We start from the raw sequence: 72,089 nt of genomic DNA, 5'->3' as shown, positions 1-72,089 counted from the left end.
TCTCTTGGATAACAAGTTCCTTAAAAATAAAAAGATGGCTTCCCTAATGAAAGTAGGGAAACCAAGTTTTACAAGTGACATTTCAAGTTCATTGTTTCCTCTCCATTTATCCAACGCCCCCAACCCCCATCCCTTGACCATCCACACCCGAACCCTCACTCTCTACACCAACCCACCCCATAATGTTTTGCTAGATCATATATAAATGCTTTTGAGATAATACTTTTTTGCTTACTTACCAAACACTAGAAAATAAGTGAGAAATCCACATGTTTTTTAAGGAAAAAAAAAATTCATGGAAATTAAAGTATTATCCTTTATTCCAAAAACACCCTAAATCTTAAAGCTAAATGGACAAATGGAGAGCCACCTAAAGTTGCTAGCGAAAGCAGAATGTCTCTTTTGAGGTTTTTTTTTTTTTTTTAATCACATTTAGGGGCCGAAGGGTGTTCACCCGAATCCCCTCGACAAAAAGAAATTATATTATATGTATAAGGTAGTTATTCATGTTTTATGTACAAATATAGATTTGTACCGGACATTCCTATATGACATTTCTTTAAAGTTTACTTGTTTTATACTATGATTATAGAGAATAACTCGGTCCCTTGCTTCCATTAGTCAGGCGCAGGGATCTCATCTCTTTAGCTAGAATTATTCCTTTTGCATATAGAGTCAATAAAAAAGAAATGATTTGACATCCCTTGAGCACAAGATTAGAGATTGGCTCAATGATTCGGGGGATCAAAATTCACCTTAAAGTTTCAATTTCAAATCTCAATGTAAAGTGAAAGAAATTTAAAAAATTAAATTTATGTATTTTTAATTTCTCTTCTTTTTCTCTAGTAGTGATACCTGTTTTAATTGGATTCATACTCTCACACTCTAGAAAAGAGTATAAAACACTCATGTTGTCATGTTAGCAATGTGTTATATCTAAGTGATGACACAGTATAAATAGAAGTTAAGCATTCAAACGTCATAAGATAGTCTAGGTGGCTATATGAAAAATCCCGATAAAATTTAGAGTGATGTCGATATATTTGTCCATATAAAAACCAATATCCTCAAAATAATTGACAAATGAATCTTTTTTCTTTTCTTTTCAAGTCAAGTCATTTTTGCTGAGCAAAAATAATTTGCCTTTATCCGTACATGAGCACGCATGTTGTGGGCAGTGTTTTAAAAGGCGGGGGCGTAAGGCGGGACGTTTTACATACGCCTCGACGAGGCGTAAGCCTCGAGGCACGGGGCGTAAGCCCCGTGGGTATTTAATTTTTAGTATTTCTTAAAATAATATAATTACAATAAATATTTTTAAATAGGTAAAATTACATAAAAAAAATAAAAGAAAATTGTATATAAATGAAATATATATATATATATATATATATATATATATATATATATATATATATATATATATATGTGTATGTGTATGTATGTATGTATGTATATGTGTGTGTGTGTGTGAGCGCGCGCATGCGCGCTTGATCCTCACAAAACAATGATCAAAGCAATTCATTATACACCGCTTATAACTTGTAATTATATATAACATAATTTTACAAGTATAAACAATACAATGAAATAAAAGCTATTATGAAATGCAAAACAATTCTAACATTTTAACTTTCAAACACGAAAAAAAACACAGTTTCTTAAAACACTATTACCATCATACTATTCATTTTAACTCCCTATAAGCAAATAATCAATAAAATTTATCAATATTACAATTAAAACATAACTTCTTCATGAACAAAAAATAAAATTATATGATAATTCTGATACATAAGACTTATGATCAATGACAAGTGAAAATGTACAATTCCGTTATGTGTTTTGTTTTTTTAAATTAAGTGATATCCACCCTCACGACGTTCTCAAATAGTAAATATCCAATACTACAACTTGTTATATGAGTTACACCCAATCTTCTATTTCTATCGATGAAAAACTATTAAGTAGCATTATTTTGTTAAACAATTATGAGGGTGAATGATTTTAATTAAGGAATTTAAAATATAATTTGTGTAAGAACTGTTAGGCGAGCCCTGGGCGTTGGGCGTTAGGCGTGTTTAGGGCGTACGGTTGGACGCTTAGGGCGTAAGCCTTATAGGAACTAAGCCCCGCACGTTAGCCCCAAAGCGTTTTGCCACTGCCCTGCCCCGAGGCGAGCCTCGGGGGTTGTGGGTTACAGAAATTCTTTTTTACAAAAAATTGGACATATTCCTATGCAATCTTTGTCATTATCCCAAGGTAATTTGCCATTGGTGCGCAGATCTCCACTTGTATATGTTAGGGGTTTTGTGTTGATTTTCTTATCAAATTTGAGTTTTACTTTTCCCTTGAAGGAAAGTCAAAGTATTACCATAATTGTTTTTACTTTTCATGAAAGGAAAATATAACTCTCTTCCATATTTGGCAAATCCTCGTTTTGGAGGAAAAGTGTTGTACATTTATAAATTGAAGATATCCTTCCCACAACTAGAACACAATAACATCCATAATGTAGTCATTAAAGAGTCTTGTTTAGGAGGAGATAATTCTCTCAATAGATTTTATGCTTATTTATATTAGTTTTTCTCATATGTAGGCCAATTGGCCAAACCATATTAGAATAATATGCGTCTTTTAATATAGTTTTCTTTGTTGTCCGATTTATCGTCGTTCAAGGTTTGCAATTGTTAGCTTCCGCACGATACCTGATTATTTCGATCCCAACAGTATATTGAGTTGATGTTGAGCTACCTGAATCTCCCACCACCTTTGAGAATTGTGAACCTATAGATACAATTTACAATCAAAATTTACATTAGCTAAAACAATAAGCAAACTACTTAATTCTAAAAAATGAAGAGAAATTACCAAATGTAATCAGCAAAATGATGCATAAGAAAGTCAAATTGATTGATATCATGGCCATTTGTGATTGCTTTCAACTTCAGCTTTACAATTTAATTAGAAGCCTGTGTTAGCTAGGCATAAATAATCTGTGTATATATAGTGCATGAACTTGGTTGCCACATTATGGACACATGGTAAGCTATATAATCACGGGAAAAGGACACTGTGTGTCCAATGGCCCAAAATAATGCTAAATTTGGGCCTAATACCCCCAGGAGTCCGGTCGGCCCAAATTAATGCCAAAAAATAGCCGATCGGCCAAAATAATATCAAGGCTGGTCGGCCCAACAGCTCAGACGCTTAAAAAAAAAAGACTTTTTGTGGCAACTTACGTCGCCACTAAAGGGCTGCTACAGCATATATACATATGTTAGAATTATATATACACTTTATATACAAGAATTATACAATTTATATACATATGCTGAAATTAATCATACATTTATTATACATAAATTATATGTTAATTATACATTTATTATACACATATTATACAATAATGATATGATATTTATTTTTAACATATACAATAGTGATACATATTATATACCACAATGATACGGTTTCTATAGTACATTTTTTATACGTATGGTACACTTTTTATACAAGACTGATACAGTTTATATACACATGCTGGAATTATATATACACTTTCTATACAAAAAATGATACATATTATATAAAAAAATGATACAATTTTCTATTCTATACAGGGCAGTTGCATTGTGCTGATACACATTATATACACAAATGATACATATTATATACAAAAATGATACATACCTTAGTGATTCATATTTTATACAGTTTCTATACATTACAGATAGGTACTGATACATATTTTATACACAAATAACACATATTATATATAAAAATCGCCTCAAATATTTTTATGTTTGAGTTTTTATTTGAAAATTGTCTTATTTAAGTTTTGGCTATGGATGAGATTGGTTTAGTAGGTATAATTTGAATTTGGGAAAAATTGGACTAGAGGATGGGATTATTTATGGCCGACCGGTCATATATGTCCTTTTCCCTATAATCACCTTACATCTAATTAATTTTATGGTATGTGACTGAGCCACGTTTAATTTGGTTAGTTCTTGACTAATGATCAGAGGCTACCTATAGTCCTTGACAATATTTTTAATCTTTTGGTAATTCAAGAACTAAAGAAAACAGTACAAACTATTGGTCATAACAATAAAACTTATATTTCCTGGAAAACAATTAATGAATATGTCAGATTACACGTATTCCTTGCATGTTTTTCCTCTTGATCATTATCATGAACTAAAAAGAAGCAATTAAAAGTTTATTTTAGTAATTATAAGTGAAAATACCAACTTATCTCTTCTTTAATCTTAGATTTTTGCTAAGTTTGATGAGAAAACAATGTATTTAATGTTGTTTACTTCCATTTTACAGGTTCTATGTGATTTAGAAGTGATTGGGAAGAAACCAAGTAAAAATGAGGCAAAAAGGAGCTAAAACGAAGAAAAGAAAAAACTGGCTAGAAGTACAAAAAATGGCCAGATTTGCAATTTCAAACATCTGAAATTATGAGGACTGTTTTTGTCATTTTTTGAGTGAGGAAACGGGGGAACTACAAAAGGAAGACAAGGGAGAAATTATTTTCATCTTTGGCCATTTTTAACAAGACTTGGAAGTCAGGTTTCATCAACTACATCATTGGAGGAGAAGATTGGAGGACTTAATGATAAATTTCTAAAACCTTTCTTCAATTCCGTATTTTGTATTGCATATCTAAGTATGTAGCATTTATTATTCACTTGAATCTTGTTTATGGGAATATTCATGATTAAAGTTTGGATTAAAACTCTTGTTTTGCTTATGTTGAATGGTTTTTTTTCTTTCTAATGAAGTGGGTCTTTGTTTCTTTAATTAATCTTATTCTTTAATGTTTCTTAAGAGATTAGCTAACCCTAGGACCCGCCCATTTACTTTGATTTGAGTTTGGAAGAGGAAAATTAAGGTTGGAAGAGATTAATTAATAAAGATTTGGGGCTTTAAACCCCATCTAATAACTTGAGTTAGGAATACGAAAGTTAACTTGAGATCAATTGATAGTGCTTAATATCACACCCCAAAGCTTGGAAAAGTTTAGAGAGAAATTCATTGATTTGGTTGGAAGACTTTCAATGAGATTTTAGAAACCATTATCTCTTAACGTAAACTCGCTCTTAGTTGTAAAATCATAAAATGCATTGGATCGTTATTTGAGGGTAATTTCCCTTGTATCCATGCTTGTGGCCATTAATCATTTTCCTGCTTTCTAATTATTTTTATCTTTTTTAGTTGTTAAACAAAAAAATCAAATATTAAAAAGTGTTTGGCTTAGTGTAGAAAGTGAAAATTCCTTACTTGCTTGATCGCCTAGTATATTATTCCCTATGGATTCGACCCCGACTCATAGTTGGATAAATTATATTGCGACGACCGTGTACACTTTCTCTTTGAGGAGCAGATTTGGATGTTATCACTTTTGGCGCCGTTGCCAAGGAACAATTTGGCGTATTTAGGCTAGTTTAGGAAATAAACTAACTTGCTTTAGTCCAAACTTGTGAATATTTATGTCGCTGTTTTCTTTGCTTTATTTTCTTTTTATTTGAAAAATGGCATCATTCCATAAAAATGGATCGGAGGGTAGTTATTCATACTTTGATGACCTTATCCTTATTGTGGAGGACCCCACTCTTGGCAAACTTGTTTGAAGTCTCCCGAGGAAGGATTGTGTACACAATTTCGAACCCATGAGTGGAGCATATGTGATAGATGTGGTGGTCAAAATGGCCATGGGACTAATTGTGCTTATGTGTCCTTCCCTTCCCCGAATCCCCACTATGACAGTTCTACTTTTTGTTGTGACAATGATAGGAAAATGGAAGCGGAAGAAGTTTGAGAATGGTCAAAAGGGAGAATTCAAGCTCATGATGGAATGCCTACTTGATAGAGGAAATGAAAATCAAAAGGCCTTGGAGGAGTACTTGGAAACTAGTCTCCAAATTGGCTTGATGAGCGAAGACAAAGATCCTCCATGGACATTTGCATAAAATCAAGAAGAATTCTCAAATGCTCAATATGAGAAGATAATGCCCATGTAGGTGGCCAATCATGAAAATGAGGAATCAAGAATTGAACACCCTCCAACCGAATCCATTCTCATCGGAGATGCCGAAGAAGAAAAGAAATTAGAGTCAACCGTTTTCTTGCAAAAAATGGTAGAAGTTGACTCTAATTTGGGGGAAAATGAAAATGTCAAAATCCGGAAAAATTTACAAATTGGGAGGTTGAAGTCTCAGTCCAACCATTTTTCTACATTGAATTTGTGTGGTGGTATGGGAATTGAGCCAGGTACATCCATGTTGGATGGTGAAAAAGAAAGACAAGTGCCTTACATCTTGCAATTTGAAAGATCGAGAAGGCAAAATTACATTCCTCATTTGTAAGCCAAGAAGTGTAAAATGAAGAAATTGACGTTTGACTTGTTCATCTACTTACCACTCCCGCCGCTCGCGGTCACAAACTTGAGTCCAAGTTGGGTGCCCAATTTATAAGTTCTAAATGGCAAGAAAAGGGGTAAAGTTGGTAACCGTCGTGGTGCGACGTTAAATGAAACGCTTGGTGGGAGGCAATCCATCGTTTTCAAAGTTTTTCATCATTTTTGAAATTTTCTTTTTCAGAATAGTTTATTTTATTGTTTTAGACTAATCTACCAAATTTCATATTTTTTGGAGTTGTTTTGGATAGGGATGAAATTAGAGCAGCAACGTAACAGTGTAGAAAATAGTCCATGAGCTAAGTGTGGAAAGACTGCACAGTGAAAAAAAAAAAAAGACAAAAGAAAATGGAAAAGAAGGAAAAATACAGAAAACTGCCTCTGGAAATTAAATGAGCAGAGAAAGTGAGGCAGTGCACTATGCATAGTGACCATGTCTAGGTAACACTTTAATGCAAAAGTCCCAGGTGAAAAAGGTGTTGTATATATTTGAAAGAACCAAGTGCAAATTGCAAAAATCTGCCCAATATTTTACCACTAAACTGCACAAACACTCACACACACCCAACTCTGAGACCTTCGACCCTCCTAAATCTATCGCCACTCCTCACACAACTCACCATCACAGGCCACAAACAACCAGGTACGCTTCTCTTGTTCTTTCTCTGTTATTTTCTCTTCCCTCTCTCCTCTCCTCTCTCTCCCTTGCTTTCTCTCTGCTGAAATTTTTCTTTTCCTTTATTTTCTATACCTATGGTTTGTTTATACGAAATTTGGGGTCACAACTTGAGGTGTTGTTGGCTGAATGACATGTAGTTGTGCTTTTTTGAACTATAGTTTCCTTGTTTTGGGGAGGGTGATTCAATTGTCTGGTGGTGAGAAATAGCTTGTTTAAAGAGATGCACACAACCTAGTTGATGAATTGTCTAAGAGGGGAATTAGTTCATCAGTAAAGTCTTAGTAACCAAGCACTATTAAGAGTTGATTGTGAGTAAGTTTTGGATATTCAAGTAGGTTGTGGACTGCTTCTTGGTCAAATTGTTCGAGCTTGTCACAGGCATTCGTTTGGCGCGAAGTGTGGCGAACTTGCCTGTAAGCATGCTCAAGTGTTCAGATTCTCCCCCCCAAAACCTGCTCTAATGATCTTTAAAGGCATCATAATGCTTGTGTGGGGTGGGGGAGAGCGACATTAATTGATACTATGACTGCCGGTGTTAAGCCAAGCGACTGTGAGTGTCATTCGTGCTAGTGTCGTTGTGTGTTGTGCCAGCTGATTTAGAATGATTCTCAGCTACTGAACGAGTTATCCCAGCGTACTAGATGTTTCAGCATGTGTAATTTGAAAGATGTGTTTATGATTTTTTTGGGGGGTAATTGTTGTGCTGAATGTCATTAGAACGAGCTAATTTCCACTTTAACAATGTTCGCCTGCATATGTCACTCTACTCAAGAGATGAATGATCATGAATGAAGCTCAATGGCACATATACTGTAATGCAAATTGAATGTTGTGAATTGTAGAATCCTGAGAATAGAAGTTATCCTGAGATGCTGTAAAAGAACATTGAGTTTGAGTGTCCGAAAAATTGATTTGGTGGTTGAATAGGCTGATGGATATTCGTAATAGTTTTGATGTATATGAGTACTAATGAAAGTTCTTGATGGCATTTTTTGGTGTACTAGGATGTCTATGATTTTTAACATCAAGACTCGATTTTTATGCCAAATTTCATTATATTTCTATTGCTGGATGCACCTAATGTTCTCTGGTAGGTTCTCAAATGATCCTTCATTTGGTGGAATTATACCGTACCAAAGATTGTTTAGCCAAATGAAACGATAGACTGCTGAGAAATGTACATTCTGATACAAAATGGCTTCAAGTTCACCTTATGCTCTAGTTCAGTGACATGTCTATTCAGGGAGTCCCTCTTGCTTTGCTTCTATTGTGTAGTTACATTGAGGACAATTGTCACGCCCTGAACCATGGCATGAACGTAATACGACACTCAATGTCTTGCTGCATGTGACCGAACAAACCACATGGCTTGCTGAGTCTACATGGGATATGAACTGATGCGGAATATAAAGTAAACATGCATGAATTGTGAAAACATGGAGTTCAATAATCATAAGTCTGAAAGTATTATTATTATATCATGAATGCGGAATTATAGTAATGTAGCCAACGAGGCTAACTCAACTAAACATCTGACATGATAACTGACTAGTCTATGAAACCTCTGACATGAATCTGACTGCTACATTATTCATCGGGACAAGGCCCCCGGCATACCTTAAATGCACAACTGACATAAATAGAAGTAAAGACAAAACCTCGAATGAGATGAGGCTCACCAAAAGTTGATACGAGTAAATCCGCTGTCCTGTAAATCAATACTTGCATCGTGAAATGCAGGCCCCCGGCAATGAAAAGGGGACGTCATTGTATTATAACATGAAGATAAATATATAATATAGCTTGTATAAAAACATGGAAACATGTAGAAGTTCATGAAAATAAACATGAAAGTTCATATCTTGCATCTAAGAACTCATGGAATGCAAAGTATGGGTTTTCAACTATGACGAAAAGATTCTTAATAACGAAAAAGGAATATTAAGAACACAATAACGAACTATTAAAACAAACATGGTATATCATGGTACATGTACTTAGGATTATCATAAACATGTCTAAAACCCTAGTTTTGGTGAACTTTCGTATAATCATGGAAGAACGTAAAATGTGAAGAACAATGATGTTCCACTCGTGGATAGAAACCCTACATACGTGGTGATACTCCAAACTCGTCGTAAAGGTCTGAACTTTGAAGAAGAATTCCAAAGCCTTAATCTTGAATTTCTTAAATGGGTTTTCTTGAAAACCCTAGGTTAAGAATGGTAAATTCTTGTTCAGGAATCATGGATATACATTAGAATTGACTTGGAATGCATAGAATAGACTTACTTTGATGTTTTGGATTGATGGGAGACGAAAACCTTCATGCTAGGGCTTGGGAATTGTGAAATTTGATTCTCTAGAATGAAGTGTTGTATTTATATTGTTTGTTGTCAGGGAGGATTGATGGTGCAGTTGACGGTCCATCGACATGTCGACGGTCCGTCGAGTTGCTTACACAGTTCGAGTCTGATTTTTGACGGTGCATCATTGAAGGTCCGTCAACATGTCGACAGTCCGTCGATTCGACCGTACTGTCAATAGTCTGAGGAAGTCCAAAGAGTTTGCAAAACGAGGTTCCTAGGGATGGTGCATTTTGACGGGCCGTCGATCAATCAACGGTCCGTCCCTTTAGCCGTCGAATGCCACCCGTAGAATTGAGTCTGATTTTTTTTTACTTAAACTCCCATTTTTTGGCTTCTGGGATCCCTGAGTCATAGGCGTGACTTAGTTTAAAGGTACGAGGTGTTACAATATCTCCCCTTGAGATCATTCGTCCTCGAATAATGGGTCATGGTTAAGAGTGTGACTGGACATGGCTTGAGTACGTGAATGTGAGGAAACATGACATGGAACATGGAGACTGAATTTTTATGACATTGTTACATGGAAACATGAATATTGAGGCATGGAACATGAGCACTGGATACATGAGCTTGAAACATGAGACATGACATGGACTATGGAAGGGTTACCTTGAACATTCTCTGTTGGTTCCTTAAACAAGTACGGATACTTGGATTTCATGTCTTCTTTGACTTCCCATGTAGCCCCTTCCACTTTCTGACTCCTCGACAAGACTTTTACTGAGGCAATTTCTTTTGTTCTCAACTTGTGAACCTGACGATCTAGAATAGCTACGGGGATCTTCTTCATAAGTCAAACCATCCTTAACCGTTATAGTATCAGTAGGAACAACCAACAAAGGGTCTCCCACACACTTCCTTAACATGGATACATGAAACACTGGGTGTACAACAGCCAAATCTTGTGGCAACTCAAGCTCATAAGCTACTTGACCAACCCTTGGTAGAATTCTGTAAGGTCCAATGTATCTGGGACTAAGTTTTCCTTTCTTATCAAATCTCATCACACCTTTCATAAGTGAGACCTTTAGGAACACCCAGTCATCAACTTGAAATTCTAAGTCCCTACGCCGCATATTTGTGTAGGAATTTTGGCGACTCTGAGCCATCCTCAAATGCTCTTGGATCAACTTGACTTTTTCCATAGTCTAATATACTTAACTCTGGTCCTAACAACTCAACCACCTACCAGCTAACCAGAGCACAACACAAACCTCAAAGATCACCATAATACGCATGACATGACATAACAGGGTATCAGAACATGAATGTGACTGACATGAATACGTGAATAATAACTTTCATGAGTCCCGATCTGACATGAACACATAGATATTGAAGTGAATGAATACATGGATACTATACACGAGACTTGAGAAAGAATTCGCGGGCATGAATGACATGACTACTGGATCACGAACATAAACATGACACGATTACATGGACGTAAGGAGCATGACATGGAACATGAATACTGGCCGACGTGGATACATGGGTGTTGAGCTGACATGAGACTTGAATACATGGATATCATAACATGAAATTGAATGCCAAAAACATGGATTTTACAATAGGAGATTTGTGTGCTGAGCGGAGATGAAATTTGAACACTTAGAGACTTGATCATAGATGTTCATATACCACCATAATGGGCATATGAGATAGGAGTATGACTTAGGCTTTGAATGTAAGCGAAACTCGATGCGAATGAGACGGACATGAGTCATAGAACTAGAATACGATCTTACCACAATGTTCTAGCATAGACATGACATGAATACGTCGAATCTGAGTGGAATATTTCTTAAATAAGTACCACAAGGTACCTGAAAGGATCTCTTCTTTGAAATTGGGGTATAACTTTACTTCAAACCTTACCTTGTTCGTTCTGAAACATACTTATGAGCTGGCTTACCTTGCTTATTATCGTGAGCGGATCATAAAGAATTGGGAGAAAATGAAGCATTCGTACGAATCATATGAGACACTTCATTTTAGGGCATAAACATGCTATGGGGACATTGAAAATGAATGACGTAAAACGGAACATACGTACATGGAAACATAATTAATATGGCATATAACATTAATACATGAATAGCATGACATGGGGCATGAGGACATGAGCAACATGGCGTTTACATGAGTACTTCGAAGCTGCTTACCCTGGCGTTTGGACATGAGTTCATGAGTATTGAAGTAAGAATAAAGCATAAGTGTGACTTGCATGGAGTGCAATTTGCAGGCTTCACTCTTGGGTACTCAGAGACATAGAGCACATATAAGCTATCACCTTTGGAACTTACATATTCTTACAGAATGGGACATGGTTCAACATAGCTTACTCTTATCACTGTGAGTAGATGCCCTCGTTATAAAATAAGGTTCATGAAGGAAGGGATTATAGGCATGAGTACTTCGTGCATCAAGCATCTAAGACATGAGTATAAAGTCGTTTTGGACATGAACAAGGCATAGGTACTTAGGAAAAGAGAAAGGCATCCTTAGTGCCAAGCTATGAGATGGTTTAAGACATTAGCTAGAGGAGCATACACACGAATTACATCGAATCGTGGGTAGGACATCCATCTTGATCTACTTTCATCATTACCTATCACCATCATTGTTACGATACCGCTATAAGTGGGACGCATGAAGAGATGAATTGGGGTACGAGTACGTGGCAACGTGGATAGCATAATCGTTGGGGTCAAAATAAGACATTTACCTTAGTCATTCTCCTCTTATTCGAGGGATAGGTGTAGATCGCATAGGAATTTTTGTCTTTAAACGTTGACATTACTTTCTCCTTGATCCTTATCAAAATCATCATCATATTCGAAAATCACTTAAAAGTTAGATCATGGACATGGGTATAATTGCACGATAGATACGTGGGACAAGATTGCGGTTTTTAACTTTAGACACGAGTACAACCTGATGTGTGAAACATGCAAGAACATTTCTTTTGCATAGCTTGCTATCGTATGAAGTCTTCATCCCTGAATCATAAACATGGAGTGTAAAGCGCTAACGTGAGAACGATATAGTATGTAAGGTATGAGTAGAGTACTTCTAGGCATAGGTACCACCTAATACGTGAATTACTCCAGAATAGCGTTACTCCAAACTTTTCTTTCTTGACACTTATCAATATAAAGAACACATGCTATACCTTGGTACTTTGTCGTACCATCCCCCCTTTAGTTCAAAAGCTGACGTTTTAAGCCTGAGAATTCCTTAAGTCTGATGAGAAGTCGCTATCTGATCATTCTCCTGGTTCTGACTCTAAGACTATCGTTGTGAGACTTACTTTTTTAATTTCCTTGCCTACCTTCTCTATTACCCATCAAAATAATCCTCTTAAGACAACTTACTAACATTACAACCTATAATGCTGCCAAAACACTTAAACAAGTTAGGATTATACCAAGAGACTCAACATCATCCAATTGTATCTTCTAGTCAAACACTAACTTTTTTGTTTTAGCCATATACATAGTCACACTGAAGTATGTCTTCATCGTTGAAGGGAAAATTTTAAAATACTCTACTCTGAACCTTCGATCACAATGTAGCCACTAGAACACAATAATTCAAGAGGCAATACCAGCTCATACATATGAAGAGGGAAAACTATTGGCATACCTACGACAACGTTTGGCGGTGCCTCTGAAGCCTAACAACCTACCATGTCATGATAACGGGTCTAACCCCTTTTTGATCCTGACACTTGACTACTACCTATGCCTCGACCTGCTGGTGCCTGAGTGTTATGGGCTAGAAAAGGTGTTGCTGATGCTGATGCGACTGGTCCGGTGGGCTGAACTGCACCCCCACCTCTGTTGGCACTACTATACTTGGTCGATGGGCACTCTCTCTGCATGTGGCCTCGAAGACAACAATTATAACATACATCCATGCTCATACGACAGTTTCCTGCATGCCTTTTGCTACATTTGCTACAAGGAGGATGCCGCTGAAAATTTAAATCCATACTGTTATTAAACTGGGGCATTCCCTTTGTAGATATCCTAATCCTCTGCAGACGAAACAATCCAGAGCATCCTCAGGATATGGAGCTGAGTGGCAATCTCCACGGCCTAACTTGGGGCACTTGGTCTGCTTGTGGCCCCTCTTACCACAATTGTAGCATATTTTGAGTCTTATGTAGCATTCACCTATGTGGCGCTTCCCACATGTGGGGCAATTCGGTATGCTTGTAAAATCGGTCCTCTCATGTCTTTTTGTTGCACGAGCAACTCTATTACGTGTTGGATTCATAGTTGCATTATCGAGAGGGGGAATAAGGCACATCCCCTCGAAACAAGAGCCTCAAATGCATTAAGGGTTCGGTCTATTCTCCCCACACGTTCCGGTCCAATTTGCTCCATTCCTGACAACTCCATCTGAAAGGAACACGTCGATAATAATTAGCGGTACGTCTCATTCTTCCTTTAAAACGAGGCGTATTCGGTAGAAAAGGACAGAAGTCGAAAAATTTCTTACGGCATAGCTCTATGGCACGATCTAGAGTAGAAAGAAGTGAGACAATCCTAGATGTCTTGGTGGTCAACTGTTTATATGTGTGGCGCGCACACACATATAAAAGCTACCCCACTAGACATGGTTTCATAGATTCCCTAAGACACTAGAACCTAGGCTCTGATACCAAGCTTTATCACGCCCCGAACCATGGCCTAGACGTAACACGACACTCGGTGTCTTGTTGCATGTGATCGAGCAAATCACATGGCTTGCTGAGTCTACATGGGACATGAACTGATGCGGAATATAAAGTAAACATGCATGAATTGTGAAAACATGAAGTTTAATAATCATAAGTCTGAAAGTATTACTATTATATCATGAGTGCAGAATTATAGTAAGGTAGCCAACGAGGCTAACTCAACTGAACATCTGACATAACAACTGACATAACAACTGACTAGTCTATGAAACCTCTGACATAAATCTGACTACTGAACTGTTCACCGGGACAAGTCCCCCGACATACCTTAAATGCATAACTAACATAAATAGAAGTAAAAACATAACCCCGAATGAGATGAGGCTCACCAAAAGCTGATACGAGCAATGTTCTAATGAGTAAATTCGTTGTCCTGTAAATCAATACCTGCATCGTGAAATCTAGGCCCCCGGGTAATGAAAAGGGGACGTCAGCACATTTGAATTGTACTGGCATGTAAAGCAACTGAATGAAATAAAGCATGGCACATGAAATAATGGAACTGAAACTGAAACTGTATCTGTAAGCTGAACATCAACATGAGTATCATCTGACAAGTATATATATATATAAACATGAGAAAAACATTTTAAGTTGGGAGAGCATTAATATAACCAACAACATGAATCACCACGTGGGTACGTGGAGTCTGGTACCTTACCCGACTAGCAGAGATATCATACCTTGCCAGGGGTAGGAGATATGAACATGACATGAAATGATCCAATCAATAAAACATGAAGGAATCGTCCTAACTAGGCGGAGCGATCCTTAGCCTACGGTGGCTAACATAGTTTCAGGATATCTGAGCCTTCTCGGTAATCTGTGCAACTCCTAAAATTATGAACATGGATATATTTGGCTTAGTAGCCCATGAAGTATATAAACATGATTGTAAACATGATTCGTGATTATATTATAACATGAAGATAAATATATAATATAAATTGTATGAAAACATGGAAACATGTAGAAGTTCATGAAAATAAACATAAAAGTTCATATCTTGCATTTAAGAACCCATGGAATGCAAAGTATGAGTTTGCATGGATTACAGATAAATTCTCAATAACCAAAAGAGAATATTAAGAACACAATAACGAACTATTAAAGCAAACATGATATATCATGGTAAATGTACTTAGGGTTATCATGACCATGTCTAGAACCCTAGTTTTGGTGAACTTTCGTATAATCATAGAAGAACGTAGAGTGGGAAGAACAATGATGTTCCCACTCGTGTATAGAAACCCTACATACCTGGTGATACTCCAAATTCGTAGTAAAGGTCTGAACTTTGAAGAAGAATCCCAAAGCCTTAATCTTGAATTCCTTAAATGGATTTTCTGGAAAACCTATGTTAAGAATGATGAATTCTTATTTAGGAATCATGGATACACATTAGAATTGACTTGGAATGCATAGAATAGGATTACTTTGATGTTTTGGATTGATGGGAGAAGAAAACCTTCGTGTTAGGGCTTGGAAATTATGAAAACTGATTTTCTAGAATGAAATGTTGTACTTATATTGTTTGTTGTCGGGGAGAATTGACGGTACACTTGAAGGTCCGTCGAGTTGCTTAGACCGTCCGAGTCTGATTTTTTACGATGCATCATTGACGCTCCGTCGACCTATTGACTGTCCGTCGACCTGTCGACTGTCCGTCGATTCGACTGTAATGTCAATAGTCTGAGAAAGTCCAGAGAGTTTGCAAAATGAGGCTCCTAAGGAGGGTGCATTTTGACAGGCCATCGATCAATCGACGGTCCGTCCCTTTGGCTATCGAATGCCACCCGTAGAATTGAGTCTGGGTTTTTTACTTAAACTCCCCCTTTTCGGCTTCCGGGATCCCTGAGTCATAGACGCGGCTTAGTTTAAAGGTACGAGGTATTACAACAATGCAACATTTTAAGTTGGGGAGTGAAACTTCATTTTGATAGATATTTTTGTGATGGGTGTGTGATATGTCATGATGGATGATAATTTGGTAGATTGACTTTTTTTTGTTTTTTTATTTTCACTAACATATTTATATTAGTACGATTTTTATTTTTTTTGTTTGTTTTTGTATGCCTATGTTTTGTTGTGTATTAGCAATATCCTTGGCTTTTCTTTGTCGTGGTTCTTTTCCCCAGGATGCTAATGTCTTGTGAACCCGGTGTTTTTAGATAGTTTTGAGTCGGCTTGTCCCTAGGATAGATAGTTGGGCACTTTCTTAAGGGAAGTAAACCTTGTAGGTTAGGTGTAGAATTGAGTTTTAGGTACTTTAGGAGTAAAAAAAGTGTTGGGATGTGATTTTTTTGCCCCTTCACTAACTTTTGGCTTGCTTAGTACAACTTATTTAAACTTTCACATAGGAATTCTTGATCTTTGAAAAAGAAAACGAGAAGTAATGATTCTTGTTTTGGCCTTTAGACTCAATTTTTAGTTCTTTCTTTCACTAATTAGTCTATTTAGATTAAAAGTGACTTTGTGAGTTCATTTTGTTTCAATTGGATCTTGGATACATATTCTAATTGAGTTTTCATGTGCCATGTATTGTGAGGTTTATTTGCAAGTTCGATTGCATATCTTGTGATCTAAAACTTGCCCGGAATGTGTTTCAAGGAGAAATCCTAGATTTACTTGGTTTGAAAAATGAAGTTAGGCCTTCCTTGAACCGTATTTGTGCCTTAAATTTCCTACCCTTGCATACTTTCCCTAGTCAACCCCTTTTGAGCCTTTCGCCTTTTCTTTTGCAATCATGTTACAAGCTTTAACCTTTTATTCTTTATAGACCTATCTTTTGGCATCCTACCTCCCTAAGTGTTTTGAAAGTGCAAATATAGGCTAAAATCCTAAATTTGGCGGTGATGGTTGAAAAAAGTTGTGATATGGAGTTACTTTAAGGGTGAAAAGGTGAAAGAAAAAAATGAAGCAGTAGAATAGAAAAGGATTTTTTTTTTTTTTTGGAAACTTCCTTATTATTTTGAAAGAAGGAATAATAAAGAGTTGTGAATAAAGGGAAAGCTAGTTGGTGAAATGAAAAATAAAGAAAAGGGTGGAAAAGTTTGAAAGAAAGTATGATTTGATTGTTGCAAATTGTAGTGCTTATGGAGATTTTGATGCACTTTTACTCAAATTGTGCCCTACCTTAACCAAAAGCCTACATTACAATCCTTTAAGTCCTAATTAATTTTGAACCAAGCGTGTCTATATTAGTGGAGAAATACATAAAAGTCAAGTCTATGGTACTACTTGTGTGCATTTAAACATCTTTGTGTGTGAGAGAGCTAATTCTTTCAATTTGATATCCCATTTGTGTCTTAAATTGCATTTTATGAGTTGGGATTCTCTCTCGATTGTGAGGGCACATGAGAATTTGAGTTGTGAATTTGTTCCATTTTCCAATTTAAAAGAATGAACCAAAGAAAGTTGTTTTGCGACAAAGAGGCAAATTTGAAGCTATAGTGTCATGACTTGATTGTTACTAACTTGGTGTTTAAGCATTTGAAATGAAATGAAATGAATGAGAACTTGTTGGCGACTCATGTGTCTTGGGTTAATTGTTGATACCAATCAAAGTCATGTGTTTGTGCTTAAAGTAGACTTTTTAACTTGGTATGATGTTGGTGCACTATTGAGTTGATTCCTTCGAAGGAGATGGTATGTTTTGATTGCTTGAGGACAAGCAATAATTTAAGTTTACGGTTTGATAAGTTGGTAATTTACCAACTTATCTCTTCTTTAATCTTAGATTTTTGCTAAGCTTGATTGAGAAAATAGTGTATTTAATGTCGTTTACTTTCATTTTATAGGTTCTATGTAATTTAGAAGTAATTGGGAAGAAATCAAGTGAAAATGAGGTAAAAAAGAGCAAAAACGAAGAAAAGAAAAAACTGGCTAGAAGTGCAAAAAAAGGCCAGTTTTGCAATTTCGAAAATTTGAAATTATGAGGACTGTTTTTTTCATTTTTTGAGTGAGGAAATGGGGGAACTACACAAGGAAGACAAGGGAGACATTATTTTCATCTTTGGCCATTTTTACAAGACTTGGAAGCTAGGGTTCATCAACTACACTATTGGAGGAGAAGATTGGAGGATTTTAATGATAAATTTTTTAAACCTTTCTTCAATTCCGTATTTTGTATTGCATACCTAAGTGTGTAGCAATTATTATTCACTTAAATCTTGTTTATGGGAATATTCATGATTAAAGTTTGGATTAAAACTTTTGTTTTGCTTATGTTGAATGGTTTTTGTTTCTAATGAAATGGGTCTTTGTTTCTTTAATTAATCTTGTTCTTTACTGTTTCTTAAGAGGTTAGCTAACCCTAGGACTCGCCCATTTACTTCGATTTGAGCTCGGAAGAGAAAAATTGAAGTTGGGAAAGATTAATTAACAAGGATTTGGGACTTTAAACCCCATCTAATAACTTGAGCTAAGAATACGAAAGTTAACTTGAGATTCAATTGGTAGTGCTTAATATCACACCATAAAGCTTGGAAAAGTTTAGAGTCAAATTCATTGATTTGGTTGAAAGACTTTCAATGAGATTTAGAAACCATTATCTATTAACATAACTCGCTCTTAGTTGTAAAATCATAAAATGCATCGGATCGTTATTTGAGCGTAATTTCCCTTGTATCAATGCTTGTGGCCGTTGTTCATTTTTCTCGCTTTCTAATTAGTTTTATCTTTATTAGTTGTTAAACAAAAAAATCAAATATTAAAAAGTGTTTGGCTTAGAAAGTGAAAATTCCTTACTTGCTTGATCGCCTAGTATATTGTTCCCTGTAGATTCGATCTCGACTCATAGTTGGGTAAATTATATTGCGACGACTGTGTACATTTTCTCTTTGAGGAGTGAATTTGAACAATTGGACGTTATCAATAAGTAGCGGAATACTTTATTGGCGTTTTTTGGAGGGGGTTTTGGGGGCAAGGGAGTTCATCCGAACCCCCTAGGCGAAAATTTATACGATATATATAAAATCAAACTTATTTTTATGTATACAGTATATAGTAAATGTTGAATACCCTTAACTTCTTGATATGTCTACTTCTTTATATTTTTTAACTCCTTTAATAGAAATCCTAACTATCCATCGAGTGCAGGGAACATAGATGGGGGCAGAATTCAATCAATAATGCAGTTAGTTGAGTTGTTTTCGGATCTCTGGCAACATTTGTTGACTCTACGTCCTTGGGAAGTGTTTGAATTTCCCTAATTAGACTTGTAACACATGCCTTCCCACTGATTTCATGTATTTCTTAAACTTGTTATCCTTTTCAATTTCGATAAAACAAGCTATTTTTTTCATCTCAATTTATGTGGCACCGTTTAATTTGGCATAATGTTTAAGAAAGAAATGATTTTAAAAAAAATTGTGGTCTAAAACAAATTTTAGACATCTATGCTGCTATAAATCATTTCATTAAGGATAAAAATAAAATTTTAAAGTTAAGTTAAATCTAATTATAAAATGTGACTTTTTTTTTTTGATAGATTAAAAAGAAAAAGGTACAACGTAAATTAGAACGAAAGGAGTATACTTTTGTGAAAATGCCACAAAATATGCATCTTATGCTTATTTTATGCTATCCTGTCTTCGAATTCTATGTCTTCTTAGAAAATTAGATGGCATAATATTGGGACCCTGGTATCGTTTATCCGGCGTATATTTGAATTATTTTAATCCTAATTACCTATTTGACTTGGCATTTTAATTTGACAGCTGGACGTTAACATAGCAAATAGAGTGGATGCAGTCTTTTTTGAACGCATGAGGCTGATGGAAAATCGACAAATCTAACTTTCAAACGGAGTATTTTCAACTGTTAATTACAACATAATCATATGTAATAGTTATCTGTTCCAACTGTGTATTTCTTACTTTTTGTTTATATATCATATATATTTACCTCAACTTTGTATTCTGTTATCTCCTCTTTAGGTGCAATGACTATTTGTTCCCATTATATATATATATATATATATTTCTTTTGTTTGGACCCAATTTGTAAAAATGACTTGACTGAAAACCCATTATTTTCACACAGATGAAAGTTTTAGTCAAAATAATTGGAGTTCCAAGTGTGTATTTTTTCTTTAGATGCAATTCATACTAATTTTAATTATTTCTTTCTTTTTTTGTGGGCTAAATCTTAAAAAGAATGGCTAGAGCTTCCCTACTTTTATCCAAACAAAAGATTTTAGTCAAAATAATGGAGTTCCACCTATGAATTTTAAAATTTTTCAATTTAAATGCAACGACTATTTATTCTAATTGTATACCATTTCTTTCTTCTAGCAAAATCTATATTAAAAAAAAAAAAAAAAAAAGGAGGAAAGATCATGCATGCCCCCTCAAACCAAAATAATTACCCGCCCATACCCCCATTACTTTCGTATCCCCAGAAAAAATCAAAAGTATTTACCCGAGATGCCTTCCAATTATGATACCAACATGATATATAAATATACTGAGATGGTACCATGGAAGATGTTTCAGTCTTTCTCTTAGTCCTTCATGATACCATTATGTTATATAAATATACCGAGACGGTATTATGAATGATCATGTTCATTTACTAAAAGTGACTACCATTGTCTTATATACATATACTGTGATGGTATCATGGAGGACTGCTTCAGTCCTTCAATGAGACACTTCTCAGGATCATGGTAACATCGTGGTATATAAATATACTGAGACGGTATCATGGAGTACTGCTTCAGTTTTTCTCTTAGTCCCCCATGATACCATCATGATATATAAACATACTGCGATGATATCATGAAGGAAAGGGTTTGGGCGAGGGGGGCACGTCGGGTAATTAGTTTGGGCTAGGCTGGGTTGGGCAGAAGCGAAAATAGTTTGGGAGGGGGCATGGGTGGGTAATTAGTTTAGGTTGGGCGGGCAATTAGTGATGTTTTCCCTAAAAAAAAAATACAATTCCTAAATCTCTACTATCTTATACAAATAATTTTTTTTAACCAAAATAATAGGTTTTCAATTTTGTATTTCTTTTTATTTTGATCTTTAGATGTAATAATGATTTATCTCAATATGTACTATTTCATTTTTGGTCCAAATATATAAGAAAAAACTTGATGAAACTCTATTGTGTGTAGTCAAATAAAAGAAATTAAATTAGCTTAAATAATGGAGTTTCCAACATGTTTTAGTTTATACAAGCTGGGCCGAAAATGTGACCCAAAAAAATTATGAATTTTAAAAGGTAAAAAAATATTTTATTATTACAAAGTACTAAATAGACAAAGAATATTCATTTGACAGGGAGTGCAACGCACCTAGTACAGCTGATATATTCATTAGTGAAAAGCTACTAAAAAACCAAGTATAATGAATAATTAGGACCAAACATAATTTACATATGCTTCGAATAAAATATATCAAATTCAGGAAGGTTCCAAATATTATGCATAGATAAAAAGTAGTAGCTTAAACAATATGTTACAAGAATTCTCATGGTTGTGACTTGTGGTTGATGCGTGCGTTTGCTAATTCTAAGACCAAGCTTTTATGTCGATCTTATTTTGGAATGCAGGTTGCTAATGATGCAGTTGAAGGCTCCCCTAATCCGGCATAATTTTAGATAAGAAAATGCAGTCGTACACCTACAAGCTAAGGAAGCTCTTATTCAATCCTATATAAATAAAGTGTTTTATGCGACCTCCCTCTTTATGGAAAAACAGTTGCAACAAGACCACAAGGGTGTTGTCTCTTTGTGAAACATGTTAATGTACATACTAGCAATATGCTTGCTAGTCTTGGTAACCTAAATGTCCTGCGTCACATCCCTCTTAGGAACTCTTTTGCACCTCAATCGCCTACTTCATGTGATGCACCCCCTAGGACTACAAAGTCAAGACTGATAGCCCATATGGGCACAACTATGGTTTGTAACATATCAAATGTTTAATATATAAATATTCGTATTAGTACTTAAAAAAAAATATCAAGCTTTTAGAAGAATTGGAATTAACGGATTATAATTATCAAGATGGGACAATTTACTTTATGTAAAATATTTAAAGTGAAATTAATATCTTACATTGAGTTAGGCGTGGGTGGTAGTTGTAATGGTGCTTTAATGATGATTAACTAACAAGAAAGATGAAGAAGAATGGAAGAGGGACATTTGAGGTGAAATAGAGGTAGATTATAAGGGTAACAAAAGAATTTTACTAAAACATGTAAGCTCGCACTCAAATGTGAAGATAACACCCGTGTGATGCCAAGTTAAGCACAGGTGTCCAAGAGGCACACAGTGCATTGCACACGCGTAATGCTACATGAAATTCAGATGTTCAAGAGGCATAGATGTGATATCTTTGAACCGTCGAACTTTGTTATATACCTAGACAACATAAGTCACTCAATTAACCCTCAACTGTCTATGGTTCTCACGGTTGTGTTCGTCTCAGCCATGAACACCTCCTAGTTTCATGAGTGTATAGAGAATGGGCTTTTTACAATCATCCTCTTTGAAGCGGCTTACACTTCACACTCACATAGGTGATTCCTAAACGTGTTATCGCGTAGATACACTATTTGGTCAAACCTGCCAAACTTAGAAACCATTAAAAAACTTAAGCTTTATTAACTCGTTAAAACGTCTTAACGTTTTATCCTTGTTCCTGAACATTGTCTTCATCACGAGAATGGATTGAGTTATTTGACAATGTCGAACTGTCAGCCACAACTTTGTTTGATCTCCTTGAACCTAGCTCTTGGGATCTCCAGTCTGCTAGGTAGAGTTACCGCTATGATGACTTGTCCTAAGCCTTAAACCCATTCCCTTAGATGATCTTTCAACCGCCTCTCTAGTTAGGCCTTTGTAAGTGGATCCGACACATTATCTCTAGACTTTACATAGTCAATAGTGATAATTCCACTAGAGAGTAGTTGTCTCACGGTATTTTGTCTCTGTCGTATATGACGAAATTTTCCGTTGTACATAACGCTCCCTGCCCTACCTATTACTGCTTGACTATCACAATGTATGCATATAGTTCCCAGAGTTTTCGGCCAGAATGGAATAGCTTCTAAGAAATTCCGGAGCCATTCAGCTTCTTCACCGGCCTTGTCTAAAGCTATAAATTCAGATTTCATCGTAGAACGGGCGATGCACGTCTGTTTGGATGATTTCCAAGACACTGCTCCACCCCCAATTGTGAAAACATATCCACTCGTGGATTTAACTTCAGATGATCCGGTGATCCAATTTGCATCACTATATCCCTCAATCACGGCGGGATATTTGTTATAATGCAAAGCATAGTCTTGGGTGTGTTTCAAATACCCCAAGACTCATTTCATTGCCATCCAATGAGTTTGATTGGGATTACTCGTGAATTGACTCGCTTGCTAATAGCACATGCTATATCTGGTCATGTACAATTCATAATATACATCAAACTTCTCAAAACTCGTGCATAGTCCAATTGTGAGTCACTTTCACCTTCATTCTTTTGAAGTGCAAAACTTACATCAATTGGAGTCTTTGCAACATTGAAATTTAAATACTTGAACTTGTCAAGTACCTTTTCAATATAATGTGACTGTGATAATGCTAGACCTTGTGGAGTTTTGTGGGTCCTAATTCCTAAGATCAAATTAGCAACCCTTAAGTCTTTTATGTTAAATTTGCTAGCGAGCATACGCTTCGTAGCTTTTACATCGGCAATATCTCTACTCATTATCAACATGTCATCAACATATAAACAAACAATGACTTCATGATTTGGAGTATTTTTAATATAAACACATTTGTCACACTCATTAATCTTAAATCCATTTGCCAACATTGTTTGGTCAAATTTCGCATGCCATTGTTTGGGTGCTTGTTTAAGTCCATAAAGTGACTTAACAAGTTTGCACACTTTCCTTTCTTTACCAGGAACCACAAAACCCTCAGGTTGTTCCATGTAAATTTCTTCCTCCAACTCTCCATTTAAGAAAGTTGTCTTAACATCAATTTGATGGATTTCAAGACCATGTACGGCCGCCAGTGCCACTAACACCCGAATAGATGTTATCCTTGTTACCGGCGAGTATGTGTCAAAGTAATCAAGGCCTTCTTTTTGTCTATAACCTTTGACCACAAGTCTTGCCTTATATTTGTCAATAGTGCCATCCGCTTTCATTTTCCTTTTAAAAATCCATTTTGATCCTAAAGGTTTATTTTCAGGAGGAAGATCAACCAATTCCCATGTATGGTTGTTCAAAATTGATTCAATCTCACTATTGACTGCCTTTTTCCAAAATGCTGAATCAGAAGAAGACATCGCTGCTTTAAATGTTTGAGGCTCATTTTCAAGTAAGAATGTCACAAAATCTAGTCCAAAGGAAGTAGATGTCCTTTGACGTTTGCTACGCCTTGGATCCTCTTCACTTGGTGTACTTTCCTTTGGTTCTTCCTGCGGCCGTTTAGATCTTTCACATGACGACTCACATTCAGTTTTATACGGATAAATGTTTTCAAAGAATTCAACATTATCTGATTCAATTACCGTATTAACATGAATTTCAGGATTGTCCGATTTGTGAACCAAAAAATGACAAGCTTTGTTGTTTTTAGCACAGTCAATAAAAACACAATCCACAGTTTTTGGTCCGATTTTTACCCTTTTGGGTAAAAGAACTTGGACCTTTGCTAAACACCCCCACACTTTGAAATATTTCAAGTTGGGTTTTCTTCCTTTCCATAGTTCATATGGAATAGCTTGTGTTTTGCTGTGGGGCACCCTGTTGAGTATTCGATTAGCTGAAGGGATAGCTTCCCCCCACAAGCTCTACGGTAAACCGGAACTTATTAATAAAGCATTCATCATTTCCTTTAATGTTCGACTTTTCCTTTCCGCAATTCCATTTGATTGTGGTGTGTAGGGGGCAGTAGTTTGATGAATAATTCCATATTCTAAACATATCTCTGCAAAAGGAGATTCGTATTCTCCACCCCTATCATTCTAATCATTTTTATCTTTTTATTCAATTGATTTTCCACTTCGTTCTTGTATTACTTAAATGCGTCAATTGCTTCATCCTTACTATTAAGCAAATACACATAACAATATCGAGTGCAATCGTCAATAAAAGTTATAAAATAATTTTTCCCACCGCGAGATGGTATTGACTTCATATCACATATATCTGTATGGATTAAGTCTAAAGAATTTGAACTCCTATCAATAGACTTGTTTGGATGTTTAACAAACTTAGATTTAACACAGATTTCACATTTTGATTTATTACACTCGAATTTAGGCAATACTTCTAAATTAATCAATTTTCGCAAGGTTTTTTAGTTGACATGTCCTAAACGAACATGCCATAAATCATTTGACTCTAATAAGTAAGACGAAGTTGAATTCTTATTAATACTGTCAACAACCATTACATTTAGTTTGAAAAGGCCCTCGGTGAGGTAGCCCTTTCCTATGAACATATCATTCTTACTTATTACAATGTTCTTACTAGCCAGCACCCACTTAAACCCGTTTTTGACGAGTAGTCCGGCTGAAACTAAATTCTTCCTAATTGTTGGAACGTGCAGAACGTTGTTGAGAGTCAGCACCTTGCCGGAAGTCATCTTCAGAAGTATCTTCCCATATCCTTCAACCTTGGCTGTTGCAGTATTTCCCATAAACAGTTCCTCTTCGGGTCCAGCGGGAGTGTAGGTTGCAAATGCTTCTTTTACAGCGCAAACATATCGAGTGGCACCAGAATCAAACCACCACTTCTTTGGGTTTCCAACCAAATTGCACTCCGATATCATTGCACACAAATCATCCATGTCATCATTCCTCTCCACCATATTGGCTTATCCCTTTTTCTTGTCCTTTTTTCGGGAGACGACAATCTGGGGCTTTGTGGCCAGTTTTACCACAATTATAGCAGTTTCCCTTGAATTTTTTCTTATTCTGCTCCTTACTCTTTCCAAAAGGTTTCTTCCTTTTCTTATTCTTTGGAGCAGCTTCTTCCACGATGTTCGCTCCCATAATCGTTGAATTTCCATGCGGCTTCTTTTCAGCAACTTTATTATCTTTCTCAATCTTCAAGTGAATCAAAAGATCTTCCAGCGACATTTCCTTACGCTTGTGTTTCAGATAGTTCTTGAAGTCTCTCCATGAAGGAGGCAACTTCTCAATCACAGTAGCCACTTGAAATGCCTCGTTGATCACCATACCTTCAGCAATAAGGTCATGGATAAGGACTTGGAGTTCTTGAACTTGGGTTCCAACAGTTTTACTATCTGTCATCTTGTAGTCAAGAAACTTCGCAACCACGAATTTTTTCAAACATGCATCTTCAGTTTTATACTTCTTTTCGAGTGCAAGCCATAATTCTTTTGAAGTTTTGGTACAACTGTAGACATTATACATATCATCATCTAATGCACTAAGGATGTATCCTTTGCACAAAAAATCTGCATGCTTCCAAGCCTCAGTAATCATAAAGCGTTGGTTTTCAGGCATTCCTTCTTCAGTAATAGGAGGATTTTCATTTGTGAACTTTTGCATGCCTAGAGTAGTCAGCCAGAAGAACATTCTTTGCTTCCATCCTTTGAAGTTGATACCAGAAAACTTCTCCGATTTTTCTGTCGGTGCCATCGCGTGTGCAGCATTTGGACGGCTTGACGACGCAACATTTGTCGCCCCAACAGTCGCACCAACAATAGTACCAACAGTCGCAGTTCCATTAGGAGCATTAACATCACTTTCTGTTTCCATTTCTTTTCATGGTGTATTGGTACCAAAAACTCCGATGTCAGACGAACCACTCAACGGTAGTATAACACACAGAAGAAAACTTTTAAGAGAGTAGAAGAATAGAGAATATCAAAAAATTCGTAAGTAATAATCTGAGTATTAACTGGAACTTATAGCCATTAATGCACTGGTTGGGAAAAGGTTTGCAACCTTTCGTGAAAAGCTTGCAACCTTTCACAAAATCTGTTACAACTGGTGGGAAATTTAAAATAATACGGAAAAGAAAAGGCTGCGGGTCAGATACGCGGATCCGGGTCACTAACGGGTAAGATCTGAATATTATAATTAATTAATTAATTAAGTAATTAAAATTAAACCCTCAATATCCCAAAGGACATATATTGTGGGGTTGACATAATACAATATTGTCAATAAGTCAACATCTTCTGATTCTATCGAAGTTTTACGATTTGTGAACCAGAAACCAATATCCTTTACTATTGGTGGCATATCCTAGAAAACACAATTAATAGTTTTCGGTCCAATTTACCCTATTAGGTTTAGGAACTTGTTCTTTAGCCAAACACCCCCACACTTTGAAGTAATTCAAGTTGGGCTTTTCATTTTTCATATGGAATAAATTGTGTTTTCTATAGGCACTCGATTGAGTATTTTGGTAATCATAAGGATAGCTTCCCCCCACAAGTTCTACAGGAAAACAAGAACTTATTAACAAGATATTCATTTTATCAATGATTAAGTGAACGTCATATTTATCAAACAATAGACAACGGCTAGCCTTTCACCAACATCCATGTCAATACAGATAATTGTATTTCAATAGACACATATTTTCATGAAAAGTCACGACATTTCTAGTGACATCCTTTCATGAAAGAACATAACTTTTCTGAGCAAGTATATAACAAATTATCAATTTGGTACTAGTTAATCTCAATGACCACCATATCAAAACTCCACTAAAGATTTTGTTCGTTTGGCGTAATATACAAGAATGCCATCATTTTTCATATTTCTTGTTATTCCAAATTAAACACTCAGTCTAATATTGACTTTATCACAAGTCAGGAAGCCCCCACATTTCAAATAATTAAGTACTCTGTTCTTAGGCAACTCGAAATTAAAGGGCATATGAAGAATTTCTCTCCATAGCATCAAATCAAAATGCACATTAACGATTCTAAGTCAGCATGCATATAAGAAAATGCCCTCAAACATTTTGACGTTAGAATCTTATTAACCAAACTTCATGCTAAGCAATCATTCTTAACTGGTGCCAAACATTTTTTTTTCTTCAGAAAGCATCACAAAACACTCAACTTTTATTTTCATCAAGCCACTTCAGTTATCCTGCAATTGTACAAGACAAAGTACGACAAAAAACAATTTTCTTACTACCAAACGTGGCTTGTGGTTTTAACAATTCCTTTGAAGTGTCTTATCTCGTGGTGATTTCATTTGCAAGATGATATGCAAGAATGACGTGACATAGTTTTCCAGTTTCAAATGTCAAAACAACTTGTCAGATTGAAACAATTAAATCAATTGCTAAAAGCATTTAGGCCATCATTTCTTTTTATGGTTCTGCCAACTAGGGCATGAGGCCATCATTTTTTTTTTTTATGGTTCTGCCAACTATAATTCAACCTTTCTATTTTATCAAATAGATTCAAGGAAATTCTAGTATGACTCGGATAAAGTGAGGCAGAAACTTGTTAGAGAGTCACCAAATATTGCTTAAGAATTCCATGATATATTTTCCATTCTACAAGGTCAATATACCCTTGTGGTCCAGCCCTTCCCCGAACCCCGCGCATAGCGGGAGCTTAGTGCACCGGACTGTTTTTTTTTATTTTTTATGGTCAATATACCCTTCACACGGGACACATTTGGAACGGATAAAAAAATATTACCCACTATCATTATACTTAATTGAGATAGTATCCTTAACATAAGTATGAAACAAAATGCCTATTGTTCATTTCACTTTTAATTGCCGCTGCAATTTTGTCAGACAAATTCAACTTCCGTCCTTCACTGATCACTCGTTGTAAATGTGATGAAATACTCTATCTATGAACACTTAACCCCAAAGATAGTGATTGTCTAGGAATCAAAGAAGATGTTTCATTCTTCTTCATCTTAAAGAATAGTTCTTGATAGATTTAAAAAAATTGACATATATCCAAAAATAAAATATTTTTTTTACAATTCTTTTCCAGGGTAATTCATCTAATTATTTTTATGATCTCAAGAATAACTTTCAAGTATTAATGTAAGCCTAAATAATGTCTTACTACCTTGAAAATATTATTCCACATATTCGGGCACGCTACCACATTATATACCAACTAATTAATTTTATGGCACACAAATAGAATATACTTTGAGATCATAGAATAATAAATGTCTACCTTAAAATTTATAAAAACTGAATTTCATAAATCATAAAGAGTAGAAAATTAAAAGACGAGCAGAGTAAAGAAAGTAGAACCCGATTTTTGTTGCTTTCTTCTTGAATTGATTCATTCTTGAAGCAAAGCACGTATTTCTGTGACATGTGCCGCATTTGCACGAACTTTAAACCGGAGGGACGATAAATTTTTCAAACTTGATGAATTTTTTTTTCTCCCCCAACAAATTGATCTGCATTTTTTTTTTAAATATATACATGCCTTTTGAAAACACAAATTTGGTTAGATCAAATAACAACTCCCCTTCGTAACAAGTCATAAAGACCTCTTATCACAATTAATTGATTCTCAATTTTCAAACCTTTGAATGCATAACCGAAGAGCCCACATGAGTGTCGTTTTCTTTACTTTCTTCTTGTGCAAAGAGTAGTACTCCCTCCAAATTTGCAGTAAATGCACAAATGGCTTGCAGGAGTACTCCATGTCAATTTACCACTTTAACAATTAGATTGACCAAGGAAAAACGTGATACCCAAACAAAACAAAAGATACACGCCTGACACCCTTTTCTTAAACGACACAATCAGTTGATGAATAAACCAATGCCATCAACATATTTTGTTGGTGTCATAATATTAATTCAACGTTGTGACTGGCCACACCAACGTCATATATAATAATTAATACAACAATGAAGAAACATGTTCCATGGTTGAATAGTTTTGTTTGATGCCGCCAATCGAAATTAAATTCCGATTCTTATTTACCTGTTTTCTTAATCAGAGAATAAACTGGCGAAATTTTTATATCTTCAAACCAAATAATCTCTAACACAAACAGATTTAATAAAACGGAGAATTTTTTACCTTCTTCAAACCGAATAAACAACAGCGAAGATTTTATATCTTCAAGCTAATTAAAAGTTACTAAATCGGTAAAAAATTTATCTTCTTTAAACCAAATAGTAACTTGGAGTAGAAAATCACGCAGATTTTAATCTCCATACAGGGGAGTAGAAAACCACAAAGGTTTTATTCTCCAAAAAGAGTACTGTTTTTTCTTATGAAAATAGTACTTTTTTATCTTTGAAAAGACTTTTCTTTTTTCCTTCTTCTGAAAAGAGTATTTTTCCTATTCTAAAAAGAGTAATTTTCTTCTTCCTGACAAGAGTAAATTTCTTCTCCAATCTTATCAAGGTTTAGTCTTCAAAATCGGGGTAGAAATAACTGAAAAAGTACTTTTATTTCTGAAAGAATACTTTTATAACTCAGGAAAGAGTATTTTTTATTTCTAAAGAAAAATTTCTTTCTTCTTTTGTTAGATTATATATAAATACTCTTGGGATAATATTCCTACTTACGTACCAAACACTAGAAAATAACTGAGAAACCCACTTGTTTTCAAAGAAAATATTTTTCTAGGAAAACATTTCCTTCGTACCAAACACACTCTAAATCCCTATTAAAAAATTCTATTGCGGAATGTTAAGAGTTATGAAAGCTTAGAACAAATAAATTCTATATCAGAATTGCAATTATTTGTAATTTATTATTTTTTGGTGGCTACAAGATGTATTATTCCGTTGGCCACCAGGATATTCTAATCTTTCCTTTGGCTACTTTCTCATCCTCTTTCCAGAAATGCTGTCCTTTTCCTTGCTTTAGATATTTCTCGATTTCCAATATAAAGTTGTCACTTTTCCTTTTGGGAAACTCAAATTAAAGAATTGCAACTGACATTCTCAAAGTATATAATATATCTAGTTTTAAATACTAGTCGTTTTAATACATTAAGTCTGTTTTAAAATATTTGACATTTAAGATAATTGAAGAGCCACTCACCACTTCTTTTCATATTTAATTTTACTGTTCCAGTAACTGGAGTATTAATTAATTGAAGAAGGGGGCCGGTGGGGTGGTGGGGGTCGGGGTGGGGTTGTGGGAGTAGGTTTAAGGTAGTCCCTTAAATATGCTTTGAACAATTTTAGTCCTTTAAGTTTGTCAAAAGTTAACACTTTTGATCTCCATCAAATATTTAAAGAACTATGCCTCCTATGTTTGTAGGGAATTATAAAAAATAAAAAAAAAAAAAAAAAAAAATTTAACGGAAACTCACACTCGGAGGTACAACATTTGTAAGTTTGTCGTTTTTGGTCTCTTCCTATCTTGGGTGCAGTTTTTTAGGTGAAATTTTTGCTATGTCTGATCTATTGTTTGTGCCTGGGATAGTTTTTTGTGTTGTAACTTTTAAAATTTGATGGGACTTTCCTAGTTTTCTTTATTAAAACTATTTTTCCACAATTTTCCCAAATCTAACACTGAGTTCGTTAATATTTAATGTAAATAAAAAAATATTCACTTTTGACAAACTTGGAGGATCAAAACATCGGAGCATAGCTATTTTAAACCTACTCGCAAACATGATGAGCCATTTTTGTCAATCTCCCGTTTATAAGAAGTATTCTCCACCTTGATCCTTGAGAGAATATATTCTACAAACAAACTTTGCTATTATAGCTTCCAATCATGGCTTTCATATGGACTACAATTATATTAGCTATAGTCATATACATGTTGAATAAGTTACTAAACATCAAGAACAGAAAAAAACATCCACCAGGTCCATGGGGAATTCCCATTTTGGGACATCTTCATTTGTTAGGCGAAAATCCTCACCAAGATTTTCATAGATTAGCCAAAAAATATGGCCCTTTCATGCGCATCCAACTTGGATTTGTACCAACAATTGTTGCTTCTTCCCCTGATACAGTTGAAAAAGTCCTCAAGACCTATGATCATGTATTTGCTAGTAGGCCTCATCATGAAGCCTCTCAACATATGTGTTATGGACAGAGGAACTTGATTTTCTCAAAATATGGATCTTATTGGAGGAACATGAAAAAATTGTGCACTTTGAACCTTTTGAGTAGCCAGAAAATCAAATCATATCAACCTTCAAGAAAGGAAGAAGTTTCCCTTTTGGTTAAATCGATCAAACAGGCTGCTAATGAACATGTTGTTCTTGATCTTAGTGCAAAAGTTTCGTCCTTGAACGCGAATTTGAGTTGCCAAATGGTTTTTGGTAAAAAGTTTATGGACGAAGATTTGGACAAGAGGGGTTTTAAGTCTTTAGTTCAAGAAGTTGTACATCTAGCAGCAACACCAAATCTTGGTGATTTCTTTCCTTATCTTGGTGTATTGGACCTCCAGGGAATTACTGGTAGGCTAAAGGCACTTTCTAAGGTTTTTGATGAATTTCTTGTGAAGATTATAGAAGAACATGTTCAGTCCAAGGAACAGAGGGAAACTAAGGATTTTATAGATACCATGATGGAGATTATGCAATCAGGTGAAGCTGGATTCAAGTTCGATCGACGCCATGTCAAAGCTGTCCTACTGGTTTGTAGTTCCATTGATCCAGATACTTAATTGGTGATTAATTTAGCAGCAATAACAGATTCTAGCATGCAGGCAAATGTATATGTTTTGCATATTAAGTGTATATACATATAATATACATAAATGCACATATTATATACATAAATATACATATAATAAACGTAATCCGTGTATATGTTTTATATATTTTGGCTTCGCCCGTAATTAATTTCGGCTGACGGTCCAATATGAGAAGCTCAAATTAGCTTAGTATTTTTACTACATTAGTTTTCTGTTTGTGAGAATTCATAGTAAACTGACTAGTTTTATGCTGGTTGTCAACCTACTGCTCCCAAGGAAAGTAAGCTTACGCGTATGCCCGATCCCGACTTGTTTGGAATTGAGAAATACTTACTTTGTTGTCGTCGTTACAACTTTAGTTTGCTTAATCCACCTTTTTGTTGACAAATTTTGTGTTGCAGGACATGCTTATGGCTTCAATGGACACTTCAGCAACATCTGTAGAATGGATACTCTCTGAGCTACTCAGACATCCTCATGTAATGAAGAAACTACAAAAAGAGTTAGAAGAAGTTGTAGGCCTTGATAGAATGGTAAAAGAATCCGACCTCGAAAATTTAAACCACTTAGACATGGTAATCAAGGAAGCTCTCAGGCTACATTCAGCTGCACCATTACTGATTCATGAGTCCATAGAAGACTGCATTGTCGATGGTTTCTTTGTACAAAAGGGGTCGAGAATTATTGTCAATGTATACGCAGCTCAAAGGGATCCTAATGCTTGGCCTGAACCGGACAAGTTTTTGCCAGAAAGATTCGTTGAGAGCAGCATAGATCTTCGTGGACACGACTTTCAACTTTTACCATTTGGCTCTGGTAGAAGAAGTTGCCCTGAATGCAGTTGGGGATCATAATTGTTCGCCTTGTGGTCGCGCAATTGGTGCATTGCTTTGATTGGGAACTTCCAAATGGTATGCAGCCTAGTGAATTGGACATGAGTGAGCAATTTGGAGTAGTAACTTGTAGAGCAAAGCATCTAATGGCAATTCCTACTTATAGACTTAAAATAGCTGATTTAAATTAAGCATTTTCTTGTATATGTACCATGTAACTTTCATGTATTTAAGCAACTGTTCTGGATATGTGTGAGGCACTTGAATAAATCGATTTCAGATCTCACATTTCAATAGGAAAGTGATATAATTGTAAGCATTCATAGACTGTTAGATTCAAACCTAATGCAACTAGAACACTGTCCATATTTTTTTTTTCCGCGAGTATTGGACCAATTAGGTATTTACCCTAAGTAAGTGGCCTTATTAATAATAAAAGAATCTGAAAAAAGAATAAGTAAAAGCTAAGGGGGGCTAGACCTTACCTTACAAATCTTAATGAGGTCAAACACATCTACTACTATTACAAGCAAGCGGGTACACAACCCTCAACATATATGATGAACACTGTCCAATTTCGGGGTGCTGACTGAGTGTCAGTTTTTTTAATTTTAAGGCCAAGTATGTGGATTCAATGGGTCTCAGTTTTGTTTGGGCGTGAAAGTGATCCCACAAATAAGTTATGTGGCATGCTATTCAAGTACTGTGAAAAAATTACAATTGAATATAGTGAAAGTGAATCTTAAAGATGAATACAGATGGGAGCTATTGTACGACAACTGGAAGAGCTGGAATGGAAGGTGTCTTGAGGGATGGCTTTCTATTCCCCTGTTACGTGTGGCAGCAGCGTAGAAGCGGAAGCTATGGCTGTTCGACATGGGCTGGAAGTCAACTACTTCCTTTTGGAGATTGATTCAAGGTGAAAGACAATGCAACTTCAAGCTCAACTTAACTATTGAGAAGATTCAACAAATGATGAAACATGCTAATGTTAAAGCTAGTCACCGTCTAAGGGAGGCCAATATGGTTGCGGATTACTTGGCAAAATTGGCAAACAGTAGCCATAATAGCCAAGTATTCGACTCTTTTCAACATTTTTTCTAATGGAGCAAATGGCCCTTATCAATTGGACAAAAGCCAACTGCCATCCATTAGACTCAAACAAGATAAGGCGAACAATTTACTTGTTCATAGATGTGGAGGGATTAGTTTATAGATAGTAATCTCGTAACGGGCTAACCCTCCTTTTGCGTGTTGTATTATGAGGTATGATCAAGCTTTCCTCTTGTGATATAACACCCCTACTAACTAGGGACAATTTAATAGTAATAATAAAAAAAACTCTTAAATGGATTGGTGAATAGTTGAATGACCTATATTTGACAAAACTAAAAATAGAGACTTTCTAGTTCTAGCAATAAACCAATAGTTCAGTGACCACGAAAGTTCAAATTGCATCTGAACCTGCTATAACAAAAAGATTGACGATTTCTATCCCTTTCAAAAGGATCTAAAAGTTGTGTCATATTCAATTAAACTTAATGCAAGTTGAACATCTTTTTTTTGACACTAACATGTACTTTTAGTTTAAATAATCCAGTTGAACCTACTAATGATGAGAAGATGGAACTTTCCATCCCAAAGAGAACTTGCTGTACCAAGATGGTCAAACTTGTACATGAATGCCTAAATTGCGTCCTTAAAAGCAGTTCAATAACTTATTTTTCTTTCTTGCGGACAAATTTTACCCACCGAGTTAATGAGGAACATAATTTAAACAGCAAAATAGAAAAGGTCATTATTTTTTCAAATGCCCGGGCAAAACGGTAACCATACTATGTACTAAGAAAGCAAGAAAACAAAAAAATAAATTATAGGGAAAACGGCACTTTTAGTCCCTGAGTTATCGCGTAATTCCAGTTTTAGTCCCTGTGATATCCGACTAAGCACTTTTGACCTTCAATTAAGCAATGTGTGCTATTTTAGTCCGATGGCTAACGGATCTGCTAAAACTAAACAGAGCGTTAGTGGCTAGTAAGGGTACTTTAGGTATTTAAAAAATTATGGCTTCTGCGATATAAACTGCTCTGCATACCCTAATTCTAGACATATCAAAAGTACTCGATAATCCTTGTTCTGTGACAATGGAATTGCGTTCCGAAAGTGGATTACTCTTCACCCCATCAAGCAGAGGCGGATCCACCCTTTAGGGTGGGTGGCATGGCACCCTCTCGATTAATAAATTTTTTATATACTTATGTTGTATTTTGCTTAAATTAGGTTAAATATTTGATCATGTCACCCCCAATGGCAAATTAGACAAAGGTGTCACAGCTGGCTGACACAAGTTTGAATCTATCTTGAATATTTTTCGACTCCTATTTTTCTTTGCGCTGTTTACTTCCTTTGTACCAGTAATTCCCTTTTCGGCCCTCCCAATTTTCTATTTATCTTTTTATTATTTATATTACCTTTCCTCTTTTCTATTATTTTATCTGTGATCTCTAGCGAGAACACACAAATAGAAACTTCAAAATCCCTTAAATTAAACATTTATCTTAATCTCAAATATGTGAGTATTTAAATCGAAAAATTTGGGTCTCAAGGGAAATTTTGGATTGAGATCAATATTCAATTTTTTTTTTATAATTTCTTTTGTTTATTACTCCCTCCGTCCATGTTTACTTGTCTAGATTTGACTTAGGACACTCTTAATAAGCAATAAATAACATGAGAAATGAATTGGAGTACTGAATAATAAAATGAGAAATGAATTAGAATACGTATAATTTCAATTTAAATCACTTTGACTACTTAAATTGTGATGAAAATTTTGTAATCACTGCTTAGAAAAAATATGAAACTTATGATTTATTTTTGAGAACTTGTAGTTTATCTAATTCTACATTTTCTTATGGGGTGTATTTACCTATTGAAGAGTTTTTCTATTATTTTTCTTATTTTGATTGGTGTAATTCTCTTATTGAAGATGTTATTTTACTTGTGCAAATTCATTTTTTTTAATATACATAAGAGATGCAAGTCCCTGATGAAAATGTTGATTTTACTTCTGTTGTTAATGGGTGTTAATGAGTGTGATTCCTTATTTAAGATGCTAATTATGTTCATTTCTTGATTTTTGAGATGTAATTTTCATATTTGCAAATAAAAAAAAAACCTATTAATTTGACCCGAATAAATTAAAAAGAGATGGACCCGACCCAAATATACATTTCTAACAAGATGTACATTGAAGAAAACAATGACACCCGCCACCTTCAAATTCTAGATCCGCCTCTGCCATCATGTAAGTACTCTATGTAAATTAGTCTAAGATTTCACGAGTCCATCAACGCATATACTGGAATACTTTGTACTATGATGATCTTCAAATCCTTCGGACTCCTTTTCGAGAATCATAGGGAACCCTACGATGATAAAACATTTGTTTGTCATAAATTTGTCGAACTCAATTGAGTTGTATCTCTCTGAAATCTTCCAATTATCTTCTTATTGAACTCCTACTAGTAAGAGTTCAGATCTGAATAGTGTAAAGGAAGATGTCATCTTTATCTATGTTACAATAATAATTTAAATTATTTCAATTTGAAAAAATGACTATGTCAAGAAGCACAAAGGTTTACTGACAATAAATTACCAGATGAAGTACGATATATTAGTTATTGTACTCTTTGATACGACAATATTTATTGCAATACTTATAGCTGCAAGACCCAATTGAAGCAAGCATGGGCACACTGTGGCTTTCTCTGCAATACCCCTTCCTTTTATGAACTTCTTTCTCCTCATCTTCTCTGGTTGGTGATAAAATACCTTGTCAATATAATCCATGAAAAAGTTTGAAGTCACACTAAGAATATCCCATTAAGAGGTAAAGTCAATAAAAGATTGCTTAACTAAACACAACCAGTAAACCCTTTTTTTTTATCAAGTAACAACAAGCAAACAGTTGTGAAGAATAGATAATTTAAGTGTTGAAAATGAACTTAAACATTTTTGCAAATGATTCTGATTTTCATGATTGTATATGCTCATGTGTTAATACTATATTTACTTGGTTTCAACGAAACTTATACCCTAATCTTTCCACAAAATCCATATCTAGTTTATTTGAATGAAACTAAAGCATTGTCCTTTTTTAAATCTTTTAACAGATGAAGGTGAGGATTAAGATATGTTTACAATTAAGCTGCATTATATGGGTAGGTGGGTGTTTGAGCCAAAGATGGACTATATCGGCGGAAGAATAGATTACTATGACTATTGTAAGGGAGATGAAAACTCTATTATTCAGATGAGACAATGTATGAAAAAGTTGAAAGTGGATGATAGAAAAGTAAAAATTTTGGTTTAAGTTTGGACCTCATTTTGAGACGAGTATAAGACTCTTAACAACTGATTCAGATATAAATAACCTCATCTACAAATTACCCGAGAATAGACAAGTGAAAATATTTGTTGAGCATAAAAATGAGGAGCAATGGAGCTATGATGTGAATGATTTAGAGGGCCCACTACAAGGTGAAGAAGGCTTCACAGATGTGAATGTCATACAAGAAGATAATGATAGTGATGCTACAAGTGAAGATTGTGAGTCATTCCATGACTCTGACTATCCTGTGGAAGAAGATAACATGATCTTAGATCAAACCAATGAATCTATTATAAAGTCAATTGCTATCAAAGGAAAAGACAAAGCTAATTAGGTCTGTGGAACTAAGAAGAGCATGAATTTTGGAGTTGTCTCAAATGTGCTTGCATAGTTTCCTAATCACACTCAAGAAGATGATTTTGTTTCATCAGACGAGGAACTAATGAGCTTGCAAGGAGATTCAATGATGATGATGATGATGATAACCCTAAAAGATCCATTGTTTTTAATCCAAGCAAGGATTTGGAGGATCCCAAATTTGGATTTAAGATTGATATGATTTTTAGTAATAGTAAAGAGTTTAAATGGGCAGTGGAAGTACATGCTGTTAAGCAGAGAAAAGAAATTAAGTTTTTAAAGAATGAAACTAGGAGGTCCAGAGCAATTTGTAAGGTGTCAAGCTGCAACTGGTTCGTATTCGCATCAAAGGCTAATCAAGATGAACCTTTCAAGATCAAGACAATAGGCCCTAATCATTCATGTGGCAACCAAAGAGATAACATGAAATTGACTCTGGATTTTTGGCTAAGAAGTACAAAGAAGAGTTTAGAATTAATCCTAGCTGGGATGTGAAAGAATTTCAAGCTCATGTGATGAGAACTCACAAGTGTACAGTTAGTAGATATAAATCTTATAGGGCAAAAAGAAAAGCAGTGGATTTGATCACTGGGACTAAGGAATAACAGTTTAACATGTTGTGGGACTATTGTGCTAAGCTACGAAGAAGTAATCCATGGACCACATGTATCTTGAAGCTGGATGATAATCCAAAAATAACATATAAAGGCAAGAAAAGGTTCTTAAGGCTCTATATTTGTTATGTAACTTGTAAACAAGGATTCTTAGCTGGACGTAGACCTATTATAGGGGTTGATGGATGTCATTTGAAAGGACATCAAAAGGGTGGACAACTATTGATAGCAGTAGGTATTGATGGAAGTAACAACATATATCCCATTGCATTTGCTGTAGTAGAAGGTGAATTGAAGGAAACATGGAGTTGGTTTCTCACTCTTCTGGATGAAGACCTAGGAATCTCAAAAAATTCATTTGTATGGACTTTTATTTCTGATAAGGAAAAAGGTCTACTTCCTGCATTTGATGAAATACTTCCAAATGTCGCACACAGGTTTTGTGCGAGGCACCTACACAGCAACTTCAAGAGTGAAGGTTTTGGAGGGCAAGAATTGAAGGATGTCTTATGGAAAGCTGCAAGGGCAACTACTGAACGTGAATTCTCCAGGGCTATGGAAGAAATGACAAAACTGGATCCAGAAGCCGCTAAGTGGTTCATTAATAAGCCTTCTATTCATTGGTCCAGGGCATTTTTTTCTTTTTTCACAAAATGTGATATGCTATTAAATAATATATATGAATCATTTAATAGTGTACTGTTGGTTGCAAGGGACAAACACATTTTGACAATGATTGAGTCAATCAGGATGTACATAATGTCAAGATTGCAGAAGAATAGAGTTAACATGATGAAACATGACCACAAAATTTGTCCAAGGATCTTGTTGAAGTTAGAGGAAAATAAAACTAAGGCTGCTGAATGTATTGCCACTAAATCTGACCAATTCCATTATCAAATTGAGGACATCTATCTTAGACTATTCTCTGTTGATCTTAAGAATAAGACATGTTCTTGTAGGAGATGGGACTTGACTGGAATACCTTGTCAGCATGTCATTGCAGCTATTTGGGTTAAAAAGGATGAACCGGAAATGTACGTTCATGAATGCTACACAGTTGAGCAGTATATGAAGAGTTATGAGCCCTCTATCTTGCCAATTAATAGCTCTGAATAGTGGCCCACGATAGGATTAGAACCACCACTCCCTCCCAAATACAAAACCCCACCAGGTAGACCAAAAAAGCTAAGAAAGAGCGGAGCTGATGAGACAATTTCAAAAGAATCAGAGCGTAAAAATCTTACCTTATCGAAAGCATCCAGAAAAGGCAAAAAGAATAAATGCGGCAAACGTGGAAAAATAGGACATAATAGTAGAATATGCCATACTTTTATTCAAAGCCATCAAGAAGAAGTTCACCAGCAACCTAGAAAAGAAGGCCCTTCTGGTGAACCAGGTGTTGTTTCCGAAGTAAGTAATCAAAAAAGCATTAGATTAAAGAATTACCCCTTACTAATTATACTGATTTGCTTCTCGCTTTCTAGAGTCACAGGTGTCTGGCTGAATAATGAATTTGAGACTAGATCTGCACCTACATAAACATAAATGAGATATCTTCTATCAACTGAAATAACATATTACAAGAAAGCAGCAAACTAAATAAGAACTATTCTAAACCTTTTTAACAGACTCTGACAATGCTATTTGCATTATTTAACTTGTTGGAATTAAATTTTGAATATCTTATTTTATTGTAGGTTTCAAGTCTTATTAGCGAGAGTGGAGCATCAATGCAGTCTAGTTCCTCATTTGTGAGCTCAAAAATTGTAATTCCTTTTCTTATTTTCTATTACATATCATCATATTGAAACTTACCAGCAATCGTATGTTCTAAAATGTATATTGCAGATTAAACAACGTAATCAGGAAACAACACAGCCTAAAGAGCAATTGATGAGGTCTGCATTCATTTCAGCAGAAGTTGACAAGCATTCCAGGGAGAATACAGGATCATTCCACATCCAGAAAGGAGGAAAACAATATGTCCCACCATCAAGGTTAAGAGGCGCTTTCTCAAACCAACAAAAGAAGAGGAAAGGGACCACAAGCTAAGAAGAAAACAGTTGGCTCACATTAATAAGGAAATCACACCGAAGATTGCGTTTTAACATCTATTTTCTTTTTAATGACTTTAAAGTTAGTTATGCTTTTGGAGATGGATAAATGTTCTTATTTTCCTGTTTAAATTGCAAGCCCTTTATGCTTTCAGATTCATTGTTTACATTTATCACATAATCATCATTTTGATAGACTTTCTTTCTTTTTAACATCAAGAACCAACTAAGCACTACCAATTTATTTTCCGCACTTCTGTCCAATTTTAATATCTACTTAAACTACTCTTTGTGATTTATAAGTTTGGCGCATTGCAGCATGCCACAGAGGAGTTGGTTTTGCCTTTACCTTGTCATAATATTAAAGGCAGATGGAATCAGATTTACATACATTGTTCTTAGAAGAGATAAGTAATCAGAAGTACACACATTGTTCTTAGTTCCGACAGGTTCCTCTTAAAAAAGTTTCTTCTACTTTCTCTCCTACAACAAATTGTGAACTTCATAAGAGAAACTTTACAACTTATAGCATGTAACATTAATTTCCTGCATCAGTATAATGTTCTTTCCCATTTAAAAAATCATCATTAACAGTATCTTTAAAAAACAATGGAGCAAACTCACATAAAAAGAGCATGCTATGTGTAACAATTTGGGGAAACGATCAACATCAGATATGTCATTCTCAAGGATAAAAAAACCAGTTTTATAGTTATCAACTGTTGAGAGGAGACTTGTAGTTTGCGAACGGCAATCAGCATCCGAGCCATGTCACGAATTCGTGCTTCCAGCAACATAACTTGATCCTTAAACCTTGTACAAATGAAAACAACTGCAACCGCAAATTGACACGTCTTAGTATAACTTGGACACCTGAATATTCAAAAAACTTCTCTTTAGTTGAGGCTAATACATTTTTTAGGTGCCAATTGTATTATCTCCACAGAACGTGAGTTGATAAATCTTGCAGTGATACGAGTAGTCCATTGGCCTCCTCCTTTGAAATTGGGTAGACAAGATGGCCTACATGCCAAGGAAAATTCAGAAGATTGTCGATTTGATTTGAGTATCTCCTTCAAGAAAAGATTTTGGAAATCTAATTGTTTACGAAAAGCTATCTAATAGCTTACGAAGAGCTTTCACTAATTTTATTGAGCCAAATCTTTTTTAGGGAAAGAAATTTGCAATTCAAACCAACTCTAAAAAGAATAGACCAACCAACACTTCAAAATCGCATCTTCCTGTGCATTAGAAATCGTATTATTGGAACGTCAACAAAGAATCCTACTTTTCACAGAAATCACAAGCTAGATAGAAAAAAGAATCACATATGAGAATGATAAGTTATGTTTGCTCTCAATCTTCAGTTAGAGATTCAAAAAGTTTATAGCAACACTAATTTGAAATACCCACACACAAAATTTGAGAATCAACTTCGAACCCAGATTCTCAGCAATGGTAGATTCAATTTATAGCTCAAATAGTGGAAACTGATACTTTCGCCAAAATCACATACAAGAAAAATGTAACAAATCTATCTACAAATTGAAGAAGAATCCCAACAAGAAATGCCAAAATCGAAGAAGCAATGGAACTTACCATAAGAACCCCAGCTTAAATCGGGGAAATGAGCAAAGAACTCAAAAATTGATACAACCAGAGCAAAATATACTCAAATTACGAATTTCTAAATAAATTTTCATCTCATCATTGGATGAAGTTTAGCTCAAATAAGATCAGATACTATCAAAGAGAGAAAGTTAGAAAGTTTCTTGAATAGTGTTAAAGGAAAGTGTACTCTAATGTGAATGATGTATTTATTCTTGCCACTTGGAAGTGTAATGATCTGGAACTAAATATAAGAATTAATACAGTTAGACTATAATTATTATGTATTTGTTTATTGAAAATACGGAAAAGGCTCATAAATACCCCTAACCTAAAGCTGTTAACCGGTTTCAACCAGAACCGGACCGGTAACCGGTTAAGGAATCGGCCGGTTCCGGTTAACCGGGTTTAAACTCCAAACCGGAACCGGTCCGGTTTGGAGTAGTTAAAATCTTTTTTTTTTTTTTTTTGTATTATATATATATTATAGTATTTATTAGTATATTGTAGGTATATTTACATATGTTATACAACTTTATAATTAAAGTTTAAATATTTACTGACTAACAGCCTAACAGCAAGTCAGCAATACAGAATAGTGTTTTTCGTATACATATATATATATAACTTACATATACTTATATATATACTAAATATATGTATAACTTAATATATATACTATATATACATATATACTATATATACTATATAAGTATATATACTATATATACTATTTTTTCTATATATACTATATATACTTATATATGTTTAAGTATACTATATAACTTAATATACTTATAAGTATATTTTAGGTATATTCCTAACTTAATAAAAGTAAAAATATGAACACAAGTAAATAGAAGAAAGCTCAATGAGCCATATATTTTATTCATTCTTGGATAACATTTATTTGCAAGTTGTATTTTTTTTTAACTTGCAAATAATACATGAGTTGTACAAAAATAGTAGAATAATAAAATCACCAATTTTGAACCATTTCGTTAATTTCCCCCACATCATATTCGGTCATGGAAATATCTTCAAAGTCTTCCATTTGGTCTGGTCCACTAGCTATCAAATCTTCAATTTCTTCCTCTTCGCCTTCCTCCGCTTCTGAGTTTTGGTTGCGTCGCTCCGATCTAATCCAATCTCGAATGCACACTAGTACTTGCAAGCTAAAGCCGGATAATGAATGTCTATGGTCTCCAATTTGCTGTCTTCCTTGGCTAAATGCGCTCTCCGAAGCCACGGTTGATACTTGAACCGTAAGGATATCTCGAGCTATTCTTGAAAGTATCAGATAGCTTGCCTTGTACTTCTTCCACCATGCTAAGGCGTCCACCTCATCCAGTTGGCTGATATCCACATTTGGCTGCATCAAATAAAAGTTAAATTCATCAAAGTTTGCAGTAGAAGAAGAAGTTGGCTGTGAATGTAAAACTTTTAAACCCGACAAGCCCTTTTTGCTACTCTGAGAAGTAGTAGGGCGTGGAGCAACGGGTGTAGCACGTTCTTCCAAACTAGAATAATGAGTAAAAACTCTTCTAAACTCATCATCAATAGCGAGATTGGCTTCAGCTAAAGATGGTTGAACTCCCTCTTTAATTTCTAAAAATGTATAAATTTGACTAACCAAATTTTTAGTATAAAACACTTTTAAACAAAGATTTAAAAGGGAACCCAATATAAATAAAGTTGGGATGGGAAAAAAATACTTCTTAAATTTGATTATCATTTCAAAAATAGCCACTTGATAATCGGGTTTATATTTATACTCTTGTAAAACTTTAGCTATTTCCGCTAAGTAGGCTAAAATTCCGGTTACCGTGGGATAGAATTGTCTAGAAAAAGCAAGAGTTGCATTATAAAAAATTTCTAAGAGTTCAATACATTCTTTAACATCTTCCCAATGCCTAAAAGTTAACCAATCCTCACTATCAATATTATATTTGTTGTGAACTTGTTGTATGGAAATCCTATACCCATATGCTTGTTGTAGCATAATGTAAGTGTAGTTCCACCTAGTCTCAATTTCTACTTGAATTTTCCTAGGTCTAAGGTTATTTTCCACACAAGCATTCTTAAAATCTCTAATTCTTCTCCTATTAGCATTACAAAAAAGAAACGCAACAGCATTTCTAACTTTTTGAACAAAATCATCAAAATGCTCAAGACCAACTTTAACAATTAAATTTAAAATGTGACAACTACATCTTACATGAAAAATATTTGTTAGAGGAGGGTTTATTTCTCTTTTTAAAAGACCAATTGCCTTTGTATTATTAGAAGCATTATCTAAAGCAATACAGAGTGTTTTTCTATAAATGTTAAAAAATCTCATTATAGTAGACATTGAATCGGCTAAAAATTTTCCATCGTGACGACCTTTTCCTTCGTCGTATAAAAAAGCTATAATTCTTTTTTGCATAACCCAGTTGTCATCAACCCAATGACATGTAATAGCAAAAAAATCTAAATGGTTAATACTAAGACCCAAATCAGCGGTAAGACAAACATTACAATTTAAAGAATTAAATACATGGCGCAAATAAAATCTATATTTTTTAAACAAATCTATAACATCGGCTCTACAAGTACTTCTAGGAATACCCTCAAATAACAGGTTATAACAACGTTGAATGCAAGTAACAAACCCCAAATCCGGGGGAAAGGAAAATGGTAAACAATCATAAGCTACCATTTTAGCTATTTCTACGCGTTCTTTTTTCTTGTCATACTTAAAATTTCTACCGGTTCTTGGGTCTATCGTCATTTAAATCCCCCCCCCCCCCCCCCCCCCCACATTTGAACCTGTTTGCTCTCCCCAAATATCCATATGTTTGGTTCTCATATGAGCATTTAGTGTACCCGTTCCACCATCCTTACCAGTTCCTTGCTTAAAACTAAATACTTGTCCACATATATTACATGTAGCTGATTGGTTTTCCCTATTCTTAGTCATAAATTTCCAAACTTTAGCTGTTGGCTTACGAGTTCTAGGCGGTTTGTCTTGTGTATGTGATTGTGCATGACATGTATCTCCTATGGGATTTTCGGGGGGTTGTGGTTCATCATCATCATCTAAGTCTTCATTAAAAGTGTCGGTAAAATGTTGTTGCATTGCCTCATGACCTAAAAGTGGATTATTTCCACCAACATCAATACCTAAATTAGGTGTTTCTTCCACAAATGTTTCCTCATTAAGCGCACCCCTAACAGTACGACTACTACTACCGACACCACGTCTTAATCTCTTTGACATTATTAAATAGAATTAATTTAAATCACAAGAAAATAAATTACAACAAATTAAATTGTTAGAATTAAATTGCGAAAAATAAATTGCTAGAATTAAATTGCGAAAATTAAAGATAGAGTTGGAACGAAGGTACCAAATTGTCGGATTAATTTCCAACAAAGTGAAGGCGGCTAGAATTGCAAATCCACCAAAACTACTTAGGATTGTTGCAAAATCACCAACTCCACCAACAATATTATAATTGCAAAATTAATAATTGAAAGTTGAAACTATAATAAGACTTTGTGGCTAATTATTGCAAAGTAACTATAATTGAGAGATTGAGATTTGAGAGAAAGATGAAGAAGAGTGAATTGATGTGAATTAAAATGAAAATGAAGAAGGGTTTATATAGGGGTGGGGGATGGGTTAAAGTGTTAAAAAATAAAATAATTGGGGGCCAAAAATTAAGAAAATGACCGTTTGGCAACGGCCATTTTTGCAAATGGACCGTTGCCAACGGCCATTTTTGCAAATGGACAATTGCCAACGGTCCATTAACAACGGCCCAACGGTTTTTTTTTTCACTGGTTAAACCGGTTTAACCGGTCTGGTTCCGGTTTCCAAAATATTGGAACCGGACCGGTAAACTAATACACGGTTAACCGGAACCGGTTCCGGTTTAACCGGTCACCGGACCGGTTAAACCGAACCGGTTGCCACCTTTACTCTAACCTATTGAAAAAGGCTCATAAATATTCTCCTTTCACCTTTTGGTCTAAAAATATCCTTCCATCCACCTTTTAGGTCAAAAAATACCCTTAAGGTTTGTTTTTGGCTCAAATATACCCCTCAAACTAACAAGTTAAAATTAACTCTTTTAAAAAACCAAATGGCATTTTGTAATTGGTCAATAATAAAATTCCGTAATTTAAAAAAAAAATCCAGATTTAAAAAAAAAAATTCCAATAATAAATTGCCAGTAATTTAAAATTTCAGATTAAAAAAAAAAATTGCCAATAATAAAATTCCGTAATTTACATATTTTTTTTAAAAAAAATTGTGTGGAAACTTTAGGTTTAAGTGTTTTATTTTTTAAGGTTTTGATTCACTTTTTTTTTAAATCTGGAATTTTAAATTACTGGCAATTTATTATTGGCAATTTTTTTTTTAGTGGATTTTTTTTTTTAAATTACGGAATTTTATTATTGACCAATTACAAAATGCCATTTGGCTTTTTAAAAGAGTTAATTTTAACTTGTTAGTTTGAGGGGTATATTTGAGCCAAAAACAAACCTTAAGGGTATTTTTAGACCTAAAAGGTGGATGGAAGGATATTTTTAGACCAAAAGGTGGAAGGAGGGTATTTATGAGCCTTTTTCAATAGGTTAGGGGTATTTATGAGCCTTTTCCGTTGAAAATAAACAGTTAACGTGTAAATACCATATATATCCTTAACACTTAAAACTTGTATGTGTTTTACCTAAAATACCCTTACTAACCACTAACACTTTGTTTAGTTTAGCAGATCCGTTAGTCATCATACTAAAATTGCACACATTGCTTAATTGAAGGTCAAAAGTGCTTAGTCGGATATCACAGGGACTAGAATTGAAATTACGCAATAACTCAGGGACTAAAAGCGTCGTTTTCTCTAAATTATATAGTAAATTTCTTTGTTTTCGATAAAGGCTTTACTTAAGGCACAAGTCACGAGCCATAGGAGATTGATATACTTCGCCAAAATGATTTGCACAAAAGTGATACTTTTGCACTGTTATTTATTATTATATAGAAAAGTCAAGATGTTCGTCCAAGGGCAAAGTTGTCATTTTGCTCAATAGTAAAAGTGTATTCTTGTACAGTGTTTTCTCAGAGCTTAGCCCACGTGGCTTTCCTGAATGGTAAAAGTGTGGCCTTCTAATTTTATACACCTCTGACGAGTACACTGTACACCTAGCATAAGGTAAAAGGCAATAGAAATCAGGACCCACATATTTTTTCTTTTCTATTATATAATATAAGTGCGGAAGAGGGATCAATACAATATTGAATGTTTGTACTAAAAGTTTTATAAATTATACACGCAATGAATGTTTGTACCAAAAATTATATAACTTATATATTTTAACCAACTATTTTTTTATCTCACATAAACATGTGTCATAGTACTTAATGTTTATTCCCTTCTCATGTATGTCTACGTATGCACTTCAATTTAATTCTCTGACACATTTATTTCCCTGTGCACTTTTACTTGTTCACTTTTGACTTTTCACGTTCTTGCTGAATATTTATTTTCCTCATGTATAGACGTATGCAATTCAATTTTAATTTTCCTACACAAATTTATTTCTTCCGTACACTTTTACTTATTCACTTTTGACTTTTCACATTCTTTAAGAATTAATGAATTCCATGTGGACATATGTCATAGTACTGAATATTTGTTCTCTTCTCATATATACACGCATGCACATCAATTTTAATTCTCCGACACATATTTATTTCCTTCGTGCACTTTTACTTATTCACTTTTGACTTTTCACGTTCTTGCTGAATATTTATTCTCTTCTCATGCATACATGAATGCATTTCAATTTTAATTCTCCAACACATATTTATTTTTTACTTGTTCACTTTTAACTTTTCACGTTCTTTAAGAATTAATAAATGAAGTACTCTCTCCGTCCCATATTACTTGGCCACATTACTTGACTTTTCACGTTCTTTAAAAATTAATAAATGAAGTACTTCCTTCGTCTCATATTACTTGGCCACATTACTATACTTGGCTTTTCACGTTCTTTAAGATACTGCGGACGAAAAAGTAAACACACAAGAGATAGAATTAATGTTCAATTTCTGAAATGTACACATGTTATGAAAAGTAAGAACCAAACATATGCTCCTATAAAATAAATATCGTGGTCTTGGACGTGTACCGAAATAATTTTGCTTTCGATTAAAATTTTAGTCAATACCTCCGGTATTAATTAATTTTGTAAATCATATAATAATACTAAAATAGGATTGTTCACTAAAATTTTCAAATAGTAATTCTTCATTAAACAGAAGTCAAATTTGTATTTGTCCATTTAAACATTTGAAATTAATTAAGATATTTGAATAATCTAAGTTTGAAAGATGAAGAATGGGACGACCAAGGGCAAAAAGGTAATTTTAAAGCTAATATTTTGCCAGTTTCTATTGTTATTGTGCTTGAAAGTTGTTGTACTAAATGCTTTGTAGGTGTATATTTTCCTCAATTGGACAAAAGACCCAGATGCCAATTACTTTTCTTCATGTGGGTCCTGTTCTGTTGACACCCACATGGCTATTTTAAACTCCTATATCTTTCGTTTTTGTTTTCCTCCTAAGTAATTTAAATTTCAACCAAAAATAAAATTTATTCCTAATTTTACAAGGAAGATTTAAGTAACATTGAGATGGAAATCCATCCAACCAAACCAAATTACAAGCAACTCATTCATGAGAATGGCCAACAACAACAACAACAACAACAAAAAAAAAATAAAAAATTACCAGGATAAATTTCAATTATTGTTTCGAAAGATCAGCGTCTAAAAATCAAAATTAACTTAGGAATTGTGCGGAACAATTATATTAATCCTATTACAAATTCTTCGTTACATAATTGTTTGATTACTTGTACACAATGATAGTTTTTTTTTTTAAAATGATTCTAATCATGAAAGGTAAAAGGAATAAAGGAATAATGTATAAGTTTATTCTCAATTTACCATTTGCTTAACTAAAAATAGACCAATAAATTCTACTAAAATCAACAAACTAACTACATTTTTTTATCTGAAGTCGTATTATTGTGTAGTTTCCATACAAATTTATTTGGATAAAAACGAGTAGCGGCATCAAAATTTCACTAAGCGAATTCAAAGTCAATATACGAAGATGTCAAAGATATTCGACATATATACTATATATATATATATATATATATATATATATATATATATATATATATATATATATATATATATTTACGAAAAATAATTTTAACCTTCAAGATACAATATAATTTTCAGAAAGTGGATTCAAATTAAACCCCCTATGCTCCTCTCATGAAGAAAACTGTGATAGTATTTGAAAGGTAATATGTTTAGTATAACTTCGAGTTTCTACAATAAAACTAATACTCACTTAGATACAACTAATGTAACATTTTTGATGAAGATGAAAATCAATTATTATTCTATAAAGATCTCTTTATTCTATTTTTTTAATTGTTCAGTAAACAAAACCATTTTTTTAATACTTCTTGGGATGGTCCATTCGGTCCCAAAACGAGATTTTACACATAAAAACAGTACTCATTAACTGATGCAGTATATACGATTTCTAAAAATTGTCTTTCCAAGTTAATTTACATTTATTAAGAAAGCTATAGAATAACTCAACCAAATACCTTTAAATTAATGTTATTGACGTGTTTCTTAATGAATGCGATAGAGTTAAAGACATATTCTTTTTTAACTGAAGGTAATACATTTTTTTTTGTGCGGATTGCCCTTCTTTTGGGGTGGTCTTTAATTTTTGACCCTCAAATTGGTGGTCTTTAATTTTTTGTCTTCGCCTAATACCCCGAGGTTCTGGGTTCGAACTCTAACTCAGTAAAAAAAAAAGAATTTCACAAGGCAGAGGTTTGAATTCGCATGACAGAATTTTGCTTTCAAACTCTGCCTACAAAACTCTACCTTAAGGTAAAGTTTGAAACTCTGATGCTGGGGCAGATGTTGTGCAGATATGTGAGTGGTAATTCATTTTGATAGTCTTCTTCTCCAATTTGGACTTACTTTAGGCGATTTTGCTTTGTGTCAGCTGAGCAACTTTTTGATCTGTTTCCATAAGCTGAGAGATGAAAATAGACACATTATTAAGAACACTCATGTAATGTTTGATATTTTTAAGGCAGAATTTTCCGTGAAGTAAGGCAGAATTTTCAAGGCATTTTGCCCAAAACTCTATCTTAAGGTAAAGTTTGAAACTCTGCCTGAAGCATCCAAAACTAAAAAGTTCTAACAAAGGGCAAAAATTAAATATCACTAATTTAATAGGTAAAAATTAAAGACCACCCAACATAAGAGTATTCCTGCGAATTGCCCGAGATAATATACAACATAAAATGTAAATATAGAAGGGGAAAGGACACAAATGGCCGATGGGTCATAAATAATCCAATGTGCTGGCCCATCTATTCCCAAACCCAAAAATTAGCCCATAAACTATTCCCATCCGGTAGCCAAAATCTGTAGCAAGCCTTTTGTGGTGACTGAAAGTCGCCAAAAAATACTTAAAAAGTCGCCACTAAAGGCTGGGTGGTCCAACAGCCCCATCACTTTTTTTTTTTTTTTAAAAAGTCAGACTTCTTGTGGCGACTAAAAGTCGCCACTAAAGGGCTGTCAGAAAAATCAGACTTATTAGTGGCAATTAAAAAGGTCGTCACTAAAGGTTAAATATCCCTAAACATGTATAATATATGTATATTTACTAAGAAATATCTCAAAAAACTTTGAAGCGGTTTTTGTATATAATATGTATTGTTTGTGTATAAAAATATGTATCAGTACCTATCTGTAATGTATAGAAACCGTATAAAATATGAATCACTAAGGTATGTATCATTTTTGTATATAATATGTATCATTTGTGTATATAATGTGTCACACCCTAATCTTGATAGGGCATGACGGGCACCCGACTCTCATCAGAGTCGAGCGAACCCTTAAACATTCGTTCTATCAAAACCTGTCATTTCAAAAAACTTTTAAAAACATGAACCTTTTTCACATAGAGATCATTATCTTTATAATGATTATGAAAACTTTCAACCAATTAAGTACTTTAAACCAATTGAAATCGTGTAACATACATACTCTTTTAATATCTACAAATGATTCACACTTCTCGTCGCCCTATCCACAGGACACTGTCTGCAAAGTCTCTAACATATACAAAATACCATGACATAAGTACTTTGACCCGGCAACACTCCGAACTAAGATGGAGCTCGCCAATCCAGCTGGTAGCATGGAAACATCCTATAGCCGATGTCTTCCACTCATCTGTATACACCTGCGTGACATGAAACGTAGCCCCCGAAGAAAGGGGGTCAGTACGGAATATGTAAGGCATTACTGAATCATAAACAAGGAAAGGCGTAACAGTAAACCAATTTAAAAGCAACCCGGGAGTAACCTGGAACAGCATTTTAATCCGTGCCATGTAGCACCTTACACAAATTCTAGCATACACAATGTGAATATAGTATCACAATAGTCCCTTCGGACAGCCGATTCCGGCATAGTAACAATGATGGCCCCTTCGGGCATGCCGCTTCCGGCATAATAATATTGATGGCCCCTTCGGGCATGCCGCTTCCGGCATAATAATAATGTTGGCCCCTTCGGGCATGCCGCTTCCGGCATAATAATAATGATGGCCCCTTCGGGCATGCCGCTTCCGGCATAATAATAATGTTGGCCCCTTCGGGCATGCCGCTTCCGGCATAATAATAATGATGGCCCCTTCGGGCATGCCGCTTCCGGCATAATAATAATGATGGCCCCTTCGGGCATGCCGCTTCCGGCATAATAATAATGTTGGCCCCTTCGGGCATGCCGCTTCCGGCACAATAATAATGCTAGCCCCTTCGGGCATGCTGCTTCCGGCATAATAATAATGTTGGTGTCAACACAACTTAATCCACAAATATCAATACAAAGAAATAGTGCTATGGAGTGTAAACATAAATCGTAAATGAAACGAAATAGTAGAATCTCGCACCCCCTTCGGAGTGGTTTTGAAAATCAACTTTATGTTTCCTTTAGTACAAAACTAATTTTTCTTGAAATCATTAGTAAACCATAAACACGTTTCAAGTCAATCCGAGTTAGTATAAGAAAGTTATGGACATTATTCATTATAGAAACCTCCATGAACAATCCGAGTTAGCATATGAAAGTTAGGAACGTTATTCATTATAGAAACCTTCATGAACGTTTCAAAGCAATCCGAGACCTCTTATGAAAGTTAGGGACATCAATCCTTATAGAACCCTTTTTGAAACAGGAACTCTTTATGCTTTGCTCGTTATTCAATCATACAATAAACTCGACTATATTAAGTATGCTTATGTCAAGAAGTGAATAAGAATCACACACAAGCTCGGAATTAAAGAGTAGAGTTACCCCAAGATGCGTGTCATACCTTACTTAGCTCTAGGACATGCCAAAAGAAAGAAAGGATAAGCCTTACATACCTGTTCCACGTCCTATTAGCTACGCTTATTTGTCCAAGCTCACTAGTTTACATTCAAGAGAATTGACACAATCATTAGACTCATCGTCATATACTTGTCTTAGTCCTTCAAATGAATTCATTTATAATCTACCGAAATTTCGGCAGCATTTCCCCTGTAAATACAACCATCTCCGAGAATCTAACTCGACCAAATTATCAATCAACAATCCCAAGAATCATGCCAACAACATCAACAATCGATTCAAGACGCATTCTAACGTTAGTAACTTTCTTCTACATAATTCGACAACATCCCATTTACATTCAAATCGACCATATATAGCCAAGCTAGCACCAATGATCTCACATTCAAGTGTTAATCCGAAATCCTTCTTACATGATTCAAGAACACTTCAAACAATTCACACAATATTCAAAACAACCCAACCAACATACCACTTCACCCGAAACCTTCCAAATTCAACAAGAACGATAACAACACATTTCTTTCTTCCAAATTCATGAACTACACTAACAATCTACACATTAACAACATTATTTTCCATAAATACAAGAAGTGGTATTAATGTCGCATTAGCTTCTAAAACAACTCTCCAACCATTACAACTTCAACTAGAATTATTAAACTTTCATTTTCATCATAGAATCCATAACAACAACAACCAAAATACTAGATAAAATTAGTTCATCATTCCTACACAACACAACATATAGACGGCCAAGCACCCACCTACACGGCTCAACCCCAACACACAAAGTTTCATGATTTTCATTCATTTCTACATACTACAACATACACAAACCATCCATAACATATAAAAAGAAGATTAAACCTTACCTTTTCCACTTATCTTCTTGCTTGGCTAAGGTTGCTCCTTGCAAGAATGAATGGTTTACTTGCCCCAACAACTACCCCACGTTAAAGAGGACCTCACAATTGGTTGAATTGCTAGAAGAAAATATTTTTTTGATCAAGATTTTTGGACCTCAAGTTTTCTCTACCATGGCCGAATAGGTCTCCTTCTTTTTCTTCTCCAAGTTTCTTGAATTTTCTAAGTGATAAGATGATAAATATGATCACTTAGTCATCTTTTATTTACACATATTAAGCATCCATGTGGGCCAAGGCCCACACCACATCACACGGCCACTTGGCCCATTTTGTTCAAGAATTATAAGTTTTCATAATTCACTTTCAACCCCAAATTCTTCTTAATATTTTCATGAGCCATCTTGTGAATTTCCCTATTTACCCCTAGCCTTTCTTAATATTTCCACATCAAAATTTTCATAAACAACTTGTGTGTTAGACAAGATCAAAAATATAACCTTGCCCTTAACTTATCGCAATTATCTTGAAATATCCGAATGTACAAAATACGGGATATAACATAATGTGTATTATAGAATAGAAAATTGTATCATTTTTGTATATCATATGTATCATTTTTGTATAGAAAGTGTATATATAATTCCAGCATGTGTAAATAAACTATATCAGTCTAGTATAGAACGTGTGTCATACGTATAAAAAATGTATCATAGAAACCGTATCATTGTGGTATATAATATGTATCACTATTGTATATGTTAAAAATAAATATCATATCATTATTGTATAATATGTGTATGATAAATGTATAATTAACGTATAATTTATTTATAATAAATGTATGATTAATTCCAGCATATGTATATAAAATATATAATTCTTGTATATAAAGTGTATATATAATTCCAACATATGTATATATGCTGTAGCAGCCCTTTAGTGGCGACTAAGTCGCCACAAAAAGTCTTTTTTTTTAAGCGTCTGGGCTGTTGGGCCAGCCAGCCTTGGCATTATTTTGGGCCGACCGGCCATTTTTTAGCATTATTTTGGGCCGAACGGATACCTAGTGGAATTAAGCCCAAACAGTGATTAAATGTGAGATTAGTTTGGCTGAGTGGACACACAGTGTCCTTTTCCCATTATAGAAACTTTATGCAACTGTACAACTCAAACAAACATTTCATATTCTGCATAGCCCAATAAAAGGGAAAATATCATAAGTAGCGATACTAGTGTCCTTTTTTTGCAAAAAAAAATAATGATAGTATAATTTTGTTTTCAAAACGTGGCAGTATTTTATTTCAAAACCTAACATATACACTATGCGCACATACAATATTCATGTATATATAATGTATATACATTGTATATACACTGATAGCATAGTGACAACATACCCGCACATACAAGAATTGTGCCTACAATTTTGGGAATACATTTATCAATGTATATTTGATAAATGTAAAATATAGATATATTTTGTAATTATTTAAAAGTACCGCTATAAAATTTAATTATGGAACCTAAGCAGTTACATTAAGTAATTTGTCCTAAATTTTTACACCCAAAATAACCAAAAATTTGAAAAGTTGTGTTATCTCTTTGAGCGTTACTTTTTAACTGTTCCAATTTTACTTTGGCATTTCCAGAATGTACTCACCTATTCCCCATGCACTTTTTTATTTTATTCAATTTTACTTTTGTTTTTCCCATAAATTTAAAAACTCCACATAGACATAATTTGAATAGAAGATGTAGATCATATAAAATTACTTCTATATATTTTAAAAATTACTTGAATTTTTTTTTTTTTTTTTGATTTTTTAAGTGAAAATTCATATCTTGAATTGGACTCAAAATTAAACTATGAGCATCTTGTTTACAATGTTATACAAATATATACATTCATTATATAAATATATACGTTAAATATACATTTTAATACATGGAATTTATGCTACATGAACGGCAAAAGATTTGGAAGAAATATTTGCAGAGAAATCGAAGAAAACTGTTCGAAAAGAGAGAATAGGTGCTGCTTTGAGATATTTTCGAATAACATAGTTTGGCTACAAAATACAGGTTAAATTAATACATGAATGTAGGATACGGAATGCCAATAGTCATAAAATGGGCTTTTTTTATTTCATGTATTGGGCTAGATAGTAAAGCAGTGCCTAATTCTCTTATTATTTTGGGGAAATAACCCATATATGAAGCCCATGCATCTACTTTGCAGCCAATGAAGTCCATTGTATCATCAGCGTATACATAATATACTTTTTTTTTTTTGCGCGGATTGCCCTTCATTTGGGGTGGTCTTTAATTTTTACCCTTCAAATTGGTAATCTTTAAGTTTTGCCTTTCGTCTAATACCCCGAGGTTGTGGACTCGAATTCCAGCTCAGTAAAAAGAAAACCGCAAAGAATTCTACCCAATCTGTCCATGAAGGGCAGAATTTTGTAAATCTGTCCATGCAAATTGGGCCTTAAGGCAGAATTTGCGTGGGCAGAATTCTGTATTAAGGCAGAATTTTGTAAATTCTGGCGGGCAATTGCCCTTTTTTTGGGGTGGTATTTAAATTTTGCCCCTCATATTTGTGGTCTTTAAATTTTTCCCTTCAGCTAAAACCCATAGGTTCCGGGTTCGAACCCCCGCTCGGTAAAAAAATTTAAAAAAAATTTGCAAAGCAGAGTTTAAATTTCGCTATGCCCCCTCCGGCAGACTTTTAGTCATGTTTAACTAAAAGTCTGCCGGAGGGGGCAGACTTTGCCTTGAAGCATATATACGTATTTTTTTTTTAACTTTTCAAGGTAAACTTTTAGTAATGCCTTAACTAAAAGTGTGCCCCATAAAACATAACTAAAAGTATGCCCCATAAGGCGTAAGTTTTCCTTAAGGCATAACTAAAAGTTTGTCTTAAGGCATAACTAAAAGTTTGTCTTATAAGGCAAAATTTAAATTTTGCTATGCCCCCTCCGACAGACTTTTAGTTGTGTTTAACTAGAAGTCTGCCGGAGGGGGCAGACTTTTAGTTTTGTTTAACTAGAAGTCTGCCGGAGGGGGCAGACTTTTCGTTGTGTTTAACTAAAAGTCTGCCCCCTCCGGCAGACTTTGCCTTGAAGCATATATATATATATATATATATATATATATATATATATATATATATATATATATAAATTTTACTTTTCAAGGTAAACTTTTAGTTATGCCTTAACTAAAAAGTGTGCCCCAAAGACATAACTAAAAGTATGCCCATAAGACGGAACTTTTCCTTAAGGCATAACTTAAACTTTGCCTTAAGAAAAGTTCTTGCCTTATGGGGCATAATTTTGTTATGCCTTAACTAAAATTGTGCCCCATAAGGCATAACTAAACTATGTCTTAGGAAAAATTCTGCCTTATGGGGCAGACTTTTAGTTATGCCGGATCCGGCAAGACTTTTAGTTATGCCGGATAGCTTTTCCTTAAAGATTGTATGCTGGATCCGGCATACACTCCCCAGTCCTGCCTTGCGAAATTATTTTTTTATTTTATGCCTGAGCGGGGGTTCGAACCCAGAACTTCATGTATTCGCCCACCTTTCCAAGCAAAGGGCAAAACTTAAAGACCACAAATATGAGGGGCAAAAATTAAAGACCACAAATTTGAAGGGCAAAATTTAAAGACCACCCCAAAAGAAGGGCAATCCGCGCAAAAAAATGAATTCTGGCCATGTGCAAATTCTTCATGAAGGGCAAAAGTTAAAAACCACCAATTTGAGAGTCAAAAATTAAAGACCACCCCCAACGAAGGGTAATCCTACAAATTGCCCGATAATCTATATTTATACTATATTAAAAACACGAAGGGCATTAGAAATGTTGATTGAACTTTTTGTCCTTTATTAAATGGTTCTACAATAGACAAAATCGTTATTTACTATTTTCGTCAAATATACATAAACACCAATAATATATTTCCTTTCAAAATAAAAACCTGCCGTTATTTTTGGTAAAAATCTTTTTGCCCCGTTATAGCCTTCTACAGTTTGGTGAAAGAATCCTATTGTCCTTCGATAGACTCCCAATCCGTTTGTTGATTACTCAAACAAGGAGGTCCCTAAATTTGCTTCACTTTGGGATACTAAATCTTTTTTGATCTAGAAGTCTAGCCCGTATATCATCGTTGTATATATGAGGCTGTTGAAAACAACTCCATAACTTGGTTATTAAAAAGTTGTTTCCATGGCATCCTATATAGTAAATAGAAATCCAAAGAGAGGTACCAATAATATTTTTTAGAGTTTCGGTATATATGTTCATCTATGTATCTTAATAGTTCCGAATTTTTCCATCGAGATTGATATTGCAGCATTGTAGCTAAAAAATCACATTATTTTTTCAGGTTCTGGATTTTGCTGCCCAAACAGAGAGCCGTTTCTCAGTTAGAATTGGAGTTGGGGAGGCATGAGCATGATAAACAAAATAACGAGGAATTTTTTATAACTTGAGGAATTTATAGTGTTAACTGGTATTGAATTTGAATGCATATTAATTAGATCAAGTTGCCTGTGTTTTTTTAATATTTCAATGTACATGACTTCATTTTGATAGATTTTACTTCTCTGATTCTGTCCATACAAATTAAAAGGGTGCAGGGTTGCTCTTTGTTTCTTTATAAGATCCATCGTTGAAAAGTTTTGCAGATAATATGCCCTCCTATGTGTTGGTCAAATATTAGAGGACAAAAAAATAGTATTGGACGAACAGGGTCCTTCTCTCTACGGGTGCACGTAAATCGGGTAATCATTACTACTATTAATTATTAATAATGTCACTTCACAACATATTACCTTGAAGACCCCTATAAAAATACAAGAATTAGCCATGGATAAAATTTTATTGTTATACAACCAAAAATGCCTTTTCTATTTAAACTATGTAGCAAATTTTATAGTTATACAACCAAAAATGCCTTTTCTATTTAAACTATGTAGCACTTCTTGTGCTTGATGTTCCCGCTGCTTCAGGTTCTTTATTCGTATGTGCTTAAACTCATATTTTGTTACAGGGAAACACCATTCATTATCTTCTTCATGGCTGTCAGCATAAGCATCCCATGGATGGTCTGCTGCTTGTTTTTCCTCCTGCTGCAATGGCTGTTCTCCTTGTATTTAAACTATGTAGCACTTCTTGTGCTTGATGTTCCCGCTGCTTCAGGTTCTTTATTCGTATGTGCTTAAACTCATATTTTGTTACAGGGAAACACCATTCATTATCTTCTTCATGGCTGTCAGCATAAGCATCCCATGGATGGTCTGCTGCTTGCTTTTCCTCCTGCTGCAATGGCTGTTCTCCTTGTACCGGTATGTTGGATTTCATATCTTCTCTGTCTTATATTACCTAAGAACCTTGGTTTTTATTTTATTTTATAATTTCACGCAATTCTAAAGATCTCAATTTTTATAGTTATCTGAAATCATTTACTTAATTTCTAATTATGTGATTTTGTTTATGTTGCAGATCGGCATAATTCATCGACTATATCTTTTTGAAAATACTAGGAGATCGTACTCAAGATGGCTGTGAATTGATTTTTTCTAAAGCCATTGATGATTTATTGAAAGCCGCAACTTATCCCCAATGTCGTGACTTGTGAGTAATGAAATTGCAACTCTACATCTGTTGATAATATTTGTCGAAAAGATGAAGTACATTGTACAAGCAAGTGATCGTCTTTCATAGCTTATTTTTTCATATTGAAAAATCTATATTTACGCACTTTGGACAAACCGTACCTGACGGCCGACTATTATTGGAATTCACCTTTCTGCAGGTAATTTAATTTCCTTAATCACTTGAATTTGTGTAGAAGATAGATAGATGTATATATGTTTACGTACTCCTTTTTTATTAAATTTGAACGGATTACTAATGCCATGTTCTAGAGTTTAATCCGAAAGAATTTGAAAAAATTTACTTATAAAATTCAAAAAATAAATAAATACATTGTGATTTTTTCTATAAAGTATTTTCAATATTCTGTAATTAAAAGAGCAATAAAAATTTTAAATTAGTGCAATCACGATTGTTTGATGAATAATAAATAGATTTTAAAAATTTGATAAGAAAATAAAAATAAGAAAGGCCAGCCGTGATAGAAGATAAATTAGTCTAATTATTAACTATAAATTAATAATAAATAGATTACAGAATTGTATAAGAAAATTAAAATTAAGTAGGTGGTTTTCTTTTGTATTTTACTTTGATATTCTACTATTCAATAAAGGAAACTTGAAAAGAAATTAAACAAAACCACCATTATTTCATTTGTTGGTAAATTTTTCTCTTTGAGTTTAGACTTCAAATTGTTTGAGTACAGGTAGTACGATTTACTTTCCATCTAAAATAAACTCAAATGCAAAAACTTGATATTATGTGTTTTTATTTGATAATTCTCAACTCAATCATTCGAAGCTATTGATATTTAAGGCAAAAGACCGAGGAAGCAACCTAGAATAAATTGGTCGTTATAGGCTAGCTCGATTTGAGGAGTGTGAAATTGAAGGTTTGATATATCGTAATAAATTATCCATAAGATAAACTTATATTCGATTTCTATTAGAATTGTTATGTTTTAATGTTTATAACATTTGACTACAAATATAGGTGGAATTGCCTACAAGCCATCTTCATCATGTGTTCAGAAGTTGAAAGATTTCACCGAGTTTATTTATTGTCATCATATAAGGTTTTACCATGAACCTCCGATTTTCTGTTGCCCTAGAGTTCTTAGGAAAAATTGCAGGATTTTAAAAGATCACATCTCTAGGAAAAAATTATTCGGTCTTTTTCGTTGAATTTCAAAAAGATGCTTATCACATGTACACCTTTTAATAATACTTGAATAAGGATTCTAACTTTGAAGATAACACCAATATTTCAATATGACAAATTCTTCAACACAAAACTTCCTCATAAAAGAATAATACTTTTGCATGAGACAAAAAAAAAAAGTAAAAAGAGAAAATCAAAAGAGTTAAACTAGGAAAGTTCGAGTATAACTCTTATGAAATAAAATAATAATTACAGGTAAATATTTAAACTTTGCGATGAATTAATAAAAATTCAACAAATAATTAAAATTTTGAGTTAATTTATTAGTAAAAGAATCCAATTTTATTCTTTGTCAAATTCCTCACATTACTTAAAAAAAATAGTGTTATTGAAAAATTCTTAAGTATATAAATTTGTTAAATAACAAAAATATTAGTGGTGAAAGAAATTAGAAATGAAGCAAAATCGATTAAAGTATAACATTAAATGTAATTGGCAAAATGCAAATGTAAAGTAACAAGGATAAAATAGTAGAAAACAAAAATATATTCTAAGTGAATTGTCATTATATTTTTTGTTAAACTTATTTTAACAATTGAAAATTCTCAATATTTGTTTATACATTAAATTATTTCATTGCTAAATAAACATAAATTGTCGATGAAAAGCTAAACAGTAAAATCTATCGCTAATCCTATTAAGTGACGAATTAGTGACGAAATATTAAACAATATTTAGCTATGAACAATTTAGCGACGACTAACAACGAAGGTCATGTTTAAGTCCATTTTTCCCTATAGAGTTTGTTGTTGAATGAGGTACATGCTTTTGTCACGCGCAAAGCGTGTACACACAAACTAGTGTATATATACGTCCCACACATTTAGTTTGCAGCGGATATAGCTCAGTGTATCATCAGTGTATATATAGTGTATGTATTCCGTATAGCTATATATAAACATTCCATATAATCTGTATATATAATGTATATGCTTTGTATAATCATGTATAAACACAGAGCAGATAGTTCTTAGTTGATCATGATACTTCGGAAAATTAGTAAGCGTTTGGCCATGCGTTTTCAAACCATGATTTGAAATCATGATTTCAAACTAGCGTTTGGACATGCGCTTTCACTCATTGTTTCAAACCATGATTTCAAACCCCAAATCATCCCAAAAAGGCATGATTTTAACTTTTTTAAATATAAAATTTAACCCATAAGTTTATATTTTATAAAAAAAGATCCATAAGTTGATAGATATTTTTAATAATTATTCCCATCAATCATTTACCAATCTCATTTACTTCCACTAACCTTTATTTATGTCTATCAACTTCTAATTTATGTGAGAGGATTATATTAAAGAGTAGTTACATTACTATTTATGTTAAATTTTCATTTTTATTGACCTAAAATTTGATTAATTGATGTTGTATTTTTTAGAAAGACCTTCTAGCAGTGTACTAATTTTGTTATGAACTATGACTTACTCATTTGGTAAGATTGTATAAGAATTGAGAATATTTTGATAGTTTTCAAATATTCAAATTGCACGTGAAAACGGAGCCTTAGTAAAAACGCATATTGGCTCTCCAGACCAGATCCACCTCCATCTTCCCCATTCTTTTGTCTCCCTCATCACCCCCATAACCCTTGCCTTAACAACTTTCCGTTTAAAATTGTAAACTGGACAATTAAGAAAAGATTGGTGCTTTGAATCTTCTTGTCAAGATTAGGATAAGGAATTAACAAACACCCAGTAAGTCCACCACCCCCATTCCTGATCCCTCTACTTAGTTGCTAAAAGATCTTGAATAAAGTCAATACATACAGCATATTAATAGTTTAAGCATATGTTTTTTGACATGTTCAAAGGCAATCAAGAGAGGAACGACGGACTGATTTTCTGGGTCATCATGCCAATGATGGATTTCCCAGTTGTCAAATTCAATTGAACCCTTAAAAGTAGTTGGACTATTTCCCACCCTTCAGTTCTCTTTGCCTCCACTCTTTGCCACATCCTTGGCCCTTGATACTGACGCCATCCAACCCATAAAAGTAGTCGGATCCATTGTCTCACTCGCTGCCGGCGCCGCTAAGGAGAACGAATTGGGCTAAAATTTCGGTGATTTAAATTGCCGAAAGGTACATGGGCAATTCGCAGGAATCCCTTATTTTGGGGTAGTCTTTAATTTTTGCCCTTCGTTAGAACCTTTGGTTGGTTTTAGGTTTAAATCTCCGTTCAGTCAAAAATTAAAAAAAAATCATAAGATAGAAATTGAATTCGCAAGACATAGTTTTGCATGATTCAGGCAGAGTTTCAAAAGGCTGTAGAGTTTTGGGCCTTCAAAAGGCAGAATTTTACCTTTAGGCAAGACAGAATTTTGAAGGCTAATTTTTTAAATCTTTGTTGAAAATGCAAGCATGGGCTCTCCATTCTTAAAGATGATATGTTTTGCATTTGCTTCTTTACGTGTGCGGAACTTCAGTACCTACAGTTCCTATGCAGTAAAGAACGATGGGAAAAGAAACCATCACGACTCAAATATTAATTGCTTCAGCAAGTTGAATTGCAAGTGGAAAGGATTGCCTTCAAAATTCGGCAGAGTTTTGAAGGCAAAATTCTGTTTTGGGAATCTAAACCTCTACTTTACGATTTTTTATTTTTATTTTTTATTGAGCTGGGGTTCAAACCCAAAATTTAAAAATATTAGGCGAAAGACAAAAATTAAAGACCACCAATTTGAGGGACAAGTATTAAAGACCACCCCAAAAGAAGGGTAATCCGCACAAAAAAAATGAAGGTACGTGTGGATAAGAAGTGGGTAGTTGGGCCAAAAGTGGCAACTTAGATGCCTCAATGGACACCCAGTGTAATTTTTTCTGCATACAATTGATTCATGTACTCAAATAGCTTTTTTTGTGGTCTAAAATCCTAGTCACAATTCGTTTTTTTTTTTATAGATAGTTCAATTTTCAGACCGTTGGTCTAAAAGCTAACATGTGTAAAACGTTTCTAAAATCAGATATTAAGTTAGATAAATATAATTTTTTATTAGAGGTGGCAAATGGATGAGTTGGGTCAAACTATGGTGGATCAAAACCGGTTAATTAAATAGCTAAGTCAAAACCCAACTCAACTCATATATACTTGAGTCAAGATGGATTGGCTCGAGTTGGGTTAAAAAGTAGGAATAGGTTATAACCCCAACTTGCCCAATTTAGCCCATACATTTCCTCACTTGTACTGTTGGATAAACATTGATTTAAGAGCCGAAACAAGCTAAGAAAAGCAAATCAATGTCATCTAATACTACACCACCAGAGAAAAGGCCACTTCTTCTTCTTCTCTTGGCTATAATTATTAATTAATAAAGCTATGATACTCAAAGTAGCAGAGGAATTAACAAAGTAGCAACAAAACAACATTGATTTTCAGAAGAAATTAGATAAAATAAAATAAAATTTTCAACCAAAAATGACCAAAATTCACTGTGTTTCAGTAGTAAAAACAACCCATGAGCTATACTTTAAGAAAAATCGAACCTTAAGGGTGTGTTTGGTATAAAAATAAAAATATAATATGCAAAAGAGAAAATTCGGGGGTGTAAAAAGAAAGTTTTTTGCCAAAACAAAAATCTTTTTTAAAAAAGTTAATTTTTTTTGGAGGGTGTGGGGCAGGGTGGGGGCGAGGATGGGTGGTATAAAAAACCAAAAAAAAAAAACTTTTTAAAAAAAGTTAAATTTTTTTGGAGGGTGTTGGGGGGGGGGGGGGGGAGGGGGGAGGGGGGGTGTCTAGGTGGTGTAAAAAATAATAAATAAAAAAAAGATTTTAAAAACTTTTTTTTAAAAAAGTTTGGAGGGGTCCTAAGAAAATATTTCCATCTTTTATAAAAAATTTATAAAAGTAAAAACAAATCGAAGGGGGGTGGGTGGTGTGGGGGTTGTGGGTAGGGATGGTTTGGGGTGGAAGGGTGTAGTGAGGGTGGGACGTGCGGGGGTGTTGAGGAATGCATTGATGTGTTTTTTATTTATCACGAAAATGTTTTGCCTCAAATTTTTATGAAAAATATTTTTCAAGATCTTAAATGCAACTAAACAAGAGAAAATAGAAAAACTATTTTTCATCATACCAAACACACCCTAAGATAGAAATGAGTTTCAATCAGAGAAGAGACGTTCGGTATGCTTGATGAAATCAGGAAGACAGTAGAGAAGAAAGGGAACCGCTAGGTTTCTCAATCGCAGAAACTGAAGAAAGAGAGAAAGCTGGGCTTGGTAGACTAAAAGATAATTAACCCCTTGGGTTGGATATTGACTCAATATTTTTATGGGCCATTTTGGGTTAACTCAAGTTGACCCACCAGCTCAATAATTAATAACCCCTCTTTTAAATTCAAGCAGGTTGGGCTTATCTTTGCCAGCTCTATTTTTTATAAGATGATTTTTGTTTTTTACAAAGCAACTTAAATTTTCTTGTTTAATGCATATTTTGGTATAACATATCAAAAGCAGTTCTTCTAGGATTAAAATCGCACAAGCATTAAGCCTTTTTACCACCATAGGGGGGAGTTAAATATGAGAGAGTGTAAATGAGAAGTTATTGTAACACACTTTTAATAAGAACAATCTTACCACCACAGAAGGGAAGCTTCCCATGCCAACCATCAAACCTTTTTATCACATCACTAATCATGTATTAAAAAAAAAAAATGCAATCTTCTTTCTACCCACATAAACAGAGCAACCAAGATAAGTAAAAGAAAAGTTTTGTCCATGAATAATTTCTAATTCTATTGATCTTGTGGGCAGAGGTTCTAGGAACAGGAAAGAAGAAAATTTTATCCCCGTTAACCAATTGACCAGAGCTATTTTCAAAGTTCTTGATCTGATTCTTAATGAGCTTATTTGGCACTACTAAAAATAACAATATCATCGACGTAGGCTAAATGATTAATGACAGGGGCATTAGGAGGCATAGAGAAAGGGACAAATTTTTCGTGATATTGTAAGAGCCACTGATTAGATACTTTTGAAGAATAGATGGGAATCGGTAGAGATTCATGATATTTGACATCAAATCTTAGACAAGGGATGTGTTAATTACTCAAAATCATACTACCTCTGTTTCAATTTATGTGAACTTATTTCTTTTTTAATTCGTGCCAAAATAAATGACCTCTTTCCTAATTTGGAAACAAATTCACTTTATGAAATGATTTACAACCACACAAATATTCAAGATTTATTTTAAACCACAAGTTTCAAAAGTCTTCACCCTTTCTTAAATGTCGTGTCCAGTCAAATGAGTTCATATAAATTAAAACGGAGGGAGTAGTAAATATCTTATTTTTGGATCACCAAGTGATTGTGGTCGTTCTCCTCTCTCAAACATGTAAGAACAATATGAAAATTTAACCCTAGGACTCCCTTGTCTCGTAATAAAAATGTTAGCTACAGGGGTAACATGTTGCAACGCTTAGTTGTTTTTATAAAAATATCTAGTTCGGATCCTAAAGGACACAAAAATACACAAAATAAACCAAAAGGGGAGATGTCTTCCACTATATACTAAAAGGGGTATAACGTGGAGGGGCCAACGTTATACCCCAATTTTTTTTTCGGATTGTCAGACCAAAACAAAAAAATAAATAAAAGTTAATAGTATAACATGGACTGATCCACGTTATACAAATAATTTTGTATAACGTGGATGGGTCCACGTTTTACAATATATATGTTGTAAAACATGGACTGATCCACGTTATACAATATATTGTAAATCGTGGGGCTGTCCACGACTCATACAACAAATACCCAAAATTTTTGCCCTAATTTTTCTCATCTTTCTCCTCCGCTTCTTCCTCCATTCTTTTCAACTTATAGAATTTCTTATCCTTCTCCTTCTCCTTCTCCTCCATTTATTTTCTTTTAAAACCCCGCATCACGGTTTAATTTTTGAAGCAACTTCTTCATCAAAAACCTTTTGTTGCTATCTAAATTAAGGTATTTTTTCTAACTCATATAATATTATATATTTATAGTAGATGTAGGATATATGTTTGTCTTATATATCTTGATTACATGGATTCTTTAATTTTTTATTTGTGTTATTTTTATCTGAACTTTAGACATGATTGTTAGAAGCATTGTTATGTAAAAGGTCTGATTTGTTTAGTAGCACTTTTGAAGAAATGTGTTCTTATGTTATTGTTATTTTTGTGGATTGTTATATAAAAGGTCTGATTTGTTAAGTTTTTCATTGTACCTTTAATGTGATATTTATATAGCCAGAAAAGTGAAACTTAATTGATGTCTCACTAGCCCAGAAAAAAGGATACTTAAAATGTCATGATAACGCTTTATTATATGGGACCTAAGTCTAAGTGGGTGGACAATTATTTTCTCTATACTTTATAGGTATTAATGTGGTCTACTATTAGTGGTTTCTAAATAAGGCGTATGGAAGTTGGCTTTATCTAGCCAGTGCATATTTGTTCTGCTAAAATTAGAATAATATTTTTTTTAATAGTAAGTTACTTCAAATAGCTTGATCTGGACTTCAATTTTTTTTTAAAAAGGTATGGAGCTTCCACGGGTACCCCTACATCCGGGGCCAGAAGTGTACGATGTGTTAACACTCCAGGAGAAGCATCGATCACAGGTTGTGTGGGATGGGGCCTTGAGAGGACCGACCGGTTGCCTGTTTCCATGCCGCGCGGATACCGAATTTTGGAAGCACGTGAGGCGTCATCCTTTTCATCCTCGCATCCTTGACTACTTTGGCCTGTGTGGATTTAGGGGAGTAGTAGAGGTATGATGTGTATCATATGATTGGGTAGTTATCACTGCACTTATAGAGAGATGACGTCTTGAGACGCACACCTTTCATCTGCGTACGGGTGAGGCGACTATCACATTACAAGATATTGAGCTCATGTTTGGTATGGTTGTTGATGGTAATCCCTTGAATGATCTTAATGCTAGAAATATAAATATTGTTGGGTGGCAACAGTTAATCCATGAGCTTACTGGTTGGGCACCCGGTCTGGATTGTTTTAATTGTGTTAGTAGGTTGTAAGTAAATAAATTAATTGAATATATTAGAGGCTTAGATGCCATTACAGATCAGACCCCAGAAATTGATGTGCAAAAGCGGGTTAGGTTGTACTTGCTATGGCTTTATGGCGGCACGATATTTCCGGATAAGTACGGTGACTTACTTAATTTAGACTATTTGCTTGACATGCGTGACCTTAGAGCAATGAGTAGACAAGCTTGGGGAGCGGCTGCACTGTCATATTTGTATACTTGTCTATGCTGCGCTTCGATGAGGAAAGCCAAGGATGTGTGTGGATTCATTTCCTTATTGCAGGTACGTGACCTTTAAAATTATATAATTTTATTTGGTTGTCTTATTTGATAGTTATATAAGCTTTTTATTTATTTATTTCAAATTTTTAATACAGGTTTGGGCTTGGGAGCGAATTATACCGATGCAACCACCACCTAGGGCCCTTCAGCCACACACGGCTCTTGCACGAAAGTGGACTCATCGTAAAGCTCGCGAAAATGAAGCACGTGTTGTGCTACTCATATGTAGGGATGTATTGCATAACCTAACACATGGTCAGGTATTTTATCATAATTATGGTTGTTAATGGCGTTTTGATATAATAGTTACGCTTATGTGTAATTTATTTATTTTATTATCATGTAATTTTATGTTCTTTCTATCGTAGTTGTTATACCCCATTTTAACCAGGTCAAAGCGGAGTACAACATATTGGTGATTCCAAATTGTTTAATTTAAGGAGTCGCCACCTAATTTTTTTTTTACGGTGAATTAGGACACCTATTTTTACTAAGTAAATGCTAAAAAATAAACTCTAATTTTATCGGTCTTACTAACCTAATAAATTCTAGGTAAGGGTTCTAAATATCCTAATGGGAAGGTATTAGGCATCCATTAGAATCCGTTAATTACGGTTACCTACCAAACTTAGGTTAATGAAATTAAAGTTAAGGAAATGTAGATTTAGCCTTTTGTATTTTTAAGAAAATAGTTAGCAATTATACGCCGACACTAATAAGGTTATGAAGGGAGATTTATGAGGATAGTAGTAGTTAAGTTAATTAAGGTAGTATATGTAAAAAATGATTTTAGCACCAGTCAAGATCTTTAAAATTTAAAATATGTCACTGTTAAAGTATCAAATTTTAACTACTAAAAATAATATTAAAATGATCAACTAGCTAACATTAATTCGCAAAGTCGCTTTAAAATCCCTTTTCGTTTTAAAAAAAAAAAGGGTCCGGACTTGGTAAAAAAAAAAAAGAAAGCTTCATAAGATAAGAAATATAGTTAAAATCTAATTTCAAAGATGCGCTAAAAAAACAGTTTGCAAAATCATTTTTTTTATATATATACCCTCTCCCGCAAATATTTGGCTAATCCCTTAAAGTCTTAAATATATAAAATAAATTCTCCATTAATAATAAGAGTGAAAATTCTAAAGGGGTTAGGTGAAATATTCCTATTTAATCCTATGTTAAACAATATATCCGGCCAAAACAGCCCAAATCACACAAATAAAGAAAAACAAGAAGAAAAGGCAACAAAAGTGAACATATAAAAGGAGAAGTCGCCACAGGCGACTCTAATGCACAGATTTTGCTTGTCCGGTGTGGTTCAAGAAAGTGGAAGGTGTTGACTCCATGCTCGGATATAATAATGATTCCGAATCTCATTTTGAGACTTTTCGGTGAGTGAGTCCCGCATGGGGACTCCATTTTCTCCGATGCGTACATGTAAAAAAAAAAAAGAGATAAAGATTAGTGACAAGGGAATTTACACGAGGATATCAAAATCTTAAACGCATACTTAAGATGAATTTAGTATAACTACATAGGTACTGGTTTATCCTTAGTTAATTCACGTGACATAACACAGCCCAATCCGAGTAACAAATGCAACAAAGTTTAAACATTCAAAGGGCAGCAGGCCCACGTCCAGATTAGACGTCCACAAAGGAGGAAAATGGGCCAAAATATAAAGCAGACAAAGGATGTCACGACCCAACCCCGTAGGCCGTGACTAGTGCCCGAGCTGGACACCCATGCACACTTACCTAACCGATCGACATATCCATAACTTATTCTTGTCCAACATATATTAGTTCATATAGATGCTAAGATCGGACATAGTCTTAAGCGGTCGCAGATAACAAACATATCGTATAAACACACACACATATATATATATATATACACGCACCAGTCGTTAAGGCTGTCACAGCAATTGGAGCCGCTTAGACGCAAACTACACAGATATAACAGAATCATGACGACCCATGACCCACATACATGTCTACAGGCCTCTATCAAAGACAACAAAATCATATGGCGGGACAAGGCCCCGCCGTACCCCTGAATGGTCATATACACATAAATATATACAACGGAAAAGTCTGTACCAAAAGTGTGGGCTCCGGACCAAAGGAGCACTCCCAAGTAGCAGAATGGATACCCTAGGCTGGCGGATCACCACAATAAGCGTCTGTACCTGCGGGCATGAAACGCAGCCCCCGAAAAAAGGGGGTCAGTACGGAATATGTACTGAGTATGTAAGGCATGAAATACAGAAAGCAGAATCATAACCGGAATAACAGTACAGAACTAGGTACACCGTCCAGAATACTAAGATGCTTACCTTCCAGACACAAATCATGTATACTGATGTCGTATGTCAGAAAAAGTACAGAAAGTAAGTGAATCCACGAGAGTGCTAAAAGAGCTCACTTTCCAGACACGGATCATGCATGACAGAATCATATATCATATATGCATATAACGTGCCCCGGCCCTCCCGTGAGGGGCGCGGTGAATCATGTATCATATAAGCATATATCGTGCCCCGGCCCTCCCGTGAGGGACGCGGTAAGTCATATATCATGTAAGCATATGTCGTGCCCCGTCCCTCCCGTGAGGGACGCGGTAAATCATGTATCATGTATTCATATAGCGTGCCCTGGCCCTCTTTTGCGGAACGCGGTGAATAGAGTCATCATATGCCATCCTGGCCACCACCCCGTCATCATATCATCATATTAACATATCATGTATATAACGTGCCCCGGTTCGCAAGTGAGAGGGACGCGGTGAACAATGCAGAGGAGTACGCACGAGAACATATCCTGGCCCGGGCTCAGTGAAATCCAAACTAAGGCTTGCACGAACAGAATAGCGAAACCATATGCACATAAATCAAGACTCGATAGACAAGTATACTTACCGACTCCTGAAGGCTCAGAAACAAGTTTCGGGTCAATCCGACTTAGTATGAGAAAGTTACAGACGTTTGAAGTACAGAACCTTCTACGAGCATTTCAGAAGCCATTTTTGGAAAACCGAAGCAATAATCATATCAAGTATTCTTCAGATATCGTATAGATCAAATCAAATATAACTTTTAGAGTCATATGTACATATCAAGTATATCAAAGACTCGATGGAATAGTCGGACGTGCTAGCATTTGAAGAATCCAGACTTTAGTCATATCAATTATCTTTCGAATACCGTTATGGATCAAATCAATATATCGACGCCATATATCATATATACATATAACAGATTCATGCATGCATACTCATAGAACATCATACATTGTATTGCTGCGGAACGTGCAACCCGATCCGCAAATATAATATATTACTGCCGAGGAACGTTCGGCCCGATCCAGGACTGTATGCAGAAGTTAGAAACATTAATACTTACAGAATCAATTTAAGAATATGAACTCTTATACTTGGCTCATTATCTAATTATTCAATAATCTCAACCATGCTAAGTATACTCATATCGGTAGGCCAATAAGAATCGTAGACAAACTCGGAAACTTATCAATAGAGCTTCGGAATCTTGGATACGTATCGAAACCATATGAAGTGACTTATGGAGATCAAAAATATTAGCCATCCTAGTGGCTCTAAGATTAGGAATATCTTTGGAATCATACATATACATCATTTGCTTGTTTCATAAAGATCATGCCAGAAGAAAGAAAGGGAGAGCCTTACATATCTTGCCCGCTTTCTACGCTAATCCAAATTTAAGTCTTTCGCTCCGCAAGATCTACAACAATATTCATATATACCAAATATTAGCCATAACACTTAAGAGCCC

The 72,089-nt window shown here is 34.5% G+C and overlaps 1 long non-coding RNA gene and 2 pseudogenes across 1 annotated transcript; all 3 read left to right on the top strand.

The window, feature by feature from the left end:
* Positions 1-6,688: 6,688 nt before the first annotated feature.
* LOC132615743 (uncharacterized) lies at positions 6,689-18,502 on the top strand. The gene is made up of 2 exons (XR_009572816.1): positions 6,689-7,073; positions 18,029-18,502. It is a non-coding gene; the product is annotated as an uncharacterized LOC132615743 (long non-coding RNA).
* Positions 18,503-31,434: 12,932 nt separating this feature from the next.
* Positions 31,435-33,964, top strand: LOC132615661 (cytochrome P450 71AU50-like; annotated as a pseudogene).
* A 4,462-nt stretch (positions 33,965-38,426) lies between these two features.
* On the top strand, positions 38,427-59,652 carry LOC132612856 (uncharacterized; annotated as a pseudogene).
* The last annotated feature ends 12,437 nt before the right edge of the window (positions 59,653-72,089 follow it).

Source organism: Lycium barbarum, chromosome 10 (assembly GCF_019175385.1).
Source record: "Lycium barbarum isolate Lr01 chromosome 10, ASM1917538v2, whole genome shotgun sequence".
Lineage (NCBI taxonomy): Eukaryota > Viridiplantae > Streptophyta > Magnoliopsida > Solanales > Solanaceae > Lycium > Lycium barbarum.
Note: the sequence above shows the minus strand (reverse complement) of the source record. Positions and strands in the feature narration are given on the sequence as shown.